We start from the raw sequence: 60,948 nt of genomic DNA, 5'->3' as shown, positions 1-60,948 counted from the left end.
TACTGATGTTGAGATAAAACTCACTGCTTGTGGCATTCCAGCCAAGGTTTTTAAAAAGTTTCACAGGCCTTTCTGTTTAATGGTTTTACTAATTAAAATAGCTCCATGGTAACCAACAACCTAGACACCTTTTGGAAATGCATATTTAGGTTTGTTTGACTAGCAGTTGCTTATGGTGATGGAACAGTTAATCCAAGGATTGACAGTCTAAAAGGGAAGAACTAGACAAATATTTATGAAAATTATACTCTCAGATCAAACAGATCAAAATCTTGAGCTCAGTGCAATAATATAAGGTGTCTTTGTCTGGCATAAATTTTCTATTGTCTGCTATGCAGAGATCAAAAAGAAAAAAAACAAAAGAAACCTGCTAAAATGTTTCTCCACCTGCATCAACTGTCAAGCAAACCAAACCGGCAAACAAAAGGTAGGTTTGTTGCTAAAAAAGACTATTTGGAGATTTTGGGGTTTTTTTCTTATAAAATTCAGTCTGTCCTAGCTAAAATGTCAACATTGAAAATTTAACCCTAAACTCATTTGAAACTTGAAAAAATAGAAAAAAAAGAAAGAGGTTTTTTGTTTTTTTTTAACCAAATTGCTTCACCCACAATTTTGGTCTGCAGCCTTATTAGATTACCTATGAGGGCAAATAAAGTTTACCCATATGAACAGATCCCATCTTTGACTCAACTGTCTTCTATAAACTGGTAAGTCTATATGTTTTGTGTCTCATGCCTAAAATTCTAAAGTGAAAGCTATAAGATCTCTGTGTGTATGTATCTATGTCTAGGTGTATCTACCCATATGTGCATATATTATGTTATATGCTATATTTACATGTTATAATCTATCATACTCATCCAGAAATCCCTAAAGGAACTCTATTCAGATTGACTTAAATAAATGAGCACTCATGTAAAATATTTAGCAATTAACCCAAATACCTTTTAGTTTATATGACTTACACAAATCTTTGATAAGTAAGCTGGTTTTTAAAATGTTGGTAAAATAAAAAATAGAAATACCTTAAAATTTGTCAGCATACATTTTTGCCTGTGTTTACTGTTCAGACAGCTTTGTAGTCATCTCTACCAAACATTTTAAGGTGTTAGAGTTTGACATAAAGATTATAAAACTGTAAACCCAGCTTAAGACAAAATGATCTTTGTGCAATTCTTTGATATGTCAGACTAACATTGTTTAATAAAAACAAGGTAACTTTCTGTGTTGTCTTTACTAGGTTTCTGATTACTTAGGAAAACTGAGCTTTGAAAGTGTTAAGGTTTTTAAAGCCATATAACTTTCTATATTGCTTTTGAAGTGTTTATCACTCTGGTTAAATGCATGGCTATTAGTTTACAGCAACCTATGATCCTGTTTTGATCAACTGTTTCAAACCTTTTTTCCATCTTTGGCATGCTTCCCCAGGATCAAAATTCTAAATTAAATAATTTTGACCTAGATTTCACTTTGGAATTTTCCATGTGAGCCCCTGGAGAGTCTCAAAGGTTGTACTTCTCACCTTGTGGAGATATTAAATGATTAGGGCTTACTTGGTAAATTGTATGGGGAACACCGTCAAATGATAAGTGATGCTAGATCTTCTTTCAGTTCCATTCATGAATGTGTTTTTGATGTGAATGTTCCAAAATTTAATAAGACTCTTAGAAATCTGTCATCAGTCATAATTCTGGATATTATGTTGTGTGCAACAAAAATAACTGAATTTCCTTGTCAATTGCTGATTACAATGAACTTTCATCAGATTTTTAATCATGACTAGCCTAAGTTTTGGTCATTCACAGTTATTGTTTTGATTTTTCTCTAAAAGCACTTGTAATAAGCTACACTCCAAAATTACTTTTCATAGAAAATACTCTAGAAGTACTCTTAAATATAGGTTTTTAATAACTTTAAGATCAATGGACTAGATAAAAATTTCCCAGAACTCCAGTAAAGAAACTGATTAGTTCGTCAAATTGCTATTCAAGATCAAGCAAGACAAAAATTAATTATGTGAAACTGAAAAAATGATGAAGATAATGCTTTTGTGGTCTTTATTTAAAACATTTTTTGGTCAGGCAAGGCGGCTCATGCCTATAATCCCAGCATTTTGGGAGGCTTAGGTGGGGAGATCATGAGGACAAGAGATCAAGACCATCCTTACCAACATGGTAAAACCCCATCTCTACTAAAAATACAAAAATTAGCTGGGCATGGTGGCACATGCCTGTAGTCCCGGCTACTCGGGAGGCTGAGGCAGGAAAATTGCTTGAACCTGGGAGGCGGAGGTTGCAGTGAGCCCAGATTGCACCACTGCACTCCAGCCTGGCCACAGAGTGAAACTCTGTCTCATTAAAAAAAAAAAACATTTTTGATCCTTTGCTTAAATGTTTTGTTTTTCAGATTTAAAGAAATTTTCTCTCTCAAGCTATCTGTAGCTTACGGAAACTTGGTAAAGTATACTTTTGTAAACAAAGACGGATTCATTTGCTTTTTCTCTCCACTTGATTCCTCCAAAATTTGGAAACTATTCATAAGTATTCCTATGGCAATGTGGTTATTTGCATAAGTCCAGTGAAAATCTGTTCTCTCTTTACAGCAGGATACAATTAGAAACACTGGTTATATTGTCAAAGCTTTGATGGAAATGTCATTTTGAGAATGTGCATAGAATGCCTGGCTTCCCAGGCTTCTGGTTTCCAGCCTTACCATGAGTAGATAAAAACGATCACTTCCTGGAAAACTCAGGAACCCTAATAATTTAAATTTTAGATTTAGATTTTAATTTAGATTTTAGCAAAATCTAAAGTCTGCCTTGGTTTGGCTTTCTAACATCAAGAGGTTTTTAAATCTGAGATTCTTACGTGATCTATGTGGAGAGAAAAAGTTATGTTTCCAACAAAAAGCTAAAACATCTGTTATTGGGTTGTAGCTCTGCACTTTTTCAAGTTCTTGCTGTCTGCCTGTAGACTACACTAGATCCTGAATTTGTCTAGATTCCTCCAATCCAACCTTCTTCCATGAAATTACTAAAAATGGTAATTTGTTTCTAAAGCCCTATAAACTGAAACTTGACAAATTTCTAAAAACGAGTCCTGTGCCTAATGTATAGGCCACACAGAAAGTTCACCAAACTACCCAGTGCTATAACCAGAGACATTCAAACTACAAACCAGGATGAGAAAAGGAGAAAAGTTGACTATTTCTTTTTCTTTTTGTTTTCCTTTTTTTTTTTTTTGAGACAGAGTCTTGCTCTGTTTCCCAGGCTGGAGTGCAGTGGTGTGATCTTGGCTCACTACAACATCTGCCTCCCAGGTTCAAGTGATTCTCCTGCCTCAGCCTCCAGAGTAGCTGGGATTACAGGGGTGTGCCACCACACCTGGCTAATTTTTGTATTTTAGTAGAGATGGGGTTTCACCATGTTGGCCAGGTTGGTCTCAACCTCCTGACCTCAAGTGATCCACCTGCTTTCGCCTCCCAAAGTGCTGGGATCACAAGGGTGAACCACCACACCTGGCCAAAAAGTTGGCTTTTTCATACTGTTAACAGCTTTTCCCAAGACATCAGAATAGGACTCTATATTGTAATGAGACTCTTACCCTCTTAATGTCAACCTTTTTCATTTGACAGGATAATGGTCATTTGATTTATTCAATTGGTTACTTAGGTTCATGGCTCAAAGCCATTATGCAAACTGGTATTGTCATACTACTATTAATCTTACTTTGTGTTTTTCTTTTTAAACTTTGCATCTGTTACTTGCTAAATTTTGCAGAAATGCAATTCCTGGCAGAATAATGCTAGCTTAGCACTTTGAAATGATTACAAATGCCTATGAAACACAAAAATAAACTTAACAATGGACTCCAGGTATACTCAGCCTGAGAGCCACTCCCTTCAAACCTCTCTTGTTGCTTAAATTGTGGCTAAAAGGGTTTTAATACTGACGTCTCACTGTCGTTTGCTTTCTCCAACATTGGACCGTCTAGACCAGCAACCAAGAACAGGTTTATCTTAGCACCAAGGAATATCAGAACCTCACTACAGGATGACTTATTAGTGATGCTTTTGGAGAAAGAACTTGATCAAATGGGGAAAATGTGAAATTTGTCAGAATGAAAATGGAATCACTTATGTTAAAAAAAAAAAAATTGACAAATAGAGCTGGAGAAAGCAATGAAGAGAGAGTTTTGCTGGGCACAGCAGCTCACACCTGTAATCCCAGCAGTTTGGGAGACCAAAGTGAGCGGATTGCTTGAACTCAGGAGTTTGAGACCAGCCTGGGCAACATAGTGAAACTCCATCTGTACAAAAAATTAGCTGGGCATGGTGGCACATACCTGTAGTGCCAGCTACTCAGGAGGCTGAGGTGGGAGTATCACTTGAGCCCAGGAGGCAGAGGTTGCAGTGAGCCGAGATTGTACTACTGCACTCCAGCCTGGGTGACAAAGTCAGAACCTGTCTCCAAAAGAAAAAAAGAAAAAATAAGAAAAAGAGTTCTATGCATTAATGCCTAATAACAAAAACTATCACAAAAGATTCTGTAGAAACTGAAATCTTGCACAAAGGTCATTGCAATCTTGCAAAAAAAAAAAAAAAAAAAAAAATACACCTGCAAGAAAATCTGCCCAGCAACTGCCTGTACAACCTTGGACTGACATCACTCATTATTGATCCTTGTAACAAAGGATAATTATCTTAAAACAATTATGAAATTATCTATTTTTTCTTTAAAAATCTTTGTCTTCCTTTGTCTCCCTGAATATGAATGTGGTTTACTATGGCATGCATTTTTCCATTGTGATGCCCTATTCTAAAAAATACATAATTTTTTGCCAGACACAGTGGCTCACGCCTGTAACCCCAGCACTTTGGGAGGCCAAGGTGGGCAGATCATGAGGTCGGGAGATCGAGACCATCCTGGCTAACACGTGAAACCCTGTCTCTACTAAAAATACAAAAAAAATTAGCCGGGCGTGGTGGTGGGCACTTGTAGTCCCAGCTACTTGGGAGGCTGAGGCAGGAGAATGGCATGAACCCGGGAGGAGAAGGTTGCAGTGAGCCGAGATCGCGCCACTGTACTCCAGCCTGGGTGACAACAGAGCAAGACTCTGTCTCAAAAAAAAAATAGATAGATAGATAGATACAGATATAGATATATTTTAACCTCTCTCGCTGTGTGTTTTAGGTTGACAGCATGAATCATATTCTTAACATCCTATATTTTCAAATATCTGGATTTATATTGGATAATAATTATATTTAGTTGCCAAATGTCCTAAAGCTCATCTCAGTGCAAGGACTTGGTGTCTTTTGGAGTTAACTGGTTCAGCGTCCAATGCATTGGTCAACATCCCACATTAAAACACTCCATGACACCATTTTCTTTTCTTTGGCAGGAAAGGATATGAGAATGGAACACATACTCACACATGCAATTAACTAGTTATACCATAGGCCTGCCAAGGGGCACGACACCTGAATTTGGCACAAAAGTTGTTGAGCAGTAGCTAATCTCTTCTTAAATTGGTGATGAATTCATAAGCTTTGACTGTGGCCTAAAGGTGATCCCAGTGACAGGAGTTATTCTTAAGGTTGGATAAGTCCTTGGGTGTCTGGGCAGCTGTTGTTCTCTCTGCTCTTAAAGGCAGGCTATCCTTCCCTTACTCCTCCTCCCAGGACACACCCCTGAGGTCTCTCTGCCATCTTTCCAGACTTCACTTGGTTGAATCATCAAGACCCCACATCACCTCCTCTGGAAATGATTACTTCTGAGAGGAAGCCTTCCTTGCTTGTCTGTCCCTTCAACCACACTCTGTATCTTCAGCATCTAGCCCAGTACCTAGTCTAAAAATAGATGCTCAATAAATATCTGCATAACTAACAAATGAATACCACTCATTTCAACCTCATCTACTGCTTTGTCTTGTTCATTTAACCCAATTTTTTTTTCTGAATTTGACTGCAAATGCATTAAGGGTAAGATGTTAAAATGTGTTGCTTTCATAAAGAGTCCGTATTTGCAGTTTTGGTTAGCCGTTATGTGTTTGTGAATTCCTTGAATCCTTCTCCAAAGCACAAATCTCTTGCTTAAGAGAGGTCATTTTTAGAAGAACCCAGTCTTATATTTTATCATAATAAATTGTGTGTAGGGACTAGAGAGAAGAAAACCATATGAAGAGATGCCTTGGATGAGCCTCAGGTCCATTAACTCATTTTTTCATTTCATTTTCATAATAACCTCACTGGATTAGTGAAGTTGGTGGCACTAATCTGCTAGGTTGGTTGATTATCTTTAAAGCCCATGTTCATAACATCTATGTCACTCCTAGGAGTTCAATTATGAGTAAATGAAATATAGTGAATTCAAATTTAAGCCATGTTGAATCCTGAGCCCTCAAATATCTTTAGAAGCAGGAGGATATCTATGTGCAGGCAGAGGCTGCATAAGACTTAATCAAGTCCTAGCTGGTCTTATCTTAAGTGGGCCTCCCTAACCCATTGTCCACATTCTGAGCTGCTTTTGAGATTGGGCAATTAGTATTTACCCTAGTGTGAATTAGAAAAGAGTCCTGTCCAGGCAAAGTACTAGGGATGCACAGCTTGTTGAATGGATGGCACTGTTGTTCAAATTAGGAAAAGCATCTCCTCTGGGCAGATAGCTGAGAAGAATTGAGTCTGAGCAGGATTCCAGGCTGTCTCTCTATTTTCTGGGCTCCCTCTCCATTTCCAACAGTCCTGGTGACTCTGCTCTCCACCTTCTCAAATCTTTGAGGTCTCAGCCGTTCATATTTGCAGGAAGCCATCCCTCTACAGGAACCTGTAAGCCACCACTGGCCCTAATCCTTATCTCTATAAAGATCCCATATACAGATTTACTCTCTTCTCATAGTCCGTGTATATGGAAAGGACAAGAGTCCTTTCCAGGTTTTTAATTTACTTTTGTCCCATTACAATTAATCACTCAGATGTTGTGAGACACACAAAGTAATTGGCACCTGCAAGCCCTTGGGATTACCATTACCTCTTCTCATAGTCACCTGAAAACAGATTTCAGTTTACATGAATGTGGTCCCTAAAACAAAAATAAAAGGTTTAGAGTGATTTTCTCTCTCTTTCCCAACCCTTCTTGCTGCAGTCAGTCTGTACAACTCTCACCATTCTTATCCCTGCAGAGCCAGCGAGATGACTATTCTCTGGTAAGAAGCAGTTGTACCTCCGTCTGATCAAGGCATGTGAGTGGCAAAAAGAGAGGGTGTGTGGTAGTTGTGAACTGCTGGCCTTCCCTTCTGTTGCCTTCCCCACCCATAACCTGTACTCTCCTTTCCCCTCTATCCTTTTCCCTGTCAAATACTAACAAGGCAGATTTCAGCTTCTTAGAGTAGAAGATATCTTGGCTGTGCCAAGATAAGATGGATGAGCATCAGCGTTGACTGTGAGTTTGAGTTCCTGTAGGGCCTTGAGCTTCTTTTGAAGGAATATAATTCCACTCAGTCATCTTCTGGCCTTTCCAGGAAATTCATCCTGTCCTAGCTTTTACTAGAGCAGAGACCTCTTGTGTTTCCTGCTTCTACCCCATGCCCAAATTAGTGGTTCAGGCCCCTGGATGAAAACTCATAACCTTGTGAACTCTGTGTCCTAATCTTCAATCCCAACCTCAGGACAGAACTCATGAGGATTGGGCCTCAGGCTTCCACAGTGTCAACAATAGTGATGTGGAAAGGGGAGCCCTGAGATTCACAGTGGGTTCTCCAGGCTTTTTCCTCTTCATAAGTGCAACATAATGAAATAAAGTATCTCCAATGGAGAAGCCATAAATACTTGGGGCCCAGATTCTCACTGGGGCTGGGATTCCTGGAGTATCTCACCTTAGTAGGGTAACCTTTACCAGTCTGAAGTTTGCCTTCAGCTTGGCATGTTCGTATCTTCACTGTCATCTTATTCATGAGTGATCAGACCACTGGAAAATGCCTCCAGCTTATAACCTTATTGAAACAGATTTGTGTCAGGACATTCTATTTCCATACATTTATCAACCGAAGGGTTAACGATGTTACGTCAGCCAGTCAGAGCCTCTTTCCCAGGAGAGTAATCTGACTGGAGAACATAATTCTTAGCAAAAATTTGCTTGGAAAATATGGGTTCAGTAAATAGAACTGGACTATTTTAGGAGACACTTTGTTCAAGCTGATAGCTAATTTGTCATTCATTTCAACTAAGATTCTCTAAGGGGACTGTGTTAGTCCATTTTGCACTGATACAAAGGAATACTCGAGACTGGGTAGTTTATAAAGAAAAAAGATTTATTTGACTCACGGTTCTGCAGGCTGTACAAACGTGGCACCAGCATCTGCTCAGCTCCTGGTGAGGTCTCAGGAAGCTTTTATTCACGGTGAAAGGCAAGGAGGAAGCAGGGATGTGACATGGTGAAAGAGGGAACAAGAGAGAAAGGAGGAGGTGCCAGCCTCCTTTAAACAACCAGCTCTTGCATGAACTAATAGAGTGAGAACTCACTTATCTCCAAGGAGGTGGCACCAAGTCAATAGTGAGGGATCCACACACCCTGACCCAAACACTTCCCACCAGGCTCCACCTCCAAGATTAGGGATCACATTTCAACGGTATTCAGAGGAGACAAATATCTAGACTATATCAGGGACCAAGTATTTGCATCGTCTTTCTCCTTGCAGCTTGCTTGAGGATCTTCTGCATTTTTTACTGCGAACCATGTCCTGAAACAACACTTTGTAACTTGTGATGACTTTCAAGTTTGTGTATAAAACTTTGGATTGCACTGAGATTTACCACGTCCTGGTAATACATAGAATGACCCCTTAATCTTCACAAGAAGGTACTTCAGTTTATTCTGCATTACACATTTTTCTACTAAGTTGTTAACACTTTTCATTTGCCTCAACTTCCATACACTAAAGGATTTAGTCTTTTTATCATATATGTTGGAAAAAATCTTTCTCAGTTTGTTTTGCCATTTATCAATCATAAGTTTTAAATTTTTTCATAATAAAATTGATCATTCTTTTGTGGCTTAGAAGATTAGATTGTCAGTCTTAAGAGTAATAATTAAAATGCCTGAAGTGAAGGGAGAAAAGGGAAGTTGAGGCAGTTGCTCCTCGAGGGCTGAACAAATTACAATAAATACAGAGATTATATATGCCCATTTTACCTATGTATCTATTATCTACCTTATAATCCACCCATTCATCTATCTACCATGGTACTAATAGAATGTGCTTTGAAGATCTACAATTACAGGGAATGTAATTAAGCAGAGGCTCTAATGCTGCACTCTGAAATCCATCTGGGTGTTTCCTAGGGATCTATGCCCTCCTTCTGCCCCACCCTCCCACCCCACCTACTCCCTGGCTACTCCCAGTCAATGACCGATCACAGCAGGGACACTAAGGCAGGCTTGTTCCTGGGAGATGCAGAACTCCTCTGACAGCAGACTTGCGCCTGAGGACTCCCAGCAGCCTTGCTAACTTTCCTAGACTATACAACAGTCTAGAATAATTACACCTAATTTTCCTTTTCTCTCTTTTTTTATTCAGAGTCAGACATACATGGCAGTATGATGCTCTCCCAGTATCTCTGGATCCTTCCTCACTTTATCTCACAAGTATTTGTCCTAATAAGGTCCTTGCACACTTAATCTTATTTTGGTATCTGCTTCTTAGAAGACTTTGGCTAATATATTATGAGATTCTCTCATTTCTTAATTGTGTTGCAGCTGCCTACATCCTCACGGTAATTGAGGTCAATTTGCTCTCTTACATCGTGATTCCTTTCTTTTCCTATTGACCCATTGGCATGAGGAACCCAGAATGATGAGGTGGTACTCACAGCTTTGAGTACTGAGGACCCTTACTGGCTCCTCCTATGAAAATGTCCCCCTGGTCCCCACTGTCCAGGAGCTAGCACTTCTGATTCAGCGGTGCCTGAGGTTATGGGATCAGGAAGTGTGCAGTCCACAGTGGGTCAATGGGATTGATCATAAGAGAGGCTACTACTACTTCCACTCATCAGTTTGCAGATCCATGTATTCTAGATATTGGTGTATATCTTATATATACCATATATAATGAGTGTACATACTGACTGAGGACAGTTCCAATCCTACAGTGTCTTGTCCACAGTTAGTGACTTAGATTAGCCTTTGAAGGCCTTTCCGTTGTTCTAGTAGCAAATGAAAGGCTTCCAGTGTATAGTAGGACCAGTGGATCCCATGGTAATACTTCCATGACTCTACCTCCTTTGCCATAAAATGAGTCCCTTGATTGAAGCAATGTTGTGCAGAAACTAGTGCTGACAATTCAGTCATTCTGTAAACCCTAAGGTAGCAGTGCTGGAAGAACCATGCAAGTAAGAAGGCAGAACATATTTAGTAAGGAGAAATCACTGCCTCCTCCAGGAGTCCATATAATCAGCCTGTGCCCAAGAGGCTGGCTGCTCTCCTTGAAGAACGGTTTATACTGAGTGTGTTCAGGGCCAGTCTCTGCTTCTGGAAAGTTGGGAATTCAGTAGTGCAGATAGCTAGATCAGTGTTAATGAAAGGGAGTACATGCTGTTGGGTTCATGCACAGCCTCCATTGCTGGCTATCACTGGCCATTGCATGAGCTTGTGAGTAATCAAAGGGAGTCGTTCTGTTTATTTTGTTTCTGCATGCCTTCCCTATGGTGGTTGCTCTCCTTGTGGGCACTGATGTAAACACAAAGATCTGCACAACTTCTCCCCACTGCCACAGGTCCATCCACCTGTCTTTTTCCCAGACCTCCTACTCTCTGATCAGTTGTGGCAGCAGGGGGGAGGGGGGTGTCACACACTTTTAAACAACCAGAACTCAGAGCAAGGACTCACTCATTACCATAAGGAGGGCACAAAGCCATTGATGGGATCCGTCCCCATGACCCAATTACCTTTCACTCAGGCCCCACAGCTAACATTGGGGATTACATTTCAACTTGAGATTTGAAAAGGACAAACATCTAAACTATATGTCTTGTATGGTGAATTAGGGTTGTAGGTTTTTTGCAGTGACGTGGGGCCATAGGTTCAGGCCATAGCCATTTGGTCACACAAAAGCAGATGGCCACGGATTTTTTGTATGAGTCATCAGGGAGTCTCTGGGCCCTGCGAAGGCTGTCCCAGGAAGGACTTAGACTTGGTAAAGAGGAAGCTCCTGCCCTTTCTGGACCTCACTCTGTTGGATCTAGGCTTTGAAGAGTCTATTTATGCTTGAGGGCACTACCAAGCTGCAAGGAAAAGATAGCCTATGCCACATGAGAATTAGGTGTGTGTCAGAGTCACATTTGAGACTTCTAGGCAGTTTGACATTTGAGAAGGAAATAGATGCTGGCTGAATTGTTGGACCATGACATCTGCCCAGGCTTAATGTTCCCTAAGGACTCTGCTAATAGCATCCATAAGACACTTTACTAATACACAAGGGGTCACAGGGCTTTGATATTATCCTGTGTGCCTTCCACCCTTGACATAAGTATTTGGTTTAATTTGCTAATACCAGACCGTCTTTGTCAATTAGGCATCATCCCTACCCTTTCCGCATTCTCCTCTGCGTTGTAGGGGGGTCTAGAACATCATTTCCCAGTGTCACTTTCCTGCATGGCCTTGGGTTAGAGTCTGCCAATTAAAGGCACTCACATTTGGAAAGCCGAAGAGAAGTCAGTATCCCTGTTGGCAGCTGTGAACAGATGCTTGGACATATGGCAGGCATACGATTTGCTCCAACTTCCAGGCAGCCTCCTGAGAATCACCTGCTTTGGTATTGTAGACAGCTGGGGTTATTGTTAGCAGCTTTACTGGAATCCAGCCCTTCTTAATTTCATGAAGGTAGCAGCAGTTTTCATATTGCTTCCCCAATCCTTCTAATCATTGTGTAAGCTTCTGATTTCCTGTTTTAAAACCCTTTATCCTTGCAATGCAGATGTGCTTCTCTTTCACTGAGAGAACCCTGACTGATAGAACAGTGCTGCAGCCTCCCCTCTCCCCTCGCTTCATGATGATCATAGTGGTGGTTGGGGGCGACCTTTAGGAGTGAGAACTCCTAGCAAATTTTTCAGTATAGCAGAGCAGGCAGCTTCCAGATAATTCTCCAACTCTGTGACCAGAGACCCTTTCTGTACAATAGCAGTCACCCCTGGTGGTGCAGAACAAATAGGATTAGATTTTATTTCTCCTCTTGTGGCCTTCCATTGGCTAGAGTTCAGCATGGCTGAGGTACTTCACTTAAGATGATCTAGCTGGCTAATGCATGACCTGGCTGTAGTCTAAGATATTTGCGTGAATTATGCAGAATGAAAGAGATAGATATTCACTCTTAGACTCTAAGCCATATGGGGAGTGCTTCCTCAAGCAAACAGATATGAGTGTCACACAAGGAACTTGTCCATTATCACAGATCTCATATTTCCTTTGTTTTTAGCACAAATATGCCCTTAGGGAAGCTGATTGTCAGGGATAGAGGAAACTAAGGACAACGTGGGGATGTGGATGTCTCAGTGTATGCCAGCCTTGTTATATGATGAGAACCACTGCAACAGACACTGCTGGTGCCCTGTCTGTTTTCCCTTTCTGCACTCAACATTCCCACAGACAGCAGCTGAAGGTAAGTACCTGTGACTACACTCGAGGGCTTTGGCTGGCCAAAGGACATTCAGCTTGGGAGCAGGGGAGGCCAGAAATGCGAGGGGAGTTCTCAACTAATGATGGGAGCAGGTGGATAAATAATCCCATCTTCTTTGCCCACCACTGGGGACAAATCTGGGGCATGCTTTATCTCTGGGTCAAATTCCATGAAAATTTCTCTGGGGAGACTGAGCCCCAGTAGCTAGAGTTGCCAGATTTAGCAAACAAAAATACAGGACACCCACTCAAATGTGAAGTTCAGATAAATGATGAATAATGTTTAGCATAATTATGCCCATTGTAATGCTCAGGACATACATATATTTAAAAATTATTTGATGTTTGTTTGAAATACAAATTTAACCAGGAGTCCTGTATTTTATCTGCCAAACCTACCAGGAGTCCAAAGCAGTTACTTGCTCGTTAGAGCTCCCTGTATTGGCTCCCTGCCCTTCTGTGTCCCACATCCACCCAGCTCCTTGCTGGAGCTTCCTGGGGTCACCGCTGAATTAGACTGCTTGCCCTCCATCTCACTCTTAAGAGTCTGATCAAACAGCTCCTCTCAACTATTGCAGTGGTACTGGGAGGTCCTCAGAAATGAAAGCCCTGAGGATGCCTTGAAATGACTATGGTTAACTTTCTGGAAGCTATCAGTACAGTGGCTCAAAATAAAACTTAAGCTTAGTTACAAGAGAATAAAGCTACATTTCTTGAACAGCTGAGTTTGTTGCCTGAGGTTCGTACATGTAGTCCATGTCTTAAATCTTCACAAAGACGCTATGGGCTAGACACTATTATTCTATGTTTAACCATGGCCATTTCAGGATGCCAAGTGATTTGCTCAAAGTCATAACTAGTAAGTGGCAAAGCTAGGATTCAAACCCAGACGGTCTGCCTCCAGAGCCTGTGGTCTCATTCACGTAATACATTGGGAACCATGCGGGGAAAAACTAGGTTTTAGTTATGCCACCAAAAGATGGTTAGGGTCTCGACTAAAGCAGTGGCAGCAGGGATCCAGGGGAGGTTGCTTTGGTTGCACCTGTGGGTTTTGGTGGCTGACTGGTTATGAGAGTCGTGAGAGTACCCCCTCAGTTTTATCTCTTTGCCCCACATTCCAGCAGCACTGGCCTTCTTTCTGGTTCTCATAAGTATTCACGTCTACACCCAAGACATAATACGCTCTTCCTTGTGCCTAGAAGTCTGTTTCTGGCCCTCTTCTTTGTCTATCTCACACTCATCTTTCTTTCTTTTTTTTTTCATTTTTATGACATTGGCTTTTTATTCTTCCATACAATTTCCCTAATATGTATCCAAGTTGTTGCATTTATCAATAGTATTTTTCTTTTCATTGCTGTGTATTTCATGGGATGTATTTCATAGGATGGATATCCCTCAGTTTGTTTAACCATTTACCATTGAAGGACATTTGCGGAGTGTCCAATTTTCAGCTTCATAATTAAAGCTTCTATGAACATCTGTGTATGCATTTTTGCATTAAAATAAGTTTTCATTTCTGTGGGGTTTATGTCCAACAGTCTTAACTGCTGGGTGATGTGGTAAGTTCCATTTTTAGTTTCAAAAGGAATTGCCAAACTTTTCCACAGTTATTGTATTATTTTAAATTTCTACCAGCGGTCACACTCATTTTTCAAGCCTTGGCTTATTTTTTTTATTGTGGTATAATATACATGACATAAAATTTACTCACCATTGTAACTATTTGTAACTGTTCAGTTCCGAGGCATTAAGTACATTCACATGGTTGTGCAACTGTCACCAGTGTCCATCTCCAGAATATTTTCATCTTGTCAAACTGAAACTCTAAACCCATTAAAGAGTAACTCCCCATTCTCTCTTCCTCCAAGCCTATGCAACCACCATTCTATTTTGTCTCTATGAATTTGACCACTCTACTTCATAAAATGACTTATACAGTATTTCTCATTTTGTGACTGGCTTATTTCGCTTAGCATAATGTCCTCAATATTCATCCATGTTATAGTATATTGCAGAATTCCCTTCCTTCCTTTTTAAGGCTGATTAATATTCCATTGTATGTATGTATCACATTTGGCCTATTCATTCATCCATTCACAGACACTGGGTTGCTCCCACATTTTAGCTATTATGAAAAATGCTGCTATGAACATGGGTGTACACATCTCTTTGAGCCCCTGCTTTCAAGTCTTTGGGATGTACACCCAGAAATGAAATTGTTGGATCATATGGTAAAACTGTTTTCCATGGTGGCTGCACCATTTTACATTCCCACAAGAATTCCATTCTCTCCATATTCTCAGCACCTCGGCTTATTTGTAGTTTCTTTAAGGAAGCCTCTTCTGACCCTTTTTACTAAGCTTACTGTCACCCCCTATCCAATCTTCATGGAGCTTATCATAGTTGAAATTTAAATGTTTATTTTTATGATTATTTGCTTAATGTTTGGCTCCCCACTGGACTGCAAGATCTATGTGAGCAGGGATCATGGCTACCTTGAATGTAGTAGCTTTGTTCCCAGTAACCAGCTCAGTGTCTAGCACATCATAGGTTATTGATGTTTCTTCTGGATAAATGAATGAATTATACTTCTACTTTGGGAGAATGGGTAGAAGGTGATGGGGTTCGTACAATGAAAATGCAAAGTGAGTTAAGTAGTATGGAGTGGTCATTACAATTCCCTAATTGGCTGTCTGGGTCCCTGTCAGACCTGTTGTTCCAAATCCCCACTAGCTGTCTCGGTGTCTGACCCAGGATAGGACAGATGAGTTTTTATGACAACTGAAAAGAGTCTGTAGAGAATGGTTATTTTAAATGACCTCAAAGGTGCCTTCCTAGAAACAAATCTCTGGGAAGTCAGAAGACAGCAGCATCTTGGGGGTCTGCCATTCCTCTAGACACAAGGATTTTCCATCTGGTGACCACATTCATGCTTACTAAAGAGCCCCTCAGTCCTCTAAGGACAAGAGAAGAGCAGTGTTTCAGTGTATGGTCCAATTAGTCCTTAATGGTTTTTTAGTTGTTATTTGGCACTCAAGACAACCCATCTGGATTTAAATCATGTATATGTTTCTCTGAATATATATATATTATACATTATATATTATTTCATATGTTTTAATATATTAATGTATTTTATATATAATATTTAAATAGTATAATATATAATACTATATATAAAATACAAAAATATGTATCCTTAGTCAATCAAGTGCATCTGGCCATCAAAAACAACCTTGATGCTGGAAGAGGTCTTGGAGACCATCTTGTTCAACCTGTAAATTTTGCAGGTGAAATATCTGGGCTCAGTGAGATGAATTTTGTCCATAGTCCCTGTAATTTAGGAGCAGAGGAAGAACTTTGATTCATCTTTCTACTCTAAGTTCAAGTAGGTTTTTTCCTGACTAGATAATGGCTATGTCAAAACAAAAATTATACCAAAGTTAAATGGGCAAAGGAGGCTTTATTCAAGGTTGTTGCAATAGGAGATAGAGGCCAGAACTCAGTCTGAACACAATTCTGCTGAAACAAAAGGAGTTTTTAAGAGACAGGGTAGGGAGGAGTATTATAGGCTATCCATGTTTGCTAATAAACTTTACCCAAACAAAAATTAAACTCTCTCATGTCTTCATGACAGGAGGTTAGTTTCATAACTTGGAGCAAGGCACCCACTGAAGTGAGGTTCCCACTCCCTCCACCCTCGACAGGAACTGGAAGACAAGGCACTGCCTCCCTTGATGCTTACATTTCAAAGAGATGGCTCCGAGGTCCTTAAGAAGGACATTCCTGAGTTATAAAATTAGCAAGAGGCTTCAAAAAAATACTTACCTCTCAAAGGGGCAGAGAAGGTATTTACAATTACAGATTTTCAAAAGTAAGGGCTCTGAGAAAAGGGAGGTCATGGGGCTCCAGAGTCAGGAAGAAGCCTGTCTAAAGTTTAGTGAAGCTGAGGGGAATGTTAAGGCCATCTTGGTCAGATACCACAATATCTACAACTTATTCTCATTCCAAGATTGTCCCTTTTCTAGAACTTTCAACTCAGCTGTAAACAGGCATATTTTTCCAAGTTTCCAGTGGTTCACTTTGAATCACTATCAATGAATGACAGTGGCATGGCACAGACCGTCCTTCAGTGGTAACTCTTCCACATCCCTGCCAATGTCACCTTCCATATGGATTCCCTCCTTTCCCTCCCTCTCTCACTTCCTTCACCACTCGTTCCTTTTCGAAAATTAACTTTCCAAATGAAAATTGTCATTGTTTCCCACCCCTTGACACATTTTGAGTCAGTTATGTAAGAAAAACCAAGCCTGTCCAGGTGAAGAGAATATTTTCTGGCCCCAGAAGGTTGACATCCCCATCCAGGGGCAGAGGGCGGGAACTGCTGAGATGGAATTGTGGTACCATCATGGCAGCCTGTTCTGATCTTGCAATCCAACCCAGCAGCCCACTCTGACCCAAGCAGAAACAGTGCCTTGATAACTGTGCTTGATTGTTCCCTGTTTTCTCATGTTGGCATCTTTCTGTTCATTATGATTATAAACCAGCTTAAATACCTGTTCAAATATCTCATTTAATTTTATTAATCCATTCAAAAGAGATTAATTGAGGTTTTTTCCCTGAAATTTCAAAATTCTTTCACTGAAGCCAAATCCACAATAGATCATTAATAAATATTGGTTTCATGAATGACTTAATGTCATTGTTTATAAACATTGTTTCCTAATATTTATACTCCTACATGATTAAGAATCTGCCAGTTAGTCATTAAACAAGACTTGTGTAAGTATGGAAAGAAAGAAGATAAATTGCATCAAGTTCTATGCAATGTTTTCACTTAAGCAGTGTTTTCCAACTTTTTCTTTCCTCCTTCTCCTACCTCTTCCTTTACTTCAACCAATAGAAAGAAGTACATTTTCTATTGCAATCTTCTACACACACACACACACACACACACACAGACACACGAATGAAACAAAAATTTCTAAAGAAATTTTCACTGTCACTATAGTTTCAATGCACTGTGATATTTTCCATTCCATTCAATGGTATATACCCAAAGGATTATAAATCATCCTACTATAAAGACACATGCACACATATGTTTATTGCAGCACTGTTCACAGTAGCAAAGACTTGGAACCAACCAAAATGCCCATCAGTGACAGACTGGACAAAGAAAATGTGGCACATATACACCATGGAATACTATCCAGCTATAAAAAAGGATGAGCTCATGTCCTTTGTAGGGACATGGATGATGCTGGAAACCATCATTCTCAGCAAACTAACACAAGAACAGAAAACCAAACACTGCATGTTCTCACTCATAAGTGGGAACTGAACAATGAGAACACATGGGGAGGGGAACATCAGACACCAGGGCCTGTTGGGGGATGGGAGGTTAGGGGAGGGATAGCATTAGGAGAAATACCTAACGCAGATGATGAGTTGATGGGTGCAGCAAACCACCATGATACGTGTATACTTATGTAACAAACCTGCACGTTCTGCACATGTACCCCAGAACTTAAAGTATAAAGAAAATTAAATGTGTCAAGATAATGATAAGATAATCCAGAGGCTGGGAGAAAATATTTACAATATAAATATCTAATAAAGGATTTGTATTTAAAATATAAAATGAGCTCTTAAAACTCAACAATAAGAAAATAAATAACCTGATTAAAATATGAGCCAAAGACCTTAACAGACACCTCGCCAAAGAAGATATACTGATGGCAAATAAGCCTATAAAAAGATACTCCATGTCATATGTCATCAGGAATATTCAAATTAAAACAAAAAGCTATTACCACTCCACACCTATTAGAATGACCAAAATCCAGAACACAGACAACATCAAATGCTGGTGAGGCTGTAGAGCAACAGGAACTCTCATTCATTACTGGTGAGAATGCAAAATGGTACAGCCTCTTTTTAAAACAGTTGGGTAGTTTTTCACAAAAACTAAACATACTCTTATTACACAATCCAGCAATAACTGTTCTTGATATTTATCCAAAGGCACTGAAAACTTATGTCCACTCAGAAACCTACACTTGGGCATTTATTCATAACTGCTGAAATTTTAAAGTAGCCAAAATGTCCTTTAGGAGGTGAATTGATAAATAAACTGTAATATACAGTTTCCAGGCAATGGAATATTATTTAGTATTGAAAAGAAATGAGCTACAAAGCCACAAAAATACATGGAGGAATCTTAAGTGCATATTACTAAGTGAAAGAAGCCAATCTGAAAAGCTACATACTATATGATTCCAACTATACAACATCCTGGAAAAGGCAAAACTACATAGACAGTAAAAAGGTCAGTGGTTGCCAGAGGTTATGGGGGACAGAGGAGCGAATAGGCAGAGAGCAGAGGATTTTTAGGACAGGAAGAAATATTCTGTGTGATATAGGCATACCTCAAAGATATGCAGATTTGGTTCCAGGACACCATAATAAAGCTAATATCTCAGTCAAGGAAGTAACACAAATCTATTAGTTTCCCAGTGCATATAAAAGTTATGTTTACGGTATACTGTAGTCTATTAAGTGTGCAATAGTATTACGTCTTTTAAAAAGTACATACCTGAATGTAAAAATACTTTAGTTCTAAAAAATGTTAACAAACATCTGAGCCTTCCATAAGTCATACTCTTTTTGCTGATGAAGGGAGGGTCTTGCCTTGACGTTGATGGCTGCTAACTGATCAGGGTGGTGGTTGCTGAACGTTGGCGTGTCTGTGGCAATTTCTTCAAATAAGATAACAGTGAAGTTTGCCACATCAGTTGACTCTTCTTTTAACTAAGTATTTCTCTGTAGCATGCAATGCTGTTTGATAGCATTTTACCTACAGGAACTTCTTTCAAAGTTGGAGTCAATGCTCTCAAATCTTGCTGCTGCTTTATCAACCAAGTTTACATAATATTCAAAATTATTTCTTGTCAACTGGGAGTGGTAGCTCACACCTGTAATCCCAGCACTTTGGGAGCCAATGTGGGTGGGTCACCTGATGTCAGGGGTTCGAGGCCAGCCTGGCCAACATGGTGAAACCCATCTCTACCAAAAATACAAAAATTAGCAGAGAGTGGTGGTGTACACCTGTAATTCCAGCTACATGGGAGGCTAAGGCAGGAGAATTGCTTGAACCCGGGAGGCAGAGGTTGCAGTGAGCCAGGATCATGCCACTACACTCCAGTCTGGGCAACAGAGCAAGACTAAAGAAAAAAAATCTTTCTTGACATTTCAAAGCATATTCACCCAAAGAATATGTTTCATCTCCAGAAACCATTTTCTTGGCTCATCTATAAGAACCAACTTCTCATGCATTCAAGTCTAATCATGAGATTGTGGCAATTTAATCATATCTTTGGGCTCCACATATAATTCTAGTTCTCTTGCAATTTCTGGCACATCTGCAGTTCCTTCTTCCACTGAACTCTTGAACCCCTCCAAGTCATCCATGAAGGTTCAAATCAACTTCTTCCAAACTTCTGTTAATGTTGATATTTTGACCTCCTCCTGTGAATCACAAATGTTCTTAATGGCATCTAGAATAGTAAGTCCTTTCCAGGTTTTCAATTTATTTTGCCCAGATCCACCAGAGAAATCACTATCTTAGCAGCTGCAGCCTTATGAAATGTAATTTCTTAAATAATGAGACTTGAATATTGAAATTACTTGTTGATCCATGGGCTGCAGTATGGATATTGTCTTAACAAGCATGAAAACAACATTAACCTCCTTGCACATCTCCATCAGAGCTCTTGGGTGACCAGGTGCATTGTCAATAAGCAGTAATATTTTGAAAAGAGTCTTTTTTACTAAGCAGTAGATCTCAACAGTGGACTTAAAATATTCAGTAGGCCATGCTGTAAACAGATGTGCTGTGAACCAGGCTTTGTTATTCCATTTATAGAGCATAGGCAGAGTAGATTTAGGGTAGTTCTTAAGGGTCCTAGGATTTTGGGAATGGTCAGTGAGCATTGGCTTCAACTTAAAGTCACCAGCTGCATTAGCCCCTAACGAGAAAGTCAGCCTGTCCTTTCAAGCTTTGTAGACAGGCTTTGACTTCTCTCTAGCTATGAAAATCCTAGATGGCATCTTCTTCCGATAGAAGACTGTCTTGTCTATCTTGAAAATCTGTTGTTTAGTGTAGTCACTGTCACCAAATCTCTTAGCTAGATCTGCATAACTTGTTGCTGCTTCTACATCAACACTTTCTTCTTCCCCTCGCCCTTTTTTTTTTTTTTTTTTTTTTTTTTTTTTTTTTTTTTAGAGAGAGAGCTTCACTCTCATTGCCCAGGCTGGAGTGCAATGGCACAATCTTAGCTCACCACAACCTCCACCTCCCAGGTTCAAGCAATTCTCCTGCCTCAATCTCCCGAGTAGCTGGGATTACAGGAATGTGCCACCATGCCTGGCTAATTTTGTATTTTCAGTAGAGGCAGGGTTTCTCCATGTTGGTCAGGCTGGTCTCAAACTTCCAACATCAGGTGATCCACTCGCCTCAGCCTCCCAAAGTGCTGGGATTACAGGCATGAGCCACTGCGCCCTCACCTCGCACTTTTGTTATAGAGATGGCTTCTTTCCTTGAACCTCATGAACCAACCTCTGCTAGCTGCAAACTTTTCTTCTGGAGCTTCCTCACCACTATTAGCCTTCACAGAATTGAAGAGAGGACTTTTCTCTGGATTAGTCTTTGGCTTAAGGGAATGTTGTGGCTGGTTTGATCTTCTATTCAGACCACTAGAACTTTTTGTATATCAGCAATAAGGTTGTTTTGCTTTCTTACCACTCGTGTGTTCACTGAAGTAGCACTTTTAATTTCCTTCAAGAATTTTTCCTTTGCATTCACAACTTGGCTGTTTGGTGCAAGAGGTCTAGCTTTCAGTCTGTCTTGGCTTTTGACATGCCTTCCTTACTAAGCTTAATTATTTCTAGCTTTTGATTTAACGTAAGGACATGCAATTCTTGCTTTCACTTGAACACTTAGAGATCACCGTAAGGTTAGTAATTGGCTTAATTTCAATATTGTTTTGTCTCAGAGATCGGGGTGGCCTGAGAAAAGGGAGAGAGACAAGAGAACAGCCAGTGAGTGGAGCAGTCAGAATGCATGCATTTATCAATTAAGTTTGCTGTATTACTGCATGTTCTTACTTATAAGTGGGAGCTAAATGATGAGGACACATGGACACACAGAGGGAAACAAGACATGCTGGGGCCTTTCCGAGAGTGGAGGGTGGGAGGAGGGAGAGAATCATGAAAAATAACTAATGGATACTAGGCTTAATACCTGGGTGATGAAATAATCTGTACAACAAACCACTGTGGCACAAGTTTACCTATGTAACAAACCTGCACTTGTACCTGTGAACTTACCATTTAAAAAAAATTTTTTTAAGTTTGTTGTATTACATGAGTGCAGTTTGTGGCTCCCCAGGACAATTTCAATAGGAACACCAAAGATCACTGATCAGAGATCACCATTATAGATACAATAAATAATGAAAAAGTTTGAAATGTCATGACAATTATCAAAATATGACACAGAGACACGAAGTGAGCACACACTGTTGGGAAAATGGCTCTGACAGACTTGCTAGATGCAGGGTTGCCACAAATCTTCCATTTGTAAAAAATACAATATCTGTGAAACACAATAAAGTGAAGCATGACTACTTGAAAGTCAGTATCACTGGATATGAAACCCTTTGCTTACATTTTCTTTCTTTGTGTATATGATGCATTACTACATGTGGGGATGTTATTCTCCCCCACATATCTTTTTGGATAATAACTATATTTTTTTCTTTTTAGATTCAGGGGGTACATGTGCAGGTTCATTACAAGGGTATGTTGTGTGATGCTGTGACGTTGGGCTTCTGTTGATCCTGTTGCTCAAAGAGTGAACACAGTACCAAATAGGAAGTTTGTCAGCACTTTTTTCCCCTCCTATTGTCACTTCTTTTAGAGTCACCAATGTCTATTGTTTCCATCTTTATGTCCATATGTACCCAATATTTAGTTTCAACTTATAAGTAAGAACACGCAATACTTGGTTTTCTGTTTCTGTATTAATTCACTTAGGATAATGGCCTGCAGCTGCATCCACATTGCTACAGACAACATGATTTAATTCCTTTTTATGGTTACATAGTATTCCATGGCATATGTGTACCACATTTTCTTTATGTTTTTGGATAATAACTTTAAATGACATTTGACTGTGATCTTTTCCTGTACTAATTTTATGTGAATTTTGTTTTCCTGAATTTTTAGAAGGAAACATGGTTCATGATAAACTGTATAAGTTCAAACTGCCCTGTATTCCATGGTTTTATGCATTGTTTAAAAATAAAATAGTACCCTAAAATGTCCTGGCTCTATTCTCATTGCCCTACTTTTATTTGGCCCTCTCTTTCTTCATCCCTGTTGCCCCTGCCTGGCTCAATTTTGCCTCCACTCCTAGCAATCTCTCCTCAATGTGGGACTCTGCCCTAGAAACAAACCTGTGCAGGTTCTTTTCAAAGTTCACAGGATCTGGACCATGCCAGCCCCTTCATAGCCTACTGGGCACTCCTTGCAGTCACCCAACACTGGGCTTAACAAAGCCCCTCCCAGTTTCAGCAGCTGTTTCCAAAGATGTCCACTATGCTTGCCAGTGAATTACTGTCAGCTCTTTGGAATTCTCTGTTTTCCGATCCTTCAGACACTGCCCCATTACTTCTGTCTTCTTTCTACATAGATGTTACTACCATGCAGGTCTTGTAGCTGTTGGGGATTGTCACCAGTTCTATTTTGGGGTTTGTGGAGATGGCTTGTCATGGAGGTTTATAAATGTTTTCCATGGACTTGTGGTTTTGCTATCCAGTTGTTCTGTCTGTTTTAAAGACAGAATTTGGGTTGACAGTTTAGTGTGTTGGTCACATTGCTTAGAGCATGAGCTCATGAAACTTGACATGACAGTTGTATAAACCTATAAGCACTCTTTGTCAGGATAAGAATGTGCCTGGAGCTTGTGTGCTTGGTTTCCAAGCCCTGGGCACTCCACAGAGCTACTGAGAGTGAAGCCCATGTTCCCAACATAGCAGATCTGCTATGGCCAGGCATAGTAGTTCATGAATGTAATCCCAGCACTTTGGAAGGCTAAGGCAGGAGAGAATTGCCTGAGGTCAGGAGTTTAATACCAGCCTGGGCAACATAGCAAGACCCCACCCCTTAAAAAAATTGCAGTGGCCTGTACCTGTAGTCCTAGCCACTCAGGAGTCTGAGTTCTAGCTACTCAGGAGGATTGCTTAAGCCCAGAAGTTTGAGATTACACTGAGCTATGATCATGTCACTGCACTCAGCCTGGGCAGTGAAATTCGATCTAAAAAACAAACAAAAAAACAGATTTGCTATTACTATGGGAGGGGTGGGAAACTCCTGCCCAAGACCAGCCTCAGATCTAAATCTGAGTTTGGTTGCCACAAGGAAGAACAGCAATGCTGAGAAAGCCCCATCCCTAAGGTCCAAGCACACAGAGAGGGCCTACCCAAGACTGAAACTGAATCAGGACAACACACAATTTCCCCTGCCTTCACCACAAGCATAGCACAAAATAACAAACTGTAGTAGTCTGCTGCTAGGAAACGGGAAAGAGAATGGAAAGAAAACCCTCTTTTGCATGAGCATATAGGAATGGCTAAATGCTGAAGGTGAAGTATGGAAACCAAGAAAAATCCTCTGACCTCAGCTTCAACCTTAAGCAGAAGGCAACAATTTCACAACACTAGAGAGATTTAACTCAGTGGTATAAAGAAAGTAAAGAGAGCAACAATAAAACCCAAGCTTAACTAGCTGGGCATTGTGGTATTCATCTGTAATCCCAGCTACTCGGGAGGCTGAGGCACAAAAATCGCTTGGACCCAGAGGTGGAGGTTGCAGTGAGCCAAGAGAGCAGCAATAAAACCCAAGCTTAACTAGCTGGGCATTGTGGTATTCATCTGTAATCCCAGCTACTCGGGAGGCTGAGGCACAAAAATCGCTTGAACCCAGAGGTGGAGGTTGCAGTGAGCCAAGATCACGCCACTGCCCTCCAGCCTGTGAGACAGAGTGAGATTCTGTCTCAAAACAAAACAAAAACCCAAGCCTACCTCCATTTCTGACGAGGTTGACTCAACCTCCCGCACTGTCTAACAGAAGAAAAGGCATGTCTATTTTCATACATAAATACTATTTAACTTAGTGTCTACTGTTCTACATATTATGTTCACCATGCAATCAAGAATTATAAGACACACATATATCAATTTAAATAATTCATTGCAGGGAGATTTGCAAGAAGATAGAGCAATCAATAGAACCTAACTCAGAGATGACCTAGATGTTGAAACTATGAGATGAGTGCTTCAAAATAACTGTGACTAATACTTTTTTAAGGCCTATCGGAAAAAGTAGCTTGCATGCATGAGTAGATGGGGAATTTCAGCAGAGAGATGGAAACTATCCTAAAGAGTCCAATAGAAATGTTAGAAATGAAAACATGACATCAAAGATGAAGAATTCACGCCGGGCCCAGTGGCTCACGCCTGTAATTCTAACACTTTGGTAGGCCAAGGTGGGTGGGTCATCTGAGGTCAGGAGTTTGAGACCAGCCTGGCCAACATGATGAAACCCCATCTCTACTAAAAATACAAAAATTAGCCAGGCATAGTGGCGTGTGCCTGTAATCCCAGCTACTTGGAAGGCTGAGGCAGCAGAATCTCTTGAACCCAGGAGACAGAGGTGGCAGTTAGCCGAGATCACGCCACTGCACTCCAGCCCGGGAGACAGAGTGAGACTCTATCTCAAAAAAAAAAAAAGAACAGAACATCCACAAGTAGTGGGACAATATAATCTGTCTAACATATATTTAACTGTCCAGAATGAGAAGAGAGAGAACAGAATGGAAGAGAAATATTTAAATGCATAACAGCCAAGAAGTTTTTGAAATCAATAAAGACATCAAACCAGAGGTACAAGAAACTTAGAGAACCTCAAGCAAAATAAAAACAAAACACACACACACACACACACACACACACACACATACCCCTAGATATATGACATTCAAACTTCTGTGTATGAAAGGTAATAAGGAAATCATGGAGGCAGTCAGAGATAAAAGAAACATTACATACAGAGGTTTTTAAAGAGAATTATAGCATATTCACATTAGAAACAATTCAACAAACCTGTTAGTATTGCATTGAATCAGTAGACAAACTTGAGGAAAATGTATATAATACTGAGTAATCCAACCACAGACATAATACCTCCCTCCATTAAGTAAGATCTTCTTTAACCTCTCTGTAATTTATATAGACTTCTGCACGAAAGGCTTGCACATGTTGTACTTTATTTATTCTTAATTATTTAATATTTTATGCTATTATTAATAGCATCTTTCTTTTTATTTTGTTTTCTACCTCTTTGCTGCTAATATAAATTATTTTCAAATGTGAAGTTTGTTCTGTCATCTTGTTAAATGTATTAATTTTGATAATTTATCTATAGAGTCTTTTGGATTTTCTAAATATCTAATCATCAGATGATCCATGAATGATAACAGTTTATTTCTTTCTTTTCAATATTTTTGCCTTTTATTCACTGTCTTGAATTACTACACTGGGTAGGATTTCTAGTATAACACTGAAAAGATATCATATTTGTGGGCATTTTTGTCTTGTTCCTGAACTCAAAGGCAAAGTTTTCAATGTTTCTTCAATTCCATGTGTTGGCACAGAATGTGAGGCAATGAGAACTCTTATATGCTGATGATAGAAGTATGAATTCATACAACTATTTTGAAAATAAAGTCATTAACTACTAAAGGTAAAGATATAACATTCTATGAGCTAAAAATTCCAATTTGGCCTGAAACTATAAAACTACTAGAAGAAAACATTGGGGAAATGCTCCAAGACATTGGTCTGGGCAAAGGTTTCTTGAGTAAGACCTAAAAACCACAGGCGACCAAAGTAAGAATGGGCAAATGGGATCACAGCAAACTAAAAAGCTTCTCCACAGCAAAGGAAACAAATAGCAAAGTACAGAAACAACTTACAGAACGGGAAAAAAATTGCGAACTATTCAACTGGCAAGGGATTAATAACCAGAATATATAAGGAACTCAAACCATTCAACAGTAAGAAAACAAGTAATCCAATTTTTTTAATGGGCAAAAGATGTGAACAGACCTTTCTCAAAAGAAAATATACAAATGAAGTCAGGTAGCGTGATGCCTCCAGCTTTGTTCTTTTGACTTAGGATTGTCTTGGAGATGTGGGCTCTTTTTTGGTTCCATATGAACTTTAAAGCAGTTTTTTCCAATTCTGTGAAGAAACTCGTTGGTAGCTTGATGGGGATGGCATTGAATCTATAAATAACCTTGGGCAGTATGGCCATTTTCACGATATTGATTCTTCTTATTCATGAGCATGGTATGTTCTTCCATTTGTTTGTGTCCTCTTTTATTTCACTGAGCAGTGGTTTGTAGTTCTCCCTGAAGAGGTCCTTTACATCCCTTGTAAGTTGGATTCCTAGGTATTTTATTCTCTTTGAAGCAATTGTGAATGGAAGTTCATTCATGATTTGGCTCTCTGTTTGTCTGTTACTGGTGTATACGAATGCTTGTGATTTTTGCACATTAGTATTGACAGGTAGAGAAGATAAGGATGTTTTGAGCTCATCAAGACAGGAGGAGACACCTGTTGGGACAAGAGAGCCCAGCAGCAGACTGGTTCTCCCATCCTCGTTCTCTATCATATGATGCTGGTTGGGAGGATGCTGGGGAAATATTGTGATATGGTAAGTTAAATCTTTGGGAAAGAATTTTTTTGAGTCAGGCTTGCTCTGGACATTGCCTGACTCCTGTGGCTTGGAGGTTGCCAGGGGGATGACACATTCCTTCAAGATTCTGGTTTCTTTCCTGGCCAGATCTAGCAGAGCCAAGATTTCTTGGGTGCCTGCAGGCTGTCAGAAGAACTCCATCATTGCTTCTGTCACTACTGTGCACTGAATCCTGCCTGAAGTCCTTCACTTCCCCCTTTGGCTAGGGACCCTTCCTTTCTTCCCTGCTGGATCCAGGGAGGAGGAGAGGCAACATCAGAACTGTGCTTCCACCATAGCTGTGGGGCTGTCTCTGTGTAACGTCCTGCTGGCCTAGAGTTTCTAGCTTCTAGTGTTACCTGTGGAACTACAAAATGTATCCTTATTCCAGGTTAAGTTCCTCTGCTATGCATTCTCATGTACTTCCTTTTTGAAATAATTATTAAATGAATGAGTGCTTATTTAGTATTTATTTTCCTGGGCTAGACTATGAGCTCCATAAGATCTGGAATGAAGTCTGTCTTGCTCACTGCTGTATTCCTATTGCCAAGCACAAAAAAATCATTGTAGGCATTTCAAACAGGGAATTTAAACAGGAAATTGGTTACACGATGGACTGGGCTGAGAAGCCAAATGGGGTGGTTAAACAAGCATATATTAGTGACAGCAGAAGCTGCTACCACCCTGAGGGCTGGAAGGACGCAAGGAAGGAGTGGGGAACAACTTCATTCTGATTAACTTCATTCTGAATTCTATGGAATTAAAAATTTTTTCTTCTGGTAGGGGTGCCCACAATACTAGTAAAAATGTAGGCCATTTAACATTACTCTATTTGAAATCCACCATAGCCTTCTTGAGCTTCCAATCTGAAATCTGTAGGGATAATGTTTCTCAAAATGACAAAAGCACCATTTCTGAGGCAAAGATCCAGCCTGTCCTGGGCAGGTTGGCCCTTGGTTAGGATTTCAGGTCACGCTTGCAGATCAGAGCCCTGGGAGGCTTCCATCTCAGACGGGCTGTGACCTTTTGGAGACAGAGACGGCTGTAATGCCATCTTTGTCCACCAGAGGGCTTCAGGGCCTCCCCTCAGTCCCAACGGCTGAGATTCGGTGGCTCACCCAGGCCGTGGCAGGGAGCTGCCTTGAGGGGTCTCCTCTTAAGTACCTCATGTGTTGGAGCAGATCTGGGGGTGCAGAGGCTGCCCTGATTCCAGAAGGGAGGAATTTGTATTCGGTTCCCTCATTTTCTCTCTCACAGCTTCATTTTGTGTTTAATAACAATTGATTTGAAAAATTTAAAAATCGGGAAATCAAAGTGGGGGTGTGTGTGCGCATTTTGTGGGCAGGGTAGCAAGAAGTGGGAATAATTCTGGTTACATTAATTCATGCCTGAACTCGCAGCTTAAACATTATTTAATGTTGTAGAAATTCAGAGATGGAAAAGTGACCTTGGAAATAATTTAGCATCCCTTCATTTATAGCTAAAGAAATGGCTGTGGCCTTTGCTGCTTGCGAGATGCCTGGAAGGTTCAGAACCTTTAGGAATGCAGCTAATATGTAAGGTTATTAAAGTGTTTTTCGTAAGATTTTATTTCAGCATTCCAATCTTTCTTCTCTTTTCTTAGACTCAGCCTGAGCCTTAACAGCAGTAACAAAGCACAAAAAGGCATTTTTCAGTTTTCTATCGAAAGTACTTGACTTTCTTGTTCTAATCCCATCATTGGTCTTTGGATTCTTTCCAGATTCCATTGAATCAGAAGATAGAAAGGCCTGACATGGTAGAAAAATTATCCAGGAAAATATTGGAGTGAGTAGAAAACCAGTCAAACTCCTAATTGCAAATTCTCTTAAAATTAATTTTAAAATGTTACTAAATAATTTTCAGCAGTACAGCAAAGACCAGTCACTGAAGTAACTTAAGGGAGAATGCACTAAACTGAAAAAAAAAAAAAAAATCAGTGGGGGTTTCCTTAAAAGTTTTAAAAAACACTCAATGAGCCCACACAAAAAACTTTATTTTAATTAATCCTAAAGAAAGAAACAACCACAGGGAACTATACACAGAATTCAGAAAATGGCTGGAGCCTCTTTTCAAAGAAATAAAGGGGACATTACATCCTCACTAGTGAAAGTCAGAATAAAAAAGAATGAAGGTAATGATTATTGCAAAAGACACATTGAAAATCATGTGTTTTTTTGGCACAAAGCAGAAATGGCACTTAAATCAGTAAAGAAACCTGAGCAATAGATCCAGAATTTAAAGAAACTAAATTAAGAAATGAAACACTTCAGGAGGGCAGATCTGGGGAATAGATCTGAATATTGCAATTTCTGAATAGTTAGACTTCCTGAGTAAGCCAAACAAAGAAAAGGTCCTAAATCAATAACTAAAGATGCAGGAATACTTTATTCCAGAATCAATAAGAGATTAGACTTGAAATAGAGAAGAGTCACATGGTCTAACAGAACAGTTATGAACATTTAGGAAACAGTTCTCACACTTATACATCTTTTCATTTGACTTTTACAACAACAATGTGAGGTAGACAGATATTATTAATCTCCCGTCTTACAGATAGGGATTAACCTCCAAGAAGCTGAGTGATTTGCCCAAGGGATATAACTAGTAAGTGAAGAGCCCAAGTTCAAGTCCAGGTCCTGCTCTCCAAAGTGGGAGGGGTCTTATACGTATTTTAAATAATAAGGGAAATACATCTTTGATGACACGCAAAAAGAGAAGATCACTCTTAAAAGAATATACATTGGAAACACGGCTAGATTTTCTAGTAATGTAAAGAGAGCTCAGTGGATATGAAACGATGTTACCAAGGATGAGAGAGAGAGAGAGAGAGAGAGAGAGAGAGAGAGAGAGAGAGAGAGAATGCATCCCCACCATACTTGACCTTGCCAAACTGCCTTTCATGTGGGGCGCAACAAAGAACTAAAAGCTCTTTGAGGTCCTAGAAATCCAACCAGTCACTCACTCACCTTATTCCAACAGGCTGTCAGGACTGCTTCTAACAGAAGTCTGAATTAAACACAGAAACATAAAGAGAAGACATTGACCTGAGTTATTTATTTATTACAGACATACATAAAGAGAACATTATGAGGAAGCATTTTTTGTTGATAAGTATAATTATTGTATTTGATGGAACAAAAGTAAGATGTGTCCTTATAAAAGTAAGATGTGTATGAGGAATTACAAACTGCTCTCACCTTTCTAAGAGAGTTATTTGGCTAAATGTGACATGAAACATTCCTTAGAGTCAATACTACCACTCTGGGAACTTGTCCTAAAGCAATAATTCAAAGAAGAAAAAATTGTAGATTGTTATCCTGATATTTACAATTGCGAAAACTTGGAATAAAAACGGAAGAACTGAGTTTTACCCCAAATGAGTATTATATAGCTGTTAAAAATAATGAAGATGAAATATGTGTCTGAAATTAGCAATGGAAGTAGAACTAAGTTTTTAACCGTAGTATGATTAAAACAATGACAGATGTGTGTGTGTAGATAAAAATCGGGATGCAATTTAGAGAAATGACGTGAGTTAATCTAGGGTGGTGGAATCGAAGCTGAATTTTAAAAAGTCTATACACACTATTACGTTCACAAATGGTTAGAAAGTTGCCAGTGCTGCTGCTAAAACACAGCATTGTTTCATTGCCCAGTTGAAACACTGCCCGATCCCACCCAAGTCAGAGGTTCATGGACTACGTCTGGAAGCATAAGAAACTGCTTACAGTCGCTGCCCCTGAGTAGGGGAAGCGGGGCTTGCGGGCCTGGGGAAGAGGGCTAGGAAGTGACTTAATTTCACTATATGTGCTATATTCGTTGGTGCCTTTTGGATTTTGTATTCCTTGCGTGTGGTGCCAATGAAAACATGATGTCTAGGCTCAATAAATCTACATATTTCTGATCTGAAAAATTTCCCCAGTGGTCCGATGGGACAGAGGAGTTGAAGTCAGTGAGGTGTTGGAAAATGCAAAACATTTAGTTACTGCACCATATAAATGGAAAGGCAGAGAGTGGAGACAATGCCAAGGCTACAAAGAGAACAATAGGTGGGAGTGAGCCCGCCTAGGAGTCCACATGAAGCAGTGGAGACCAGGTAGAATCTTGGGGCTGTGGCCAAGGGAGCAAAAAACTGCAATGCAGAAGATGAGCGGAGATGGTGGCACAGATGGCAGATGAAAAGTGTCCGTGGATGGCAAGGAGAGGGGCCACAGGGTGGAGCCAAGGGAGGCCAGGACTACTCACTGTGCTGTAGTGTGGACAGACACTGAGGTATGGCCCGTGCAGTGAATGGCTGCTGTGACCGGACATGCTGGTTGCATAAAGTTGGGGCACCAGGGAAGTGTGGAGCCAGGGTGCCTCCTGGGATGGCTGCCGAGACCAGTGTGAGCTGGGGAGGAAGCAGACGCACAGGCTGGTCTCAAGGCTGTGGAGCCAGTGGGGTTGGGTTAGCTGCAGATCTTAAAGGCTTCTTCTCTTAAACAATGAGTAGGATGGAAAGAACAGTATTGGCAGTCAGAAGGCCGAGGTTCAAGTTCCACTTTGAGGACCAGCTCTGTGACCTTCCTCACCATTTTGTCATCCTCAAAATGGGTAATATTAGCCACCTTGTGGAGGCAGAACAAGGAGGCAAGAGTGAAAACATCTGCAAGAAATAGCAGAGATAAGCGCTCTCTGAGCTATAAACTGTAAAACCAGCATAACTCATCAGAGCAGAGAGGAACCCAGTCACATTAAGGAGGTGGATTGACTCTCAGGCCTGAATGAAGGTATTTTGTTAATTAGAGCAAGGGCTAAAGACCCACAGACCCCAGGGGGAGGAGAGGCAGGCGTACATGCTAGTCTATGCCCTGCTCAGGTGAGGTGCCCAGCCCAAAGCCATGGAGTCTCTGGGTCTAGAAACAAGCATCGTGTTTCTGTGGAAAAGGATGTATTAGGCTACCCTGACCCCATCAAACACTTGAGTTACGGTAACCCTTTTTCGATTGCATGCTTACTGTGTAACCTCTCATGGCATTATTTGGCTTCCCATATAGCCCGACCCTCAGAGATAGAACTTTCTGTCCTCCAGAAATTCTCATTGTAGGCCAAAGTAGTGAAAAGCACTGATTTTGGAACCAGGTTGAGATTCTGGCTCTGCCACTTCCTATTGGTGACCTTGGGCAAATTATGTGACCTTCTTTGTATCAGTTTCCTCATCTGTAAAATGAGATACTAAGAGTAGCTTCCTGTTCCTTGTGAGGAATAATGATAAATCATGTAAGGGCCCTCGGTGCCTGGCCTGGTAGGTGCTGTACACACGTTTGTGGGGTTTATGGAAAATTGCTGACTTGGCATTCTGATTCATCCATGGTAGACTCTGTGAGCCTGCTCAGGGTGCTGCTGCCTAGAAGTTTGCTAGAGGGAGGGCGTTTCAGGTAGAGGACGTGGTTTGTTGAGTCTTGGAAGGGTGAACAGGATATAGGTAGCTGGGGTGGCTGCAACCTGGGCACATGGGGCAGAATGGTGGGAGATGAGACAGAGCTGATTGGGGCCAGATCCCATGAGTATGGGCAACAACAGTTTGTACTGTGCTAATACATTCTGATTTCATCCTATAGGCCACGGTGGTTCCCTGGAGAATTTTAGGCAGGTGAGTGACAAAATGGAATTTGTGTTTTAGATTTCGAGATCCTTGACAGTGGGGTTGGCGGGGGGGTCTTGTTCATCCTTGTGACTTCAGTAAGTCACCCATCTTTTGACTCAGAGCAACAAATCAACGAGCATTTGCGAAATGAGTGAAAGACAATGCCGGAGACTATGGAGGCCAGATGGGCATCAGGGAGACCACCCAGGGCCTGTTGCATTAGCCCAGGTGGGAGCAATGAGGGTGTGGACAGAGGCAGCAGGAGGTACTGGGGAAGGTCACAGCAAAGATGACTTTATCTTTTTAGCTAGGGTGATGGCAAAACTACTAAAAATGAAAGGAAAACAGGAGGAAGACCAGTGTGCTTAAGTTTAGGACAACAACACAATGTGAAGTACCCAGTGGATGTCAATGAGTTTTTTCTCTTAATAATTTGCCTGTAAGCAAGGCTGTCATTGCTAACGCTTCTGATGAGCTCTCTTGAATCTTTGAGGGGACCAATAATGGCAGTTTCAAGGTGGGATCTGAAAAAAAAAGTCATGTGAACAGTTTTCACCCATATATTTTAGGTTACATATGTCATGAGACATGTTTGGAAAGGCATGTGTAAGCAAATTTGTCTAAATTCAAATGTTACAAACACACAGCTATATATTTGTGTATGTTGTGTGTGTATCCCCAACTCTGTACTGCTGGAAGTTGTGGAGACAGGCAGCACTATCTGACCCTGGCCTGGGGCCTCTCAGTTGCCTGAAAATGAGCCAGCTCTCAGACTCAATGTCCCATGGGATGGAGGGCTCCCAAAGTCTCCAAGTTCTGGATGTGGTGACATCTGAGAGAATTTCCCTACACAGTAGGCACCTAAGATTGAAGCTGCTTGGTGTGTTATCTAACATGTTTATTCCCCTAGGCAAGACTACCTTTATACATACCTCATTGAATGGAAGAATATCAAGGGGTGGAGTTTCCCTGCTGGCATCCCCATGGCACATTTATCCATTTGGCCCAAGCACACCTTTCAACAGGAGGCTGGGAGGGCAGGGACCTGGTTGGGCTGATCCTGCTCTTGTGAGTTCCAGCTGCACCAAATAACGCTGGTTGGTGTCTACCCTGCGCCCTTTACACAAACACCTGTGCAATCTTGTTTTAGATCCTGGGGAAATAACAACTGATTTCTATGGATGAGAAGTTCATATCAGGTAGCAGAGGAAAATTTATTGTTTCATCTCATAACGCATGTGTTTTAATTATTTCTGCAATCAGATTTAACAAAGCTTTAAAATGAAATTTAAAGTAGCACAAGGATTTTATGAAGATCTTGTATAATAAATTTCAGCTATATTGCCTTATTCACAGAATCTAAAAGACTGCTATTTGCTTTTCTTATTATTTTCAAGGGGAAAAAATTTTAAATCTTTCTCCCCAGGTGTCTTGAATAATAGTGGTGTATTTTTCTCTGTCGTGGCGTGCAGAAAGGCCCTCTTCTGCTGAGTTTATGGATTTTTTTTTAAGTTAATGATAGCGGTTTGTTTGAAGTAGATTTTTGTATGTGTGTGTTTGAGGTGAAATTCCTGCAAAGAGAGAGGTGAAATAGTCATCTGGGTTCTTGCTGTGACCAAGAAGGTTTTACCTCTTATGGGGGAATGAAAATAACACTTAAAAATCTTAACTGGCTTTGTCATGTAGTCAAGTATTAAAAAATAACAAAAGCCTCATCAATGACATTACCAGATTTTTTTTGGTTGTTTTATTATTATCATTTTTTTGAGCACCCACGCTGGAGGGCTGTGGCATGATCTTGGCTCACTGCAACCTCCACTTTCCAGGACTCAAGCCATCCCCCCACCGCAGCCTCTTGAGTAGCTGAGACTACAGGTGTGTGCCACCACACCCAGCTACTTTTTACATTTTTTTGTGGAGATGGTGGGGGGCGTGGTCTCACTATGTTGCGCAGGCTGGTCTCAAGTTCCTGAGCTGAAAGCCATCTGCCCACCTCTGCCTCTCAAAATGCTGGCATTATAGGTGTGGGCTACTGTGCCCAGCCTAAAGCACTTTGACTTTCTAATTAGTCAGGATACACTCGATGCTGGTAACTGCTACCTGCATCAGGGATACCTGAAAGTATCTCTGAACATCATCTCTAAGGGAAAATGTTTTGAAAAAATTGAAAAGCTATGTGAGGAAGTACAGAATCACAAGTCACATAGAAACAAAACAGAGCCAAAATATAAATACAGAGTGTGTGTGCATATATACACACACACATTTTTTATATGCCTTATACTTTCTTCTACTCTGAAATAGAGAGTATTATCATTCTCTTCTTTATATTCAGGAACGTAATAGGTAATTACATATTTTTAGTGATCCCCTACAAATCTTGATAAAGTTGAACCAAAGTAGGAAACTGTAGTTAAGCTCAGTCTTAGTTTTGGTGGCATAAAATAAGGGAGGACTAGCCCAGGAAACTGTGGGCAGAGTCCACTAACTACTTTTTCTGCCCTGTGGTTCTTCATAGTCCTTGTAAAACCAGTAGATAACAACAGTAACTAAGGGTGTAGACCCTGGAGATGAATCAGAAGGAAACCTGGAGACTGTGAAGTGAGTTGGTAAGAGCTCTACACCCAATAGGACAAGGAAGACAATACTAGCTAGCTCATTCCTTTCTATCTCCAACTTCTAAACATTAAAAGCCACGTTTTTGGCATGTGTTTTTCTGGAAGGAATGATTGGAATATCCAAGGACGTGAGGGGAGAGGAAAGTGGTAAAATGGCATTTGCCGTAAAGGAGTGGGAAAAAAACGGAATTGCTCCAAGGTTGGTTGTGTTCTTCCAGCTCCATCTATGATAAAGAGAATGAACAACTAGGTGTTTTCCTTCTGGACAATGATTATGACGCAGATTACTACTGGGACGAGAAGCATCACCACTGTGGCCAACACAGAAGAGAAGTGTTATTGAGAATCACTTATAATGAGATGCTACTTCAAAATAGGAAAAATTTGATAAACAAATTTATAATACAAACGATTATAAAGACCTAAAGACCTTTCATGACAGAATTTTTAAAATGATGTGTTAATTATAAATACCAATATCTTGCTAATTAATGTGCCTTGCTTGGGCATGTCAAGTATATAACCTATTAATATAATCTATCTAGACTGAAATGCCTTATTAAGACCCCATTCTAGGTCAGGTGTAGTACAGAGATCTGGGGCAATCATTGCATGTTGGAGTCCCGGATTCCAAGGGCTTTTGGGAACAGATTTGTGAGAAAAGTGAAAAGGAAGCAAGCAGGAGGATGTTTATTTTTAATAAAGAGACCCTGCCCTAACTTCCTGAACTAAAAAAAAAAAAAAAAAAAAAAAAAAGACCCCATTCTGTAAGAGATATTTTATTCCCTGGTTTTGGGACCTGACCACTACTAATTTGAATTTTTACTATAGTCATTCCTAGGAAACGTTCAATAAAAATTTTTAGATGAATTGCTCTCAAGCCCAATTCAATGCTTGTTAATTTGTTAAGAAGATAACTAATGAGTCTGCTCATCCAGAAAGGGTATGAAAATGAGGAATTCTGGAGTTGACAAATGATGCTTATGTAGGCAGCTAGTTTTTAAAAAGTATGAAAGTTTAGAGTTCTATTTCAAAGGTTACCAAAACATGGAGTCCACATCAGCTGTTGGGAGGGGAGCCCATGGCAGGATAGTCTGAAGTGGCAGGGGTGCACACTCAGGTCATGGGAAAACACTTCTCAAAAACAAATGACAAGAGGCCGAAGTGTGGGAATAACAAGATTTTACCCCCCCAAGTTATGTTAGGGCTGGTAACAAGAAAGCATCAATGGTATTGAGTCCACTGGGGGCTCACTTCTGGGTGCTAGGCAACAAGGTATGAGTTTTGAACTGTCCAAAGCCAGTGGTTTTTCTCAAATTTAGATAAATCTTCCCATTTCTTAGTTTTGGGACAAGGATTTTATTTGTTTGTTTCTTCCTTAAACAAAGGATTCTTGGATTCGAAATTAAGAATGACTGCAATAAAATTTAGCATGCATTCTGTTTCAACCCCAGCTGGTCTGACACCACCTGGCATACTACAATTCCGGTGGTAACCTTCTGGAGCTAGTGAAGACCCCATCAGTTACAGGCTCAGTTCTCCATAAGACTTCCTTCACTTTAGTTGCCAGCTGCAATTCAGAGGTCCTTAAGCCACCTGCACTTTTGACCAAGTGGCTACAAATTTAGGAGTTCTCACAAACCCCTCAGGTTAAAAAATTCACTAGTATGTCTCACAGAGCTTGAGAAAACACTTTTTAAAAAAATAATTACAATTTTATTATAAAGGATGCAGATCAGGGGTAGCCAAAGGAAGGGATACACAGGGTGAGTTCTGGGAGAGTCTAGAGTGTGGAGCTTCTGTGCCTTCTCCTGTGGAATCAGGGTGCTGTCACCCTCCTGACACATCAACGTGTTCACCAGCCAGGAAGCTACACTAAGCTTTGGTGTCCAGAGTTTTTATTGGGGTTTCATTAGGTAGTCATAGTTCATTAAATCAGTGGCCAACTGATTGAAGTCAATCTCCACCCTCCTTTGCTCTCCAGAGGTCAGACTGAGCTGACATCACATTTCTCAGAGTCCCAACCCTCTAATCATGTGGTTGGTCTTTCTGCTGAGTCTTTCTGGTGAACAGCCCCATCCTGAAGCTATCTAGGGGGCCACCATGAGTTTCCTCATTAGCATGAACTCACCTGGCTCATGAATAATGAAGACACTTCCATCACTTGGGATATTCCAAGGGTTGTAGAAACTCCATGCCAGGAACCCTGGACTAAGACTAGACAAATTCTTTATTAAACACCACCACAGGAACACAGGTAATGTGGTCCTGCTTTCAGAGAATGAACTTTAAATGATGTACAGGGGTTCAGATTTGTTTTCCAAATGGGCCAGGGTGATCTTACCAAAACACGTGTGCTTGAAACCCTTCAGTGGCCTCCCACTGTTCTTAGGACGAAGAGTAAAATCCCTACAGGCCTCCTGGGTCCTGCATGGCCTAGCTCCTGTCCTGTCTGACCTCATCTGACACGGCTCTTGCTCCTTGCTCTCATGGGCTGGCCCTTCAGTTTCTTGAATGCACTTGCTGTCTTGTCTGGACCTCTCCCCTTGTTGTTCTGTGCTCGGATCTGTCGTCCCCCAGCCTCTTGGTCTATGTGTTCCTATAGCACTTTGGCTGCTTTCCTTCATGGTCCTTGACCTGTCTTCCCTATTAGCTGTAAGCTCCAAGGTGAGCTGTTTGTGCTCGTGGTTGTATCCCTGCCCCCAAACTGGTAAGTTCCTAGTACAGAGAGGATGCTCCACATACCTTTGTTGAATGAATTAATGAAGTGGTTCTAATTCACCCCCAGGGAATTGGCAAAAACCCTTGCCCAGGGCTGAGAGAATACTGTTTGCTCTGCCTGGACTTCCCTTGTTCTTGTGTTTTCATGTTCTGCTTATTTTTATTCTTGGTGTCTCTCATTATTTTTGCCCCATGTCATTCTGTACAGGGCTCTATCTGAAGTCAGGGCCTTTGCTTATGCACTTGCTCAAAGTCTGCCCCTCCAGAGTCTTAATCAGTTGTAATCCTGAGGAGACTCTAATGTGTTTTACAAAACCCCTGCTGCTAAGTTACTAATCTGGGGAAGGCTTCTGGCTCTCCGTGGTATGGGGATTCTACCTGTGCTGCTGCTCTGCTTTGAGCCTTTTTTAAAAGCCTGCTTTCTTTGTGCCATATCCTAGCTTGGTCTTTTAACTGCTGTGTTGTTCTAGGTCATTCCTTACCTTCGTTTTTCCTGTTTAACACCATTAAGCCTCTCCTGGGCATTACCTGCCCGTAAGGTTGTTTCTGTTAAATGACTTGATGCCTACTTTCAGGTGTATTAGTCTTGGTAAGTATAATAATTATGCTGGAAGGATATAGGAAACAGACACAGAGGAATTAAGTTAATGTTACTCGAGAACGTACAGCTAGTTAGCAGCATAACTGGAATTAGAATGCCAAACTCCTGACATCATATCTAGCTGTTCTTTCCACTCTACCCTGAATTGGCTCACATTTGTGAACTGGCTCACATTTGTGAACAGGAAATTGTGTTGGCTATCTTTCCACTTATCAAAGTGTTTGGAACCATAGCAAGCTACTTGCCCTATTCATATCATATCACCTCATTTGATTCTTGGACTGCAGAAACTGGGAGAAGCAATTAATAGCAGTAAACTCGACTTTTCTCAACTTTCCCCTTCAGATGTTCTGAACAAAGAGAACAAGGAACCCAGATCACAAAAAGCTCCAATTAAAGGGAATTTGACTGCATATCCAGATGTTAAAATTACTACCAACCCTCTAGGTTTCCCTTCAGTGTCCATGTTGTAAAAAATGGTTGGAAAATGTATTCATATTTGCCACTGATATGTTCATAGAATAGATGAGAAAAAAACACCTCGGTATTCCCACCTGAGATAAGAAGGTGTTCTGAAAATATCTTGTTGGCTAGGCATGGTGGCTCATGCCTACAATTCCAGCACTTTGGGAGGTCAAGGCAAGAGGATTACTTGAGCCCAGGAGTTTGAGACCCGCCTAGACAACATAGGGAGACCCTGTCTCTATAGAAGTATTAAATTTTTAAAAAAATTTCGCTGGGCGTGGTGGGTCACACCTGTAGTCCCAGCACTTTGGGAGGCCGAGGTGGGTGGATCATGAGGTCGGGAGATCAAGACCATCCTGGCTAACATGGTGAAACCCTGTCTCTACTAAAAATACAAAAAATTAGCTGGGCATGGTGGCAGGAGCCTGTAGTCCCAGCTACTCGGGAGGTTGAGGCAGGAGACTGGCATGAACCCCAGAGGCGGAGCTTGCAGTGAGCTGAGATCGCGCCACTGCACTCCAGCCTGGGCGACAGAGTGAGACTCCATCTCCAAAAAAAAAAAAAAAAAAAAAAAAAATTTATAAAACAATAAAATTAAAAAATCTTATTATGAATGGCTTGTTTATGGTCATCACAAAGATTCATAAAAGATGAAATGTAGATATAATTTAAAGGAGATAAATTTTAGAGTTTTATGAGATTAAAAAATAAAAAAGGGCCGGGTGCAGTGGCTCACACCTGTAATCCCAACACTTTGGGAGGTCGAGATGGGTGGATCCCTTGAGCCTAGAAGTTAGAGACCACCCTGGGCAACATGGAAAAACTCCATCTCTACCAAAAATACAAAAATTAGCTGGGAGTGTTGGCGTGCACCTGTAGGCCCAGTTACTCAGGAGGCTGAGGTGGGAGGATCGCTTGAGCTCCGGAGGTGGAGGGTGCAGTGAACTGAGATTGCACCACTGCACCCCAGCCTGGGTGACAGAGCCAGACTCTACCTTATAAATGAATAAATAAAATAAAATATAAAAAATAAAAGGGCTGCAGAGAAAGAAAGTTTTCAGCTCTTCCAGTGGATCTGACAGGTGCTTGAATTCTGCCTTTGATCATCTTGTTTTTTGTCTGCAGTCCTTGTGTTAAAAGGGATAAAATGGAGATGATTAATCCCCAGACAAGCAGGTCATCTGATAAATTGGAAGAATAAATACCCGACAAGATGACCCATCCTTCTAAAATGCGTGCATCTCCTCTGAGGTTTAAGGACATTTTTTGTCTTCCCTATAACCTATAAAGCCTCTCCAGTGTCATGAGTCCCGGGCCTTCTTGCTGTAGACCCTGCTTCCATAGTCCACACTTCACACAAAGCCACCACACTGTGTTTCATGATTTAGAAGAGGGTTTCCCTTTCTAAGGAGGATACAATCAGACTTTTTTGTTTGTAAAGCCCAAGTTAATAACCTTTCAAAACGGATCTCAAAATGGAATGGCCCACGCTGACAAATGTGGTCGGAATTCTGGCACACAGAGTAAGCAGCCCTGTGCATCTCAAGGCACTGCACCCGCAAGAATGTTTCTCAATCCTTACGTGTTGTTTTGTCAGTCTTTTCGTGTCACTAATGGAGGAAGATGGTAAAGCAGTTCAGCTCCTTGTCCCTTTCCTCTGTTGGCTCCTGTACTAGGTGTCTTCTCTTTGCCTTTCTAGAGCCACATTTTACCTGTCCACTCCAGACCAAGGAGGGAGGCAGGCCCAAATGAACATCATCAACAGACTCATGCTTTCTAGCTTCTAGCTGGGTTTGGCTAAAGGAAGTCATCAGCAGGCACTGGGAAGTGGGGTGCAGAGTGAGATGGGGAGTTTATTACTGCAGCTCATTCCCTTCCAGTTCAAGAGGGTTAGCTCCTCCCACTTCTGACGGGTGGTCCTTTCCTGTAGCTGCTCTCTCAGGGTGCCCAGAATCTCCCTTCCCTGACAGCCTTCACGCTTAGAGATGGTAACCAAGGAACTGTATGACCCATTGTTGGTTTCATAAGTTATTCCCACATATTGGTAATAGTCCCTTTATTAAAAATTCCTCAACTAGCCTGTTTGCATAAGCCATCAGGTTCTTGTGGGGATTCTAATTGATAGTACTTTGTTGTGTTTCTCTCTCACTTTTTTTCCCTCTTTTTTTTTTGTTCTCTTATTCTCCTTTGTCCCGCTCCTCTCCTCCAATTTCCTCTCCGTGTCTACAATTTTTTCTTTCTATCCCTATCTCCTCCATCTGAATACTCAATTTTTTCTCTGTTGTTTTAAAGTATTACTATTAAAGTAATACAGCCGGGGGCAGTGGCTCACGCCTGTAATTCCAGCACTTTGGGAGGCCGAGGCGGGCAGATCACGAGGTCAGGAGATTGAGACCATCCTGGCTAACATGGTGAAACCCCGTCTCTACTAAAAATACAAAAAAAATTAGCCAGACATGGTGGCGGCACCTGTAGTCCCAGCTACTGGGGAGGCTGAGGCAGGAGAATGATGTGAACCCAGGAGGTGGAGCTTGCAGTGAGCAGAGATCGTGCCACTGCACTCCAGCCTGGGCGACAGAGCGAGACTTCCTCTCAAAAACAAAACAAAACAAAACAAAACAAAAACCCAAAATCAAAACCAGAAACAAACAGACAAACAAAAAGTAATACTGCATTTATTTACCTTATTTAGGAATGGAGATGAGCATCAATTAACGAAAAACTTAAATAATTTGAAGAACACAAAAACAAGATATGGTGGCTGCTGGGAGTGTAAAATGGTACAACCACTTTGGAAAACAGTTTGACAGTTTCTTAAAAAGTAAAATACACATCGACCATGCAATCTAACCATTCCATTCATAGGTATTTATCCAAGAAAATCGAAAGCATATGAGGACTTTTACATGAATTTTTGTAGCAGCTTTATTTTAAAAAGCCAAAAAATGGAAATAATCCAAAAGTCTACTAACAGGTGAGTGCTTAAAGTATATCTAAGCAATGGAATACTACTTAGCAACAAAATGGAATGAAATATTGATATACACAACAGCACGGTTGGATCTCAAGATAACTAGGCTGTGCAAAAGAAGCCAGACAAAAAAGAGTACATACTGTATGACTCTATTTATATATAAAAGCAACTAATTTATAGTGACAGAAAACAGATCAGTTGTTACCTGGAAAGCAAGGGCTCAGGGAGGACCAAGAGTTACAGATTATGAGGTGTGTAAGCTAACTTTTGAAGATAATGAATATGTTCACTATCTTGACTATGATGATTGTTTCACGCATGTATATATATGTCAAAACTTATCAAATTGTGCACTTTAATATGTGCAACTTATTTAAATATGTCAGTTACACCTCAAAAAGCTGTTAAAAATAACACACAGTGATGAGTTTAAAGATGGTGTATTACTTTCCTGTTGCTGCTGTAACAAATTACACCACGCACTTAGTGGCTTAAAACAATGTAAGTGTATTCTTTTACAGTTTGCAGGTCAAAGGTCCAACCAAGATCAGTATCACTGGACTCAGGTCAAGGTATGGGAAGGGCTGATCTCTTTTGCAGCATCTTAAGGGAGAATCTATTGTATTGTTCAGCATCTGCTTGCCACCTGTTTTCCTTCTCTGTGGCCTCTTCCTCATCTTCAAAGTGAGTTACTTAAATCTCTGCATCACATCACCTTCTTTCCTCCATGCTAAAATCACCTCCTCATCTCTTCTCCCTCTTGTAAGTACATTTATTATAACTACATTGTGATTATATTTAGTGCCCACTCAGACAGCCCAGGATAATCTCCCCATCTCAAGATGCTTAACTTAATCACACCTGCAAAGTCCTTTCTGCCACATAAGAAAATGTTTGCAAGCTCTGGGGATTAATGTGGGTATATTTGGGGCCATTATTCAGTTTACTGTAGATGGTATATTGTTCGCTCTGTGAAAATGCCTATTGCTTAGTATCTAGGAATGGCTTATCTCCTTCTGCTTTGCACTGAAGTATTTATAAGTAGTGTTGGCTCTTGAAGAGAGGGGAGCAACTTCCAGGTTGGATATTATATGAAAAAGCTCACTGTGCAGAAATCATCCACTTCCTGTGTGGAATTATAAGGCATCCACAGAATAGCAGCCTAAACATGTTAAGTCCATTCTCACATGGGCCATACTTTTTCTTGAAGAAAGGGCTTAGGCAGCTGGGGGAAGGATGACCCTTTAGACAATTGTTACGATTTTGTGCAAAGCTAATCCTTAGCTCAAAGGCTTCAGTCTGCCCCTTGTTAACCCATCTTTAATCATATCTGTGGTCTGACCCGGGAGATGCTGGGAAAATCCTCACCACCTGATTGCCAAAAGCAAACATCAGGGCCTATGTGTGGAGCTACTTCTAGGGAAGCTACTGAGGTGATACTCTCATTCCTAAAGTAGGGTAGACCCTTGAGCTTTGTTGACCACAGACCTTGACCCTAGTGAACCTTCTCAGAAAAGCAGGGAGTCTAGAGATAGGGTGTATTATGATAGGGAACAGGGTCAGAGGGAGATTTTGCCTCTTAAGTCCCGCAGGGGTAGCAGATGGAGTGATGCTGTGACTGCCTACACCCTCTAGAGTGGCTGCCTCTTGTCTGCAGTCTGGCCCACACCGACAGTAGGCCCAATTTGTGGAAGCAGCCTTGCCCAATCCAGAAATGTCTCCAAGACTGAGAGTTCTTCAGTGTGATCTCCTTCAAAAGGGAGACAGTCATAAACAAATGACAAATGCAAACAAATAGAGACTGGGGATAGCTAGTGGGCTTTGAGTATCTCTAGGAATGCCTGTGGGGCTCACGGGATGGTTCTTGATCTGTAAATTGACAGGGATAGCCCACATTTACAGAGTACTCTCCTGTGGGCAGGGGAGAAGGTCTTATTTGTTCCTACTTGTTGCTCTGACAGGCCAGGTTTCCTCCATGTAGTTTAGCATCTGGGGACTCTGTCTTTCCTATGCAAAGGATCAGGTGAAGGAGATGTGGGAGCCTGGGGAGAAATGGGAATGAGCTCTGTGGGTGTGGACACAGCTGAAGTTCCTTCCCTTGCCTGAAGGGGCCAGCAAAGACCCAGATAGGGTGGAGACGTCTTGACTCCCAGGAGGGAAAAAAAATTCCTAACAGCCCATAAAACCCAGGAGATGGACAACTCTTATCTAGCAACTGTGTGATTTCTCTGCCTGGACATTGACAGATCCTCCCACAGGGTTCCCTACCTGCCTGGAGATACTCGGGCTGACCCTAGATGTTGGAAAATGGCAGTCTGTGTGGGCCTGGATGGAAGAGGCCACAAGGGTATAGGATCTCCCACCGAGTAGCTTTGCCCTCTTGGATATTCCTGGGATGCCTGTGCCCCAGCCAGAGCCTGTAATCAAGCCATCAGAACTAATAAGATAATTTCCGCATTATATTAAACTGTGGATGAAGGATAGGGATGCAGGAACAGACTAATGGCTCTAATGATTTTCCCCAACCTTTCACATCTCAATATAGTACAGTCATCAGACTCCTTGTTCATGTGCTAGAAAAATGATGACTCCTCGGAGAAGCTGCTGGCAATGATCATTTAGTTTCTAATTATTTTGTGTTTAGTTGGGTGGGGTCAGGCAGGATAAACCATGGTAGAGGAGAACAGTCAATCACAATCTGCTCCATAGATAAGCATCTCTTTTCCCACCCAGTTTCACTGGTTGCCATATTTTCAACAATCAAGAATATTCTTATTTGTTAATTTACAAAAGTAAATTCTTCTTATAAAAAACAGATAAAAAACAAAAGCCTCCTTTTACTTTACTCCTCCCATCTACTCGCTTTCTCAGAAGTATCTATCATTGTTGATTTGGAGAATGTCCTTCTCTCTATATGTATTGGTTTAAAAATATGTCCACAACTATTTGACATGGCTTCTTTCAAAAGGTGGAACCCCCTCCCCTCATCTTAAGTGCAGGATGGACTTAGTGACTCATGTTTAAAGCATAGAATGTGGCAGGAGTGATGATTTATGATGTCTGAGACTAGGATGTAAGTGGTGTTGAGCCTTCCTCTCTTGTTTTCTCCAACCCCCTGTTCTGGGGGAAGCCAGCTGCCATGTTGTGAGGACACTCAAGCCAACCCAAGGAGAGTAATGTGTGTTGAGGAACTGAGGCCTCCTGCCAGCAACCACATGAAGATCCATAAACAGATTATTGTAATGGATTCTGCCACCTGTGAGGGCATAGGCTCCCAGATGTCAGGGGTACTCTGAAATTCTGGATTCCCAGGTACAGGAAAATGAACAGAGGACAGAGCACACAATCCCCAGGCACATTTTTATATTGACATGCAGTACCTAAGGATGTATATAACAGGTGTGTCCATTTTCAGTAGCTTGGGTTATGTGGTGGTTGCTGATATTTGCTGCGCGGTCGCCCTTCAGGGTTAGAGGATTTATTACCCCAGCTGCTGGGAGAACTGCTGGCAGAGAGTCCTCACCCATCAACCTCCTCTGCGATTTCCTAAACTGAAGAGAGCCATCGTGCCCAGGGTCATGCCACTTCCCAGCAGCCCACATCCAGGGTCGAATAATGAGTGGTATAGAGCCCGGCCCTTACACCCCAACTCAGGAGAGCTCTGATGGCCACCCCATCTTCAGAACTCCCTGCAGGATTGGCTGAGGCATTCATTGAGACTGCACTGCAGCTGAACTTCATCATCTTCCCATTCCCACGTCCCTCCCTTCCCTTTCACAGGTGTTGATACTCAAAGCACTCCCCAGTGAGCCTCTTGCATACTAACCTCCATCTTGGAGTCTGCTTCCTGGAAACACAAGCAGGGACAGTGGGTTGTTCCAGGATGTTCTTGGAAAGCAGATGAAGAGACGGTGTCTTAGAGCAGGATTACTGGCCACCCATCTGGCATCACTGGTGGTAGATGGGGCATCGATAGCTAGTAGCAGAAGGTGGTGGTGCAGTCGCTCACTGGTGATGAGCTGCAATGGTGTACTTGTGGAAGGGAGTGCATTAACTGGAACAAGGTATTAGGCATTTGAGAAATGTGGGGGGTGTGGTAACTATACTTATGCTCAGGAAAAGGATAATGAAAAGCTGAAAGTAATTAATCAGGTATTACAAACTAAGTGTTGGCTGGGCATGGTGGCTCACACCTGTAATCCTAGCACTTTGGGAGGCTGAAGGGGGTGGATCACTTGTGGTTAGGAGTTCGAGACCAGCTTGGGCAACATGGAGAAACCCTGTCTCTACTAAAAACACAAAAATTAGCCCGGCATGGTGGCAGGTGCCTGTAATCCCAGCTACTTGAGAGGCTGAGGCAGGAGAATCACTTGAACCCCGGAGGTGGAGGTTGCAGTGAGCTGAGATTGCACCACTGCACTCAAGCCTGGTGAGTGCAGAGTGAGACATCGCTAAAGAGAAGAAAAAACTGTCAAAGCTGGAGGACCTTTTAAAAAAGAGTAGAGGAGCTCCAAAGGAGGTTAAACTCCCACATAAGGCAGGTCTGCTATGCCAAGGACAGGGCATCTGGGTGGGAAGAAGTGGGACCCTGACACATATCTGAGTTGATGTCCCCAGATCTTGACTTCCCAGTTTCCCTGGGAACCAAAGGTTAGAAGCAGGAGTGGCTCTGTTTACCATCACACCCAGTGGCCAACTCGGGGACATCCCACACCCCGTAACCTGCTGCATTCCTACATCTGTGGACTCTGTTAATTTAGAGGTCTTAGATCTCAAAGGAGAATGCCTTTATTTGGGAGTAAGCAAAAGCCTTGTTCAGCTATAAGCTATGGCTGCCATTTGGATACTTTGAGCTTCTTGTGACAAAGAACAGCAGGGAAATAGAGGATTCTCATCCTCACAGGACTGAATGACCCTTATCATTAAGTGGGGTCAGGAAGGAACACATTGAGAAGGCAGTATGGAGAATCTCTTCAGGTATAAATGGATATAAGCCCTTGACACAGAAATCTACTTTATGGATGTACAGCTACTCATCTGTATCCACGGGTTCTGCATCTGATGGATTTGACCAATGGTAGGTTGAAAATACTTTGTTAAAAATTGTGTCTGTACTTAATATGTACAGACTTTTTTTTCTTGTCATGATTCCTTAATCAATACAGTACAACCACCATTTACATAGCAGTTACATTGTATTAGGTACTATAAGTAATACATAGATGATTTAAAGTATATGGGAGGATGTGCTTAGGTTATATGAGATTTTGGCATTTGCAGGAGGTTAATGACATTTGGAGGTGGAGCCTTTGGGAGGTAATTAAGATTAGATAAGATCATCAGGGTGGGGCCCCCATGATAAGACTGGTGGTTTCATAAGAAGCAGAAGAGAGACCTAAACTGGCACACACACTTCCCTCTCACTATGTGATGTCCTCTGTCATGTTATGACATAGTGAGAAGGCCCTCACCAGCAGCAGCCTCTCAACCTTGGACCCCCCTGAGAAACGTAAGAATAAATTTCTTTTCTTTATAAATTATCTAATTTTTGATGTTCTGTTATAGCAAAGAAAATGGACTAAGACAGTGGGTCTGGAGGACTTGGTTCTCTGTTAGGAGGAAATGCTCCCACCAGGGAACACAATAAAGGTTACCCTGAATCTAAAGGTATGATTACCCTCTGATTATTTTGGAATCCTCATGCTAGTAGAACAGCAGACAATGGACGGGAGATATAATTGCCTCTGATCACCATAAAGAAGTTGGATACCTGATACTAAATGGTGACACAGAGGAATATATCTGAAATTCAAGGGATCTGTTTGGGCATCTGTTGGTGGTCCCATGCCTCATATTAACCATGAACAGACAATTGCAGGGATGGTGGCCTGACAAAGGGAAGCAGGGGCTCAGATTCATCCAGGTTAAAGATCTGGTCACCTCCTAGGGCAAGTAAGCCTTCTTACATTAAATTTGAAGTGCTAATCAGACTATACAAGTGGAGATGTAGAGTAAGCAATTGGATACACAATTCTGGAGTTGGGAGGGGTCCAGGTTAGAAGTATGTATTTAGGAGTCATCATCATATAGAATGGATGAGTCTACCTCGTGGGGGAGTATAAGTTACAAAAAGAAGAATTGAGGTCTGGGTCACACCAATGTTTAGAGGACATGACCTTTCAGTATTTGTTTGCAGAGGTGAGAGGTGGGAGGAAAATCAGGCATTTGGCATTCTCAAAGCCAAGTGAAGATAGTTTCCAAGGAGGAGAGTTATCAACTGTGTCAGGTACTGCTGGTAGTTGAAGTAAAATGAGGATCGAGTATTGACTCTTGGTTTTTGTGGTATAAAATTAATTGGTGACTTTGACAAGATAGGTTTCAGTGGAATGGTGGGGGCACAAAACCTGAATGAGCTTGAAAATGGCGAGGAAACAAATAAGAGACAGTAGATGTAGAAAACCCTTTCAAAGAGTTGTGTTATTTTAAAAAATGTGGGAGTCGGGAGAGAATAGGCCAGTGAGGAGGATCCCAGTGATCCAGGATAGAGGGTGAGCTGGTCAATGCAGGGGTGCAAGGGTAGACCAGTGAGGAGCATCCTGGGATAGGTAGAAGGAGATAGGACCAGAATACAGGGTGGGGGTGCTTTTGGTCAGGAGCTCCTAAAATCTACCTAGAGCCAGTGGAGAGAAGAGACAGTGAATGGGAAGAGATGTGTTTGGGTGGAGAGATATGTGGTGGGAGCTTGGAAGGTCTCTTCTAATTGCTCGATATTCTCAGAGAAATAGGAGGGGAGGTCATCAGCAGAGAGTGAGGAGCTAGAGATTTGAGGAGGCATGGGAGGATGCACATAGGCTATATGCAAATATCATACCATTCTATGCAGGGGGACTTGAGCATCCATGGATGAATCACACAGTTGTCAAGGGAGTGGGAGTATGAATGCAGATAAAGTGTGAAGCTGGGCAGCATCAAGGGGTCACCCAAAATTAGGGGTCAGGGAGTTAGATTATGGATTTCATGGTGTGACTGGGTAAAATGTACTTTCATTAGCTTGCTGATTGATCTATATTGGCTCTGAAGAAGGCAGGTAAATTTTTTGTTCTTGGCCTTTATCCAACTTATCTTGAAAACTTTGGCAGTGTCACTAAGCAGTTGAACTTCTTCTGTCCAAAGGTGATTATTCCCCCAGCTAATAACATAACCTATTGGCGAACGTTGAGAAGAGCTGAAAATGATTGCACACATTTAAATACCTGGAAAAGCCAGTTGCAGCACTAAATGTTGTGTATCCATGCTATCGTTGCTCATCTCTTGTAGAACTTTCCTCATCTGTTTTCCTTGCTAAGAGTTGAGGTGTGGAAAGGTGAAGTCCTTAAAGGATAATTGTCAACACATCCATTGCCTCATTCCACTATGTATCCAAATTCAGAACATCTCAACACAGATTAAAACACTTAATTTCCAATATCAAGCTACACTCTTAACCAAATTAAGTATAAGATAGGGAAGATAAGAAGCCCTAAGGCATTAATCATTAGAAGAGGCATCCCAGTAACCAATATTTACAATGGTCTTTCTGTTGGCAACTTGGAGGTTTCTTCACTTGAATTCACACACCATAGTAAAATAAGGATAGGAGCAGAATAAGACTCTCCTCCTTTTTGAGCTTGGCCAACTAAAAGGGGAGGTAGTAAAGTGAATTTTACATCACCTTGAACACAGGTGCTTTCTCAGGCGGATCATTTCTCAGGCAGGTCATTAGGAAAGAACACACATGGAGGCTGAATATCTGAAAACTGATTTCTTGTTTTAAGAAACAACTTTATTGAAGCATATCATAAAATTTAAGTCTACAATTCAATGATTTTTGTAACTTTACCAAGTAGTGCAACCATCACATTTGGTGAGTTGTAGAGCATTTTTATTGCTCCAATAAGACTCCTCATTCCCTTTACAGTTGATGCCTGTTCCAAGCCCCAGACCTAGGCAACCTTTATCTGTTTTGTCTCTATAAATTTTATAAATTTGCTTTTCTGAATCTTTCATACTAATGAAGAAATTGATTTTTAAAATATATATATGCCTACTAATACCTCTTGGAAAGTCTTTGCATATATACTGTTCTATAGCATTCCCTTGGCCAAGGGGTGGGACACCTGTCTCAGGCCTATGGCAGTTTTGGAAGAATATCTGTTCATATCTCTGTATCTCTATGGATCTATTTATATAAAATATTCAACATACAGTTTTCATATTACCTTGGTGGTGAGTCCCAGTTTGTCTAGGGCACAGAGGGAATCCCAGCGACAGGAGTAGCTCAAGATTGGGCAGGTCCTGGGTATCTGGGAAGCTGCTGTTCTCTCTCCTCTCTAAGTCAGGCCATCCTTTCCTTTCTCCTCACACTAGGACATACCAGGAGGTCTCCCTGCCCTCTTTCCAGACTTCACTTTGTTGAGTCACCAAAGCCCCAAACCAGGATGGAGACTCCTTTTGAAAGACACCAAATCACATGCTGTCCATCACACAGGGCATCTTTCACAGCTTTGCTTCCCGCCACAGGGCACAAGGACCTCTATGAATCACTATGGACTGTGCACATGAGCTCCCAGGAATTCTGGTTCTTTCCTCGTATTTTCTATGTTAACATATGGGCCCATGGTCCATTCAGTTGTCTAAGTCAGAAACTGCAGTCAGCCAAGATCCTTCTCACTTGTTCCATACCCAATTGTCACCAAGCCCTGCTAATATGATATCTGCTATCTTTTAGTTGATCTTCTCCTGATTCCTCGGTCACTACATTTTGTTGGAGTGGTCATCTGTCTTGCCTGGAGTGTAGCTGTAGCTTCTGTTCTGCTCTTACTTCGAAACTAAGCTGGAGGAACCTTTCCAAGGTGAAAAGCTGATCAAGTTCGTCTCATTGTGGAGATTCAACCATGGCTCTCCCTTGGCTTTGATGATAAAATGTACATTTCTTGCCTTCCCACACTGAGACTTTGTTGATTTGTCCCTGACTCCTCTCCCTTTGCCTTCACAAGCTCCTTCTACTATAAACATAACAATGTTCTTGCATTTCATGCTTGCATCTCTCATTCCCTGGATTGTTCCTACTCTTCCCTCAGACTCAGCAAAGGCATCCCTTCTGCAGGGAAGCCTTATAAATACATCTACTTGGTTTTACATGGCTGTCTCTGCAACCCAACCTTCAGGGTTTCCCCTGCCCCTCTTCCCACTACTACCAGGCTGACAATATCTTAAGGGCACAGTTCGTATTTTATACTTCTCCAGAGTCATTGAATATGATAGATAGCCACTCATTATTTGGAGTTTCTTAGTCTCTTAAAAAAACACACCTCTTTTCAGAGAAAGGGAAACGTGTACACTGCTGCTTGGAATATAAATTAGTTCAGCCAATGTGGAAAGTGTTTTGATGATTTCTGAAAGAACTTAAAAAACAGAATCACCATTCAACTCAGCAACCTTATTACTAGGTATATACCCAAAGGAATGTAAATCATTCTGCTGTAAAGACACATGCACACCTATGTTTATCACAGGACTATTTACGATAGCAAGGACATGGAATCAACCTAAACGCCTATCAATGGTAGGCTGGAGAGAGCACCCTGGCCAACATGGTGAAACCCCGTCTCTACTAAAAATACAAAAAAAAAATTACTGGGCGTAGTGGCGGGCGCCTGCAGTCCCAGCTACTCGGGAGGCTGAGGCAGGAGAATCGTTTGAACCCAGGAGGTGGAGATTGCAGTGAGCTGAGATTGCACCATTGTACTCCAGCCTAGGAGACAGGGCGAGACCCCATCTCAGAAGGAAAAAAAAAAAAAAAAAAAAAAAGGGGGCCTGGATAAAGAAAATGTGGTACGCATATACCATGGACTACTATGTCGCAGTAAAAAGAACAAAATCGTGTCTTTTGCAGCAACTAGCATGGAGCTGGAGACCATTATCCTAAGAAAACTAATGCAGGAGTAGAAAACCAAATACTTAATGTTCTCCCTTGTAAGTGGGAGCTAAACATTGAGTACATATGGACACAAAGAAGGGAACAGCAGACATCAAAGTCTACTTGAGGGCGGAGGGTGGGAAGAGGGTGAGGCTGGAAAAACTACTCCTGTGACATGCAATGTACCTATATAACAAACCTGCACATGTACTCCTGAACCTAGAATAAAAGTTAAAAAAAGGTCACATCTCTGTCTTAATGTCTGTCCCCTGTAGATGCCTTGAGCCTCTTATGGGATCATGAGGATTGTGTTCTGGGATCCCGGGAGACAAAGCTGAGATTTAGCTGGATAAAGCAGGTGTGTAGCACAGCTGACGTTTGTTCTCGGTGGAAATCAGGCTCTTTTTTCCTAAGGAGAGTTCTAGAGCAGTTGTTTCTATTATTAGTCCATTTTTTTGGAGTGTATTCTATGTACCAAACTCAGTTTCATTTGGTGTTTTCGTCTTCATGCAAGCCCACTGAAGTGGGTGGTACTATCCCTGCTTGACATATAGGAAACTGAGTCATATACAAGTTAAATAACCTGCCCAACAAATATAATCATTATTCATTAACACATAGATTTGTCTTTAAGCCCCATGTTCTTTACTTTTTTTTTTTTTTGAGACAGGGTCTCACTCTGTTGCCCAGGCTGGAGTGCAGTGGTGCCATCTTAGCTCATTGCAGCCTCCTCCTCCCGGATTCAAGCGATTCTCCCACCTCAGCCTCCTGAGTAGCTGGGGCTACAGGCATGCACCACCACGCCTGGCTAATTTTTATAGTTTTTTTTTTTTTTTCTTTTGAGACTGGCTTTCACCATGATGGCCAGGCTCCTGTGCTCTTAACTTCTAAGCCATGTTTTATGAATTCAGTTATGAATTGGATACGTGTTGTGAACTAAAATTCGAGCAATTTTGTTTTCTAATCCAACATGAACACAGAAGTTAGTGGGGTGTCTAAATGCAGGCTGAGGGTGGGAAACCAAGTTAACTACAGAGCCTCTTGCCTGGTCCTGCCTTCAAGCGCACCTCCCCAATCTCAGCCTGGGCTACTCTGAATAGGTTTTCTTGGCTACCATTTTCCTGGTCTCTATTCCAAAGACCATGATACAGGAGGTATCTGTTCTTTTTCAAATATTACATGTCTAAGACTTGTCAGCAAGATACAGGCTTCCACTGACAGTTTTGGAGTCAGGCTTAAATGTGTAGAAACTGCTTCTATTCCAGGCAATTTCTTTCCAAAGTATGCCTACCTTTATCTGGCTTTCACAGTTGTGAGTCTAGACATTCTTTTTTTTTTTTTTTTTAATACTTTAAGTTCTAGGGTACATGTGCACAACATGCAGGTTTGTTACATATGTATACCTGTGCCATGTTGGTGTGCTGCACCCACTAACTCGTCATTTACATTAGATATATCTCCTAATGCTATCCCTCCCCCCCCCCCCCGTGATAGGCCCCAGTGTGTGATGTTCCCCTTCCTGTGTCCAAGTGATCTCATTGCTCAATTCCCACCTATGAGTGAGACATGCGGTGTTTGGTTTTCTGTTCTTGAGATAGTTTGCTGAGAATGATGGTTTCCAGCTGCATCCATGTCCCTGCAAAGGACACGAACTCATCCTTTTTTATGGCTGCATAGTATTCCATGGTGTATATGTGCCACATTTTCTTAATCCAGTCTGTCACTGATGGACATTTGGGTTGATTCCAAGTCTTTGCTATTGTGAATAGTGCCGCAATAAACATACGTGTCTTTATAGCAGCATGATTTATAATCCTTTGGGTATATCCCCAGTAATGGGATGGCGGGGTCAAATGGTATTTCTAGTTCTAGATCCTTGAGGAATTGCCACACTGTCTTCCACAATGGTTGAACTAGTTTACAGTCCCACCAACAGTTTAAAAGTGTTCCTATTTCTCCACATCCTCTCCAGCACCTGTTGTTTCCTGACTTTTTAATGATTGCCATTCTAACTGGTGTGAGATGGTATCTCATTGTGGTTTTGATTTGCATTTCTCTGATGGCCAGTGATGATGAGCATTTTCTCATGTGTTTGTTGGCTGTGTAAATGTCTTCTTTTGAGAAGTGACTGTTCATATCCTTTGCCCACTTTTTGATGGGGTTGTTTGTTTTTTTCTTGTAAATTTATTTGAGTTCTTTCCTAAGCCAAAAGAACAAAGCTGGAGGCATCACACTACCTGACTTCAAACTATACTACAAGGCTACAGTAACCAAAACAGCATGGTACTGCTACCAATACAGAGAGATAGACCAATGGAACAGAACAGAGTCCTCAGAAATAATACTACACATCTACAACCATATGTTCTTTGACAAACCTGACAAAAACAAGAAATGGGGAAAGGATTCCCTATTTAATAAATGGTGCTGGGAAAATTGGTTAGCCATAAGTAGAAAGCTGAAACTGGATCCTTTTCTTACTCCTTGTACGAAAATTAATTCAAGATGGACTAGAGACTTAAATGTTAGACCTAAAACCATGAAAACCCTAGAAGAAAACCTAGGTAGTACCATTCAGGACATAGGCATGGGCGAGGACTTCATGTCTAAACCACCAAAAGCAATGGCAACAAAAGCCAAAATTGACAAATGGGATCTAATTAAATGAAAGAGCTTCTATATATTCTTTTGAGTAGAAAAGTGGTTTGCATCCTTGACAAAGTAGTTGGCATTAGAACCTAGTCTTGTCAGTGTTTGTTTGGCTTTTTGATTTTTTAAAATTCAGAACAAATAGTAATGTGACTCAGGTCTTGAAGGTATAACTCAGTGTTCCTGAACCAGGAGGGAAGGAGTGTGCCCCATCTTTAGGTAGAGAAGTTCTAGGGATATCATATAAAATTATATATATACACATATACATGAATATACACATGAATATATATGAATATATATGTGAAATATATATATGTGAATATATATATCCAAGTATATATACATGAATATATATGTGAAAATGTTTTGACAACTGTAAATTGGTATACATATGCTGGGTATGTAACTTTGTTAATTTTGTAATTTTGTATATAGCAGCTCTCATCCTATTTGCTATATTTAGCACTTATTTTTCTTAAAATTCCTTTCCTTTTCATAGCTCTTAATGAGGCATTTTTTCCCTTCTGTTCTTTCCCTGACACACCCCATCCCCACAATTTGCCCTAAAGAGGAAAATAAAAAATTTTCTTTGTGACCATCAACACTTTCAACACTTCTATGACCAAATGAGTGGCTTCCCCCAACACTCCCCCCACACCAACCAATTCTCCTGTTCTTTGGACACCAGCTAGGCATCTATAGTTCAACTGTGACACCAGCTACCTGGAGTTAGTGTTAGTACAGGTTAAGGGCTCAGTCCCACAAGACTGTCCCGGTTCCAGAAGCCAATTGCAAGTACTGAATCCCCAAGTTACCGGCACTTCTGTCAGCCTTGGCTACAGATGGAGGATTCCCAGGACCTCCTCTTCAAGTTTGACAATTTGTTGTGTTGGCTCTCAGGACTCAGGGAAACACTTTTGCTGGTTTATTATTAAGGATATGATAGAGGATGATATGACATGAACAGCCAAATGAAAACATATATAGAGCAAGATCAGCAAGGGTCCTGAAAGCAGGGGCTCAGTCCCCATGGAGTTGGGGTGCACTGCCCTCTGGGCACATGGATGTGTTCACCAACCCAGGAGGTCTCTGAACTCTGTCTTTTAGGGATTTTATGGAGACTTCACGTAGGCATGATCAATTATTAACTCAACCTCTATCTCTTCTCCCCTCACTCAGGATGGGAGTGGAGCTGAAAATTCCAAGCTTCTAACCACGGCTTAGTCTTCCTGGAGACCAGCCCTCATTAAGGAGCCCAGCAAGAGTCACCTCATTAGAAGAAAGCATGCTCTTGTCACACAGGAAATTCCAAGGGATTTAGAATCTCTGTGTCTGAAACTGGGGTCAAAAATCAAATATTAGAACAAAAGATACTCCTAGCACCTTTACGGCTTTGACATTACAAAGGTTTTAGGAGGTATGGCCAATAGCTGGGAAAGAAGATCAAAATATAAATTTCTTATGTCATAATATCACAACCTTTAGTTTCCCCTCTGTGTCTCTGAACATACAGACAGGAATTCATGTAATTACATAATTTGGTACATTTACATAAATGTATTTACATGCTATATATCATTTGTTAATTTGTCTTTTTCATGTTAATGTGTCTCAGAGATATTTTTGAATCAGCACATGGTATATTTACCTCATTTAAGAGCCATTCTGTGCTTTTTGATGGAAGGCGCTCATAAGAATACAGGGAGACTAGCAGTCATGTTTCAATCCTGCGGTGAAGCTGACACCCAACTGGGCACTAGTGCTCTACTTGTGCAAAATGATGTCATTAGTGGATCCTGCCTTTTGAGTGGCCTGGGGTAAGTGGTCAGTAGACCTTTGCTCTTCACAGTCCTCGAGGATCAGAATGTGAGCAAACTAGAAGGCACAGAAACCCAAGTCACACTGACACAGTGGCAGTAGGTTCTAGTCCATTCTCAATCTTTCTACTTTGAAGAAATGCTTGAGTTAATTTTCAGGTCTCCAGGAATCCCTGCATAAACCCAATTACATCTAAAGCTATGGATCATTGTTATGAGAGTAAGCTATGGATATAATAACCTACTATTATTTGTCAGTGTTATTTTTTATAGGGACTGATATTTTTCAGTGGATCTATTTACTGTAGCCAATCTATCAGCCACTCTTTTTGTGTGGTACCCCTCCCCTCTGCCCCACAAAGGATATCTCTTCTACTGCAAGTCAGTCACGTAGGTGAGGAGACTTCAGTTTCTTCTTTTAATAAATTCCTACCTGATTTTTGAAAAATTTTGTCCAAGTAGGCTTCAAAGTTTTATCACACATTCATAGTATAAGATGCACTAATGAGGTATGGGACATGGTATATGATATATGCAAGAGTAATTATTTCTCCTGTTTAAAGGTAACAATTTTTTTAGCCAATCTGTGTTGACTAGAATCAGGTAGCTAATGATTGGATAGCTTTTTAAAATTAATGTCTTTCTTTTTCATACATTTAAAAAACCCTTAAGGTAAACATAGTGTATTTCTTTTAAATAACTGGCTTAAACCAAAAAGCAAATGAATTTTTGAAATGTCAGCTTGGTAGGTTTATCTAAATAAGGATTATAAAGTTATTTTAATTAATGCTATTTACTATATAAAATTTTTTGCCAGTATTGAATAGTAAAGCAATTAATCACAAGTCAAAGCAAAATGAGTAAGAATATAGTTTAAGACATTATTTTATTAAAGCTTTGATTTTTTTTTTCACTGAGGGACATGATAAAGGTCAAATAAAAGTCTAGCAGATGCAAAATTATTATGCACATATATTAGTTTCTTGATTTCCTTTATAGGCTTATATGTGCATATAAAGCGTTTTTTTTGAGGTTAAAAATATAGAATGAAATTACATCTTTTGTCTAAAACATATTCTTACTTTTTACTGCACAAATACGTACTGAATTCTGGGCCAAACTCGTGATAAGGACACATGGATATCATTTTCACCTGAAACGAGGCAATATCTGTCCCAGTTCTTGATGGTTGTTAAACAAAAGAAAGCTTGCTTACACGTGTAAGAATTTGAAAACTTCAGCAGATTGTTCATTGCTTTCTTATGAGTGGTAGGATCCTCTTAGAGAAATCCAATACTTTTCTAGGGCAGATCAGGGAATCTCATGTGATTTACTTCACAAAGTTCTTCCTCTTTTCTCAGTCAAATTCTCAGGATGAGCAGAATGTACAGATTCAGAGACAGGATCCTCACCCTGCAATACGCTTGTGTGGAAAGGAAGGAAAATACTGTTAAATTTTGTTCTGCAGTTTTCCTGATGGTTTTCAATAAGGCTTGAGACTCACTGTATAATAAATAATTTAACTTTATCCAAAAAGATGTCTAACCACCTTTTTTTTCCCCCTTTGCTCTCAGCTTCTGGGAGGTGGTCTCTAAGCCCTTAGAATGTCCTGTCTGGTAGTTAGTGGCTTTTTGATTGATCTTACAAATGCTTTTTCTGTCTCAATCCTAGAAAAGAATAAATTGGAGTTTGCCTTTTTGTGAGGATGATTCCAATTTACATTTACTGAATTGCTATAGGGTTATTTGAATTCACCAGCTACTGTCATACACTGGTGAGAGGAGGTTTGGATTGATGCAGGTTCTGAGTGGAATCGTACACTATACTGATGATATCATGATAACGTCTGAAACTGAAGACCAGGGTGGACTGACCCAAATGGGGGATGACACACTTGACCAGCAGAGGCTTGTTGATAACTCCTGCAAAAGTCAAAGAGCCTGCTCAATTGGTAAAATTCTTAGGAATAACCTGGGTAGGAGCCACCCATGACATTGCACAGGTGACTACAAACTGCTGTCAATATCTATTCCTAGATCTAACTAAGAATGTTAGTTATAATCTAGTTCAACATTTGTGTGGTAGATTTGAGTTTTGAAGGATGCATATTCTACATTGGGTATATTGCTAGATTTTATCCATACAACTACCCCCAAAGAGGGCCATATCCGAATGCAGACCCAAACAAAATCAGGCCATGTCAGAAGTGTGAAAAGTATTTTCTCTCTGGATGCTTTTGGGCCCTTATGCTCCACACTCATACATGATTTTGGAAGTCTCTGTAACATACTTACGCAGACTGGAGGTTATTGCAAAAGCTTATGAGTGCCACCCAGAGGGGGCCAATGGAATTTTGTACCAGAACGTTCCTGGATGGCATGGCTTACCATATGTGCCAGTAGAGAAACAACTACTAGTTTGCTATTGGGAATTAATGGAGAATGACCCTATGACTGAAGGATGTAAAATACTCCTGAAACCTGAAATACCCATAATGTCTCGGGTGATGTCAGAGAAAACTCTAATAAAGAAGGCAGTGTCTGGACATGTTCCATGATAAAATGGAAATGGGTTCTATAGGAACATGTTACTGGGCGAATGCAGAGGGACTCATTGTATCTACAAGCAGGTAGGCTCTTTCCCTCTACCACTGACTTTGGAACTGTTGTCAGTGGGCTGGTTCAGGTTCTTGACTTTGCCGCACAAAAGAATTTCAGAGTGAATCCAAAGTAAGTAGGCAAAGAAGTTTATTCCAAAGCGAAAGTACACCATGAGTATTCATAAAATACTGGTGAGGTCAAGTATGCAAAGGCAGACCTGCGGTTGGCCTGTGTGCTCAGTATCTACATGCTCTAACATGGGTCACATTTATCATTAGCGTATAAAATCTCCACCTAGGGGTGTGCTTTTTACTATCGAAATGAGGAAAAGGTCACTATAAGCTAAACCTGAGCCTAGCTGCACATGCAGGTCCCTCAAGAAGCGTCTATTTCCTTTAAGGCAGGAATTTGATTGGCTGGAGATTGGGGATGCTACATCAGGAATAAGGGGCTTTTGTTCTCTTTCCCAGGCTGTACTGGGTATCAGGAACTTGTGATTATTTGGCAGCTGCTGGTATCCTGGAGGACTGCTTATCTTGCACAATATGTTAGGTGCTGATGCATGAGTTTGCAAGGGATGCAGAGTCTGCTGTGAGAAAAGCCCATAGGACTCCACACAGGAGGACAAGTCAATATGGCTTCCTAGCCTTACTTATCCTGCCTCAAAACCACCTGAGAGGCTGTTGGATCCTATCACCACGTGGACAGTGCCCTGTTAACAGATCTGCATTAACCAGCAAACACAGATCTGTATTAGCCAAAGAGCTGCTTGGTTTGTAGATGACAGTTCCAAGATGGATGAATAGCATCCTGTTTGGGAGGCCACCACACTAAGACTGGCAGATTGAAAGGCTCTGTTTGAAGAAGGTAACAAATTAACTCAACAGACTGAATTACATGCTGTTTTCCTGGCAGTAATGGGAGAATTGAACAACAATAAAAGAGTCTTTAGGTTTGGGTTTTTACTGACTCATGAGTAGTGGCCAGTGGCCTGGCTATATGGTCAAGTAGATGGGCAATGGAACACTAGTCTATTAAATGGATGCTCACATAGGGCATGACCTTATGGAAATTAGGCAGGTCTCCTTTAAGAAAGACTTGGTCAGAGACCGGGGGTGACTAATATATTAAAATATACCCCTGAATATTTAAGGAGTGCATTAAAATAGGACATGTTGATGCCCACAAGAAGAGCTCCTTTCTAGGGTCAGAAAATAAGTAGAATTGGCAGGAATATATCCTGGTTTGCTACTTGAGGTGGCTACTTGGGTCTCTGAAATGAAAGGATGTGGAAGTATTACAGCAATGCAGAGATGAGCTGAATCCAGCCATTTTCCTCTTGCAGAAATTGCCAAAAAGACCTGTTCCG

The 60,948-nt window shown here is 41.0% G+C and overlaps 1 long non-coding RNA gene across 2 annotated transcripts; it reads left to right on the top strand.

Annotated features, from left to right (window-relative positions):
- The first annotated feature begins 232 nt into the window (after positions 1-232).
- Positions 233-58,492, top strand: LOC140710644 (uncharacterized). Of its 2 annotated transcripts, none has more exons than XR_012091742.1 (4): positions 233-427; positions 624-707; positions 12,465-12,647; positions 56,342-58,492. It is a non-coding gene; the product is annotated as an uncharacterized lncRNA (long non-coding RNA). The 2 variants fall into 2 exon arrangements; XR_012091743.1 differs by lacking the exon at positions 56,342-58,492 and adding an exon at positions 33,148-33,180.
- The last annotated feature ends 2,456 nt before the right edge of the window (positions 58,493-60,948 follow it).

This window comes from Chlorocebus sabaeus, chromosome 29 (genome assembly GCF_047675955.1).
Source record: "Chlorocebus sabaeus isolate Y175 chromosome 29, mChlSab1.0.hap1, whole genome shotgun sequence".
Lineage (NCBI taxonomy): Eukaryota > Metazoa > Chordata > Mammalia > Primates > Cercopithecidae > Chlorocebus > Chlorocebus sabaeus.
This window is presented reverse-complemented; position numbering and strand designations above follow the sequence as displayed.